The 72,089-nt window shown below is 36.7% G+C and overlaps 4 long non-coding RNA genes across 5 annotated transcripts; all 4 read left to right on the top strand.

The window, feature by feature from the left end:
• The first annotated feature begins 46,898 nt into the window (after positions 1 to 46,898).
• Positions 46,899 to 48,009, top strand: LOC145008494 (uncharacterized). Its single transcript, XR_013663496.1, has 3 exons — positions 46,899 to 47,264; positions 47,368 to 47,421; positions 47,855 to 48,009. It is a non-coding gene; the product is annotated as an uncharacterized LOC145008494 (long non-coding RNA).
• Positions 48,010 to 51,432: 3,423 nt separating this feature from the next.
• On the top strand, positions 51,433 to 52,072 carry LOC145008778 (uncharacterized). The gene is made up of 3 exons (XR_013663632.1): positions 51,433 to 51,627; positions 51,824 to 51,897; positions 51,995 to 52,072. It is a non-coding gene; the product is annotated as an uncharacterized LOC145008778 (long non-coding RNA).
• Positions 52,073 to 54,293: 2,221 nt separating this feature from the next.
• On the top strand, positions 54,294 to 56,236 carry LOC145012943 (uncharacterized). The gene is made up of 4 exons (XR_013664756.1): positions 54,294 to 54,525; positions 54,645 to 54,730; positions 54,853 to 55,044; positions 55,734 to 56,236. It is a non-coding gene; the product is annotated as an uncharacterized LOC145012943 (long non-coding RNA).
• Positions 56,237 to 56,455: 219 nt separating this feature from the next.
• LOC145012230 (uncharacterized) lies at positions 56,456 to 63,113 on the top strand. Of its 2 annotated transcripts, XR_013664417.1 has the most exons (12): positions 56,456 to 56,923; positions 57,154 to 57,530; positions 57,609 to 57,674; positions 57,803 to 57,836; positions 57,938 to 57,983; positions 58,604 to 58,620; positions 58,744 to 58,838; positions 61,230 to 61,275; positions 61,973 to 62,069; positions 62,139 to 62,191; positions 62,275 to 62,565; positions 62,782 to 63,113. It is a non-coding gene; the product is annotated as an uncharacterized LOC145012230 (long non-coding RNA). The 2 variants fall into 2 exon arrangements; XR_013664416.1 differs by lacking the exon at positions 57,803 to 57,836.
• The last annotated feature ends 8,976 nt before the right edge of the window (positions 63,114 to 72,089 follow it).

Below are 72,089 nucleotides of genomic sequence, written 5' to 3'. Positions count from 1 at the left end.
TTGTTGAAGCTGCTTGGTTTGACGATCCTTTCTTGCTTGAAATGCCCTACGAAAAGTGGAATATTTCTTTGCGTCAACTTTGTTTGCTGGCTTGTAAGTACTCCATGAATCATTGAGATCAACATAGTCAATTCCTTGAAATCACACCGAGGTGTCCCTCGGGTTCACGGATCCTTGCACCATTGTGCGCACCATGCCTAAACCACCTAGAAAGGATAGAAGCGGAAAAGGATTTCCTAAGGTTCCTTGGTCTCCTTGACCCGTGGTCAAGTCTGGCCTCGGCTTAGTTCTGGAAAGGGCGGAAGAACTTCCCTGTAGTTGGGAAGGTGTTTGAAGTGTATAGGTTACAAACAAAAGGATGGAGTTCAACTCCTCAGGAGAAAAGAAATGGAGACGGGAAGCCCTGGAGACCTTAGGGCGAGAACCAGTTCCATCCTCTTGGGATTGAGTTGGGGGTGAGTCTCCACGATTGGGTGAAATAGACACACTTTCTGTGTCTGAGTGGAATTCGATTGTGGTGTTGAATGGGTATGCGGCCACCCCAAGGACTACCAGAGCCTTTTGAGAGGTTGCGGTATCAGTCCGGTCACATATTTGGTCTGTGGATTGGGTTTTTCGTTTCTTGAGGATAGAAATGGGTTGTTGTCATCATCAGAATCACTAGAGGAAGTTTCAGATTGAGTATCATTGGATTCGTCATCTGATGGCACAATATGTTTGAGTTTCCTTTTATTTGATGGTTCAGTGTGCTTGGGACCATCTTTCTTCTTTGGAGTTCCATGTTTCTTAGAGATATTGCGCGGGGCTTGGTTGGCTAAGGAAATCTTCTTGACTCTTTGGGATAAAGGTAAGTTGGATAGAGTGGTGGAAGATGGAGCTGCGGTACTACCAAGATTGATGGGTGCGATTAAGGCAAGTATTTGATGACTAGGGAGAGGCGGGGTAGGAAGGTATGGGTCAATACCTTCTGTAGCCTCTATATGATCTGAAACATCAGTAGTTTCAAGTCCAAGTGTGGACAGAATGTGGACTGGTAGTCATCTAATGGGTCCAAAAGGAGATTGATCTTTAGAGGGATTGTACCTTTTAAGATCGTTGGTGATGAATAGATTGATATCGTTGCCCATGCTCGGTCCTGCATCAACATGAAGATCGGAGATACATAGAGACCGAAAGCTTGCAAAATTGAGCTCAGCAGGGTGTTCTTTTGGACTATCCTTAGGGATGTACTGCAAGAAGTCATCCCATAGAATCTGACCGTAGTTGACATCGTGGCCAGTGAAGATACTCCATACCAACTCTAACAGTTTAAGGCCCATGTTATCAGTGCCTCCGGTCTCGCCAGACAGACTGCGGATGACGAAGTGACAAACAAACTGCTACATCACAGGCAACTGATTCTTCTTGAATTAGTCTATGCCTTTTAGCTTCTTCTGGTAACCTATTTGGTAAAGTGTAGACAAGATATCGGTTGTGCTTGGAGTGAAGACCTTGGTTGAGGGATGAACTAACATATGAATAGCGTTGAGAAACTTTTCTTTGGTTAGAATCACCAGAGAATCATTCACTAGATGCAAATGCACCTCTTGAAGGTTGTTGAGAGGGCGATATGCAGAGAAAGCACATTTGTAGAGGGTTGAAAGTGGTACTACGTTAGTAAAGGCGTCGAATGGACCAAACAACGGATGATTTGACAAGAACATGGTCATCAACTTGATTGGAGCATTATAAGAAGAATGCACATCAAACACTTCCCTAAAATTGCTTGAAGCAATCAATGGCATTTGGTTTCTTGAGTCAGAGTCTGAACCAGTGGGGTGAACAGAGCCAGATGCTTTGGATTGTTTCTTTGAGACACCTGATTTCACCATTTTGAAAAAAATTTGAAGAACTTGCAGAAAAACGGAGTGCAAGGAGATGAAGAAGATGAAGTTCATCTTGAGTGTTTTAAGAAAGCATAAACATTTTCTTGGGAAGAAAAAGAGGGTTTTATAGTGGCGGATTAAAAACTTAATTGATTTTACCCTAAGAGATTTGTGTAAAATAGTACCGTTTTTTATATGAAGGCAATCTCAGCCATAGATCAGTAAAAGATTTATTTTGTTTTATATTATTATTTTATTATTTTGCTTTAAAAGGTTGCATTTAATGAAATGTCAGTCCCTAAATCATCACGTCATAGGAACCGTGTGGTGAGGGGGTTAATCTGTTCTATAAAGGAGGAATATGTAACGGATTTGACGTTTTGGGGTAATAGGAAGTGACATTTTAGAGAAAAAGGATTTCTTAAAAAGAAATATTTATGGAAAATTGTTCCTTTTGTCATCATACCTAAAATAGGTCTGATACAAAGTTTATTTGAAAAGTAGAACTAAAACGATTATGTGCTGCACCAAGAATGTTTTTTTAGAATGTTTTTCTTATTTAATGAAGGTTAAATAGCACACAATGTTTCAAGAATTTATGAAGTACATGAGAAATTGAAACTTCATTGCGGATGAATCTTTTATCATTGTGGATGGATGGTTCGATGACTGCAGTAGAAGAGCTGAGGAAAACACTTGAACAAAAATTAGTAATAACAATCAATAAGGACCATTGTAAGATAGATATGATATATAGTTGCGGTGTAAGAAGGATACTGCGGTACATAGAATATATTGTGGTATCTGGGATACACAAAAATTATCTATCATGAATAAATTTCATTAGGACTGCAATCAGAGACCGAGAGTGGTCTGCGGTACCTATCAATTCAAAAAGAATTGTGGGTCCGGATTCATCATTCCTAACATTTGTAAGAAATTGTTGAGTTTTGTAGAGTCAAGTGCCTTTGAGAATACATCAACAATCTCTTCATGAGTGTGAACAAAAATTAGTTCAATGTTACCATTCAAGATGTGGTCTTTGATGAAGTGATACCGTAGTTCAATATGCTTTGTCTTGGAGTGATGAATGCGATTGTGAGAAATCACTATAGCACTTTTCGAGTCACAATAAATTGGTATTTGTAGCATTCTGTATCCATAGTCTATAAGCTGTGTTATCATCCATAAGACTTCTAAAAAACAGCTGGTTGAGGCCACATATTCAGCTTCTACGGTAGACAGTGATACACAACTTTGTTTTCTTGATGACCAGCAGACGAGTCTTCCACCTAGAAATTGACATCCACCTGAAGTGCTTTTCGATCTAGTCTCCATCCAGCATGATCCGCATCAGTGAATGCTTGTAGGCTGAATTTATTTCCTGCAGGATATCATAGACCAAGGGCCTTACTACCCTTTAAGTATCGTAGAATATTCTTTGCTACGGTCATGTGTGACATTTTTGGATCAACCTGGTATCTTGCACATACACCTGTTGCAAAGACAATGTCTAGTCGGCTTGCGGTGAGGTACATCAATGAATGAATATCTGTTGAGAAATTTTCTTTATTTGAATCCCTAGAAAGAAGTTAATCTCTCTATTCATGCTCATTTTGAACTTGTTGGTCATGAGCTTAGCAAATTCATCCACCAATCTCTAATCAGTTGATCCGAAGATGATATCATCCACATATATTTATATAAGCATAAGGTGATTACCATTAGCCTTTCTAAATAAAGTGGGATCAATCACTCCTCTTTTGTATCCGGACGAGACAAGAAATTCAGAAAGTGTCTTGTACCATGCTCTTGGAGCTTGCTTTAGACCATAGACAACTTTTTCAAGCTTGTAGCAGTAGTCTGGGAATTCAAGACTTTCGAAGCCCGGAGGTTGCTGAAGGTAAACCTCCTCTTTTAATTCACCACTGAGAAAAGCACTTTTCACATCCATTTGATGTTCTTGTGAGCAACGTATGCTAAGAAGATTCGGATTACTTCCATTCGTGCTATCAGAGCATACGTTTCATCATAGTCAATACCTTCAAGTTAACTATATCCCTTGGTAACTAGCATTGCTTTGTTTCTGATGACCATACAAGATTTATCCAACTTATTTTTGTACACCCATTTGGTACCAATAACAGTGTAACCTTATGGCTTTGGAACGAGTTGTCATACTTTGTTTCTTTTGAATTCTTCTAGTTCTTCTTGCATTGTCAATATCCAGTCTGGTTCTAGTAATGCTTATTTGATCGTTCTAGGCTCAACCGAGGACATAAATGCTGCATAGTGACAATGATCAGATAAATCCTTGGAAGATTGAGTATGGATACTTGTGGATGGGTTGCCAATGATTTAACCTGGTGGGTGGTCCTACGTCCATACATGAAGATGGGGTTGCAGATGATTAGCAGCTGCGGTTGTGGGAATATCTTCAATATCAAAAGTTTATGTGGTTGGAGATAGCAGTTCCCCCTATATTTGAGAACATTCTGCTGAATCATCTAGGACGGTTGGAACGATATTAGGATTTATTTAAGCGATTGGAAAAGGTTCCCCCTGGATTGCAAATGGAGGATCCTCTTGAGCATGAGATATTTCCCCCTGAATTATTGGAATTGTGAGAACTCTTAGGTCTGTTCTGGTGTCGATATTCTCTATGTCTTCCTCATTCGAGTCCGAAGAGACATTTGATGGTTGAAATTCCTTAGCGGAGAGGGGTTGGAGTTGCTTCTTCTAATACTAGAACCTCGATGGTTGTAAAATGATCCGGAGTTGACTTTCCCCCCTCAAATGGCGAGGTGGAAGTATTAAGTGATACCTCATCAGATGGCGTAGGACTAGATACTTCAGCATGTTGCATTTGAGCTTCAGGAGACACAAGAACTCCAGATAGCTTAGTAGTTTCGATGCGATCAAATAGATTGTCATAGTTAACATCAACTATGTTCAATGGACCCGAAGATTCAGGAACATCACATTCCAGGATTGCTTTGGTTTCGGTGGAGGGAGCAGTGTTTCGGACATAAAAATCATCAAACTTCACATCAAAGCTTTCGATTATTAGTCTCGTACGTCTTATGAGAACCCTATAGGCTACTTTGTTTGTAGAGTAGCTAAGAAAGATGCCTTCATCAGATTTTGGTGCAAACTTGTTGAGATGATCCTTGTTTTTAATCACAAAACATCTGCACCCAAAGATATGGAAAAATAGAACATTAGGCTTTCTATTGTTGAGGACTTCATATGGTGTTTTGCTGAGGCGTTTGCATACGATGCTTCGGTTCCGCACAAAGTAGTTTGTGGCCACTGCTTCGGCCCAAAAGTAGAGAGGAAGATTGGCAAGATTGAGCATACATCTGGCTGCTTCTACGAGAGTTCGGTTCCTACGCTCTACTACTCCATTTTGCTGTGGGGTGTATGAAGCTGAGAAATTGTCACTTATGCCCTTGGAAACCAAGAAACTATTCAGATGATGATTAGTGAACTCGGTTCCATTTTCATTGCGGATGCGACACACTGATAGTTTAATTTGAAGTTCAATCTCCTTGATAAAATTGATGAGTACTTGCAGTGTTTCTGACTTGAGTCTAAGAAAGAAAACCCATGTGAAACGAGTGAAGTCATCTATTATAACCAGGATGAATTTCTTATGGTGAAGACTAGCTACGGTGGATGGATCGCAAAGATCAATAGGAAGAAGTTCTAGTGGATCTGAGATTGAGGAATCGATCACCATATGATGACTTGCTTTGGACTGTTTGCCACATTCACAAGTCGAGCAGAGAGTGTCATTATGATACTTAAGAATAGGGAGACCTTAGTAAAGTTCCCCTGGGACCAGGTTGTTGATATACCGGAAGTTGAGATTAGCAAGCTTGCGATGCCAGAGCCAGCTAACTTCGGATATGGATTTTGATAGGAAGCGGAGTTGCGGTTTGCCGATGATTAGAGAAACATCCAAAGGATACATAGTACCTTCAGATCTGGATTTGATCAGGCAAGTGATTCTATCGCTTGTCATTATGTAGCAGAATTGGTTATCAAATTCAACTCGATGGCCTGCCTTACATAGTTGGCCAACACTAATGAGATTGTGTTTGAGGCCTTCTACATAGGCTACCTTTTGAATAGAAAAGTTTCTAGTAGTAAGAACACTGTAACCTCGGATGATCCCATTTGCGTTGTTGCCGAATGTAACGTTACCCCCGTTACAAATTGTCCTGAAATCCCAATGGTATTCTAACCTTTCGGTAATGTGCAAGGAGCAGGTACTATCGATCAACCATTCTTCTTTTTGGTCCTCCTTGCACAAAGCCTGAGAATTATACGGTCAGTTTAGGCACCCAAACAAGTTTGCAGCCTGGGGCAACATAATAATTCTTAATTGATGCATGATACGAGGTTGCAGGGACATGGTTTGTGTCAACTTGCAGACCTAGTCTTGGGTGTTTGAGATTTTTTGGAGTTTTGCGAGTTTGCGGAAAGATACAAGATTTTTGAAAAGAGCATGATTTGACATGAGAAGAGAACTTTTGACACTGACATATGCAAACTAGACTTTTGTCATTTGTTTTGACCTTTTGTTTAGTCATTGGTCTTTGTGAGGTAATCTGCTTGTGTCCAGTCCGAGGGTTCTGAGGTCTGACAGTATGATTTGAAAAAGTGGATTTTGCAGGTTTAAGAGCACGCGTAGAGCTTTTGTGAAGTGATTTCTTAAAACTTTGATGTGACTTTAAGAGTGTTGGAGTTAGCAAAATACCTTTCCATTTTGGATCATCTAAGGAATAGATTTGAAAACCATTACTTCGAAAAGACTTTACTTTCTTTTGTGTTGTGTCAGATGAATTTGGAATGGATTTAGAAACTATACATTCCTTTTTCTTCATTTTCTTGACTGCAGAGTTTGTAGACAGATAATTTGAGAAAACAAGTTTTTTTCGACTTCTAGACTTTGGAATTTCGACAAATTGCTTTTGTTTTGAAAGATTTTCCCGCTTTTTCCCACTGGATCGAATTTCATACTTGAAAGCCTTTCTGGTCTCGGTTTTAGGAGAACCGCAATCAGTGACATTAAGTTGCGGTTTCCTTGAGACAGTTAGTAATTTTGAGGAACGAGGACTTGATTCATCTGAACTAGATAGTTCAAGATTCAGGGAACATTGACCAACTTTAAAATTTTCAATTGGTAATTCATGATGGATTGGTTGAATGGTCACAGTAATCTTGACTAAGCTTTGTGGTTTGGGGCCTTGAACAACCACAAAATACGTCTGAGAGGATACATTGGTATGACAATTGATGGAAGATAGATGGGCAGACTGCGGTTCATGACTTCAGTAAGGGAGAATGCGGTTTGACGACAAAGACGGGAAGTCTATTGAGACTTTGGGACCTTCCAAGATAATTTCCTCATCAACGATAGATGAAGTCTGAGAACTGGGAATAATTATGCTATCTATAGGATTAGAGAATTTAGGAAGAACTTCTTCGATAACACAATTGTTACTCAGATCATGAAGTCTACCAAAGTGAACTTTGATATCTTTATGAAATGTTTTGTTATTGACCGGAAACATAAACTCACGGTCAGGATGGATGTAGGGATGGTCCTTATTGAATCGGGGTGATGAGTCTGTTGCGGTAGAGTACCCATTGGACCAACCCCAATTGTAAGTATTATCAGTAGTCCCATTGCTAACAAGATTTTCGATGGCTTCACTTTCATTAAACAGTTTTTCTATTAAAATATTTAAGCGTACAATCTCACTCCGAGCTAAATCTCTCTAATTCAAAGCTATTTCTAACCGTGTTTCACTCAACATTCTTGCATCTTTCTCTAAACTTAAGTCCTTTTCTAACATTGCTATTTTAAGTCTTTTGTTGTCCAGGCGTCCTCTTACGTGAAACATCTCCTATGACACATTGTTCTTCTCATCTAATGCTTTGTTATAGTCTGTAAGGATGACAACACATGTGTCATTAAGGTTGTTTATAAAGGGCTCACAATCATACATGCTATAATTTAGAGTTTAGATCATAAGTTTTACCTGTTCGACGATGTTGAGTGTCCCATCTTTAGCCATATAGCAGTAATTCTTCTCCGTCTTTGTGGATCCATCCTCATCAGCAATTGCAATCATACAAATCTTTCCTTTTCCTTTGATGTTGCTAATGTCCCCATATTCATCCCCCGAGAACCAAACTTGATGGTCTCTTTTCACTTGAGCAACATAAGTTCTTCCTTTTCCCTTTGTTCCAACTCTTGAACCATCCTAATATAGAATGCTCTATCTTTAACTACATTTGCCTTGCAGTATTTGGCAAAATGATTTTCTTTGTTGCACTTGCGACATATCACAACATCATTTTTATCTTCTGAAGGGGTACTAGAGTCCATAGTTTGAATGGACTGCGGTGCCTCCTTGGATTGAGTATTTTGAGACTACGGTGGTGGGTAAGGTTTTTTAGTGAACCAAGAGTGATTGTTTTGAGAGTTGGGATTGTGGTTGAAAGGTGGTTTGTTGTACTGTTGGTTATTTTGGAATGAAGGTGGTAACCGATTGAATTGTTGGCTGACGAGAGGAATTGCATTCTGAAATTCTTCTTCATCATCATATTTTGATTCTGCTTTGTATTACTGCGGAGGGATGTCATACGCAGTGGAGTATGATTGAGAGTGAGGAAATTGAGCCATGAGAGCGAGTGGACCACCAAATTCTGTACAGTCTTTGAGTACCGTAGACTCTTGAGCTTGCAGTTCACCGTAGAGCTTATAGAGAGAGAGAGAGAGAGAGGATTTTTCTATCCCCTTGGAGAATCATTTTGGCAGTTGTCTAGTGTCTTCCTAAGCCATTTAGAAACTGAAGATTTGTTTCATGGTTGCTTCGTATCGTGCCAAAATTGGATAGCTTTGTGACTATTAGATTAAACCTTTTAGAGGAATCCTCCAAACTTTCACCTACATGAGCTTTAAAGTTGTTAAACTCATTGAGTGTAGTAGTAAGTTTTTTTTTTCTATCTTGAGCTTGTTCAGTTCCTTCATACAGATTTTTTAGAACATCCCAAATCTTCTTAGCATATTTGCAATTGATGATTATGTCGAAGTTACCATGCGCAACTCCACAAGAAAACTCATAAAAGGCAATAGCATCATTTTCCATTTTGTCAAGATCGTCCTTGGTGGGACGATTCAACGCTAGTTGACCTCCACCTAATCTGACTGTGGCTTCATCAGTTTGTACTGGAGTAAGAACAGGAACATGAGGTCCTTCTTCTACAGATCTCTATATGTCTCTTCCAAGTCTCCTTAAATATCTTTCCATTATTTGAGACCAATGATGATATTCATTTGCCATAAGTATAGGGGCTCTATTCGAACCACCAACATTGTTTGATACATTAAGAGATAATGCCTGCCATATTTCCTTATTTTGAATTTGTTTTATTTATTTTTTATTTTTTTTAATAAAAAGTGAGCTTTAGTGGTATAGAAGGCTTTTTGAGAATCAAAATTTTGCTTCAAAAGGCAACCACTTTGGCTTTGATACCAATTATTGAAAGAAAAACTCGAGACACACTTGAACAAATGTTAGAACAAGTATAGTTACGGAATAGTTTATCTCAAAGGATCATAAAAGCTCAACAATAATAATAAGTTAGAGTTAGATAATTAGAGAGTTAGGTGCGGAAATGTAAATAAATATACATGACTGCAGGTGTTATATCAAGTATACACATAAGTTGATTCTTAAAAAGGAATGCATTCAAACTAAGTTAGTAAATGAGATCAAACTTAGTGATTAAGTCAAGAATGACTTGCTCTGAAGAGATATAATATCTAGTTGTGATATGGTGAATTTGGAGAGTAAGAAAGAGATGACAGTAATAACACAAGACATGAGATTTAAGATGCGAATTGTTATCAGAAGATGTATCATTTCTTGAGAAAGATTGAGTTTTGTATATAGATACTCAAATGTTACACTTGTTCATCTATCTAAGAGTATCCATGCAAGGCATACTGGATAAAAGAGAGTATTCTAAGAAAATCAGATAAAGAACTAAACTAAGAAAAACTAGTTGGTGAATTGCTGATGATGATGACTTCGGATGAGGTTGCTGATGTGACTTGACTGCGGATCTTCAAGGGGTTGCGGTAGGTCAAGTTTAAGAGGGTCACTTTTATGATTCAACAAGTTGTGTTAACACTACGAAGTCCTAATCAAGTATTTATAAGTTGCATTTGATGATAGTGTATTAGTATAATTTGTTCATAAAATCCTATAGATTTCTAAATGATAGGGTGATGGATTTGGATATCCTCAAGATTTCCAATTGATAGGGAGAAGGTGATTGGTGTAGAAATCCTCTAGATTTCCAAATGATAAGGAGAAGGCGTTTGGTTCAGAAATTCTCTAGATTTTCAAATGATAAGGAGAAGGTGATTGGTTCAGAAATCCTCTAGATTTCCAAATGATAGAAAGGGGACGTTAATTGATAATGATTTTGAAATGTATAAGTGTTTTAAGATGTATATATGGATTCTAAGTTACTAGATTGTTGTAGCGAATATGGAGAACAATCTTCAATCTCTAAAACTCTCAACCGTTGTAGTCTGTCAAACTCCTTGCTCAAGGTTGGTTGTGCACCAGCCCGACCATAAACAACATAGGTACGTACTCTAGATTTATTTAGGGTATGGTTTATGTATGGTACAAACCTTAAATTAAGGTGTCTGACCTAAATGGTTGAGTTGGTAGTTTTAGTTGAAGGGATGTTTAGAATTTTATGAAGTCTTCTCATCGCAGGTTAGAGTATATATCAACTCATATATATTATGGTTGATGGAGTTTATAGTATTATTAATTTTTGTTTTATACTTCCCGACTACCAAGCAAAGTCAAGGGCTAGACATGAAGCAACAGAGGGCAGGACCATTTTGGCAATTGAGATGTTCTAAAATCCAACAACCTTATGCGAAACTTCAAATTGGATTCCTCATACCGTAAGTAGTCAAGAAATAGTATTATTATTAATAGTACTTTTATTAGAAGCTTGTTTGCTATAGTTGTATTCCTCTTTTGAGGATACGGGTTCTCTATAGCCAATTTAGCTCTAATACAATTTTGTCATACCTCGGGCGGAGGCGGAACATGCGGGGAGTGCGACTAAGTTCATGGATCACAGATAAACTAAATATATAGCACAAGTAAAACGATAAACAAAACAACATTTGTATTCCATCATTAAGTTTGAATACATGGTTCTTACCGATAATAATAGTACAATAGTTCCCTTAAACGGGTAAGAAGACAACAAAAACTAGAGAGTTAGGTCGTTTAAAATCCATGACTAATCTTTTGTATGAGCGCTTATCTAATGGTCTGCTGAGAATACATGTAAGTTTGAGGGTCAACACAAAGATTGGTGAGTGTCATAGGTTTTCTAAAATAATGATACTTTTAATATGATCTAAAAAGTATTGCCTTTGTCGTAAGTAAAATTGTGTTTGGAAATGTTTGATAAAGATAGAAATCTAAATTGTGGTTTCTAGATAATGAAATCTAGTTAAAGTTTATAGTGACAAAGTTGAACGGATAACGGATAAACAGACGTACGGATATACGGATAAAGTTATCTGCCAAGGTTGTACTTAACAACCACAGATGCGGACAAGCAGATGGAAGACAAGTATAATTGATAAGTGTAAGCGTAAAAGTCTACGATACTTGTTTAAACAGTTAGTTATTTTAAATAAATGAAAGGCCATTTCTTTTGCAATCACATCTTCTTCACTAACATGTAGGCACAATAAAGCTTTCACCAAAATGGTAAAACCTTAAGGCTGTCAACTAAAGGATGCAAAATACATAAAATCATATGAAAGTTTGAGTGACATGAATCATTATCCTCTCAAGGGAAATCATAAGTGTCATTCAAATCTGTATTTTTAAAAGGATGAAATGGAGGTTCGTGATAGTTCCAACTCACCAAAAGGGCAAAAGTTTAATAAGGTGACTATTTCTTCTCCCTTTTAATTAATTTTTTATTTTCTTGATCTCTTTATTTATTAGTTTAACACCAATTTAGTAGGTATCTTAAAAAAAGTATATCAATCAATTCATCATAGAATTTGGTTGAATTGGAAACTTATTGACCATCTATACTTTTATAGATCTCAATGGTTCCAACAAACAAGTTGAAAAGCTACAGTTACACCAATTTGGAAAAATATTTCAGCAAGAATTGTTGGGCTTAATAGTGTTGTGTCAAATGTGTGCATAGTTTAGTATGTTTTTATTCAAGTTTGGGCCTGTCTATTCTCGGATTCTCTTAGTGGTTTTGACTATAAATATTATGCATGCATGTAACTTTAGCGTTAACAGTTTGGAACCCTAATTGTCGTTTCTACGATCTAATAGAGAAGTTCTTGAGAACTCTTCTAGAGTCAATTAATCAAGCATTAAGCACACATTTAATCTTCATTGTTCTTGTCATTTAATTCACATTCTTTAGTATAGAATCTATCGATCTTATTTATTGTTTCTGCAATTGGCATTAGAGCAGGAGATAATGTAATCAAATCGCTACTCTTTTGTCAAGTTTTTTCTAGGGTTTTACGTAATACTTTGATCCGTTCTTGTTGTCTCAATCGTTCTAATCGATTGTAGAATCTAGATCTATATCTCAAGTATTTCCCTTGAACGCGATTCAAGTTTTTACATATGATTCTGTATTTTCTCTTGTGAACTTTTGACAATATGCAGAATGAAGATCCTCATACTCTTTTGTTCAATCTCTCTAGTAGTATTAGATCTACGAAAATGATTCCAATCCTCTTTCCTCAAGATTATGAATTCTGGGTGTTGTACTTTGAAGATTATGTCCTTGGAATAGAAGAACATGGTTCTACAATATGGCAAGCAATGAATCAAGAGACATTCTCACATACTGGCACAAGGAGAGTAATCAAGACTTTGGTTGATTACAATGCACTTATTATTGAACATACTAACGTTCCACAAGATGAGAAGGATAAGCTTATGAGCAACATAAAGTCCATGAGAATCATATGGTTTACTCTCCCACCAAACACATTTCGTCTTGTAAGTGCTTATGAAATTGCTAAGGAAATATGGGATAGATTGAAGGAGCTTTATTCGAGTGATGTTGGTTTAGAACACTCTGTGCAAACCATGCTCTTATGAGAGTTTGGAACATTTGTAAAAAAACCTGATGAAAAACTAGATTAGACATTCAATGGATTTAATCATCTGTTAAGCCCAATGCTTAAACACAATCTCGGTCGTGAAGTTATTGAACAAAAAGTTACGTTCCTGAATGGACTTTGATCCGAATGGAAGAATATTGTGTCTACTGTAAAGGCACATGAACAATTTAAAAGGTACTCTTTGGCTAAGCTAGTGGGAGTTCTATGATCTCACAAAGATGAAGTGTCTATGGAAGTGAAGGTTGTTTCAAGTCTCGAATATTTGGTAATGGTTGCGAAGGGAAAGAAGTCAGCTGAAGAAGATTCTAAATCATACCTATTACACAGCGAAATCTCAAAAGTAAACAAGGCTCTTTTGGTGTCCAATCGCAAGAAGTTATATAAGAAGAATTTCTCCCGTTTCAGAAACAAGTTCAGGAAAGGTAATTCCAGTTCTAAGAAGTCTAGAGATGAGAGTTTCAAGAAATCTCAAAACAAGGAGGAAAAGAAGTTTATGGGTGATTCAGGTTATTAATGTAATTATTGTCATGGTAAGAAACCACTTTCCAAAAGAATGTATGCTTATAAGGATGAATGAGAAGAAAGAAATTGAGAAAGATGAAGCCTACTATATTCAGAAGATAGAGGAGCTTTGGAAAAAGAATGTATCAAATGCAAATTCGGTGTTGATTGTTCAGGAAGGAAGTGAGGATGATGGATGAGTAGAAGTTTGGTCCACAGACTCAGAGGATGAAGAAGTCAGGAAACCTACCCATGGAGGGTGCTTTTTGGCAAAGTTGGAAATGCAGGATTATGAAGGGAGATGCTTATGGTTATGAACATAATTCTGAAACAAAGAGGGTATGCTACTGATGGAGGTCAAACTTCTGAAAGCTGTTTTATTGCGAAGACATTTTTGGAGCATGTGGAAGAATGTGAGAAGGTCGTTATTAAGGTACTTTCCATACTTAAATCTATTAATATTCCCACGTCTCGTTATGATTTTGAATTAGACGATATAAGATATATTGTTTCCAACTTTAGTGATAGTTTAAAAATAAGTCGTCTTAGTAATTCTAATATGAATGATCAACTTAACAGGGTAACATTGAAGAATGAAGAGAGAATATTAAAAATAGAGAAGTCGGAAGTAGAGCTTACCAAATTAAGATATGACATTATTTATCTTAAGAGAGATAGTCTTGCACTCTTAAAACAAAGGAACATTTTTTGTTTAATTGCTAAGCATTTATATTTCAATATTACTCAATTGCATTTGGATTGTGAAATAGGGAAAGGTTTGCATAAAATGATTTTAACCTTTCTTGAGTAGAGAGATTATGGAATTGATGATGACTGTTATAAATACAAATCTATTTTTTCATCAAATGATGTTTCTGATTCGTACAGGGTTGGACCTGAGAAAATCGAGGAATATATACAATCCAAAGACCACAAAAACATGTTGAAAGAAATGTTGAATGAAAAAGATAAAGAACAAATCATATTAAGTACTATGCAAAACTTTGACTTATTATGCAAGAAATTAAATTCAGAAAACACTTTTGATTACGAAAATGTTTCTGAATTTGATGAATGTGATATGAGTGAAATTTTTGTAGAGGATGAAACTGATTGTTCTATTTTGTGCAAAATGCTAAAGAACCTAAGAAAAATATTATGTCTAAAAACTCAATTGAATTTGTTCGGATTGTTGAAAACAAAGGATCAAATGTTTTGAAAGAAAAAGCAACTATTTTCTGAAAGTCCAAACTGTTCCGAATCATGTTTTTGTTAAGACATGATTGAACAAAAAATGATACAATTGAATTGGTTGATGATGACAATGCTAATGGATGCGATGAATTCTTCTGGTCCAAGCCCATCGATAATGGCGACGAAACAAAAGGTCTTTCAGAAATGGCCTCATGGAAAACAAAAAGGAAATACGTTTAAGAACCATTGAATCATGTTGACCTTTGTTATGATCAGGCTGGACCAAGTGGCACAAAAGACGTTTCCAATGAAACCTCTTCGGAACAAAACAAAATGCCAGTTAGAGAAGAAAAACTGAAATCTAACATTCATAAGGCTGCTGAAGAACTTATGGCTAAGAAAAGACATATGAATGCTAGATATAGGAAAAATTTGCAAGAGAGAAAGCGTTTTGCAAAAATAAGAATTCAAATCAAAGTTCTATCAATTAAGAATGAGCTTCCAATCAAAACATTGATTCTTCTAAAAATCCAAAACCTAAATCAAATTTTGCTCCAAAATTACAGGTTTCTAAACCAAATGAAAAGCCAAAAACCAGTTTTTCTCCTATGTCCCAATCTTAAAAACCTAAAATCAAGTCAAAAGATGTTAAGGGAAAAAATAAAGTGGCTTCGGAAACAGAGACAATTCTCAAGGAATACGAAGCAAATTTGAAAAGGGAGGAAAAGGTATTTTTTTTAAAAGAATATCCTAAAAAATCAAAGATTATACTCAAAGAAAATCTAATTTTGTTGAAATTAATCTTTGTGATAACAAAATAGTAGTTTTCAGAATTCAAAAGGGGAAGAATCTAGTTTTGAAAAGAAAATCATTTTGTGATGATAAAACTAAGATATTTCTTGTTCAAAAGAAATCCTCACAAGGACCCAAGATGGTATAGGTTTGTAAAAGTCTCTAATATTTGCAAGTTATGTGTGACGAACAATACGATTCGAAATGGTATATCGACAGCGGATGTTCTCATCACATGACAGGGAGAAGAGAAGAATTACAAGAGTTTAGATCTTTGAGGGATGGCGGTAGAGTAAAATTTGAAAACAACACCACAGGAGAAATCAAAGGCTATGGAATGATTATGAATGGAGAGTTCTCTATTCGAAAGGTAGCATATGTGGAAGGCCTGCAACACAATATGATAAGTGTTTCGTAACTGTTTGTAAGTACTGGTCTGAAGGTATCGTTTGATGACGAAGGTTCAGAGAATATTGAAAAGAAATCTAAGGCAGTGCTTCTAAAATCTAAAAGGAAGGGAGAAATGTATCATTTCAATTTGAATCCAATTAAAGGAAAGTCTGATATTTGCCTACTTACGAAAGCATCTTTGGATGATACTTGGCTATGTCACCGAAGGCTCTCCCATCTGAACTTCAAGGATATAAACATGCTTGTACTAAGCTGTAACATCCCAAAAATACGAGCCAAAATTTTCATTTTTAAAACACATACTTAGCAAAACATTAGAAATAAAACATTCAACGATCATATCATTTCATAAAAGATGTGCGTACCAGGAAACCAATTTATAAAAACATAACAATGTAAGAGTACAAATCTCGAGGAAGATCTCGTAGTGCGGAATACAAAGCGTGTATGTGATGTGCCGCTACCGCACCAACTCCTTCCCCTTCGAAGAAGAGGTACCTGAAACCAAAACTGAAAACTGTAAGCACGAAGTTTAGTGAGTTCCCCCATCATACCACATACCATATAATCACATATCATACATACTTTCGGGCAATTCTGCGGTGCCCGACTTACCCGGTACGGCTATTCTAGGGTGCTGACCTACCCGTGTCAAGCCATTCTGGGGTGCTGACTACCGATGTCAAGCCATTCTAGGGTGCTGACTACTTATCGGCTCTAACAATCGATCCTCGGGGACTATTTCACCCCCTACTACTACTATCACATATACCATAACATAACATATTATCAGACATATCTGGCATGCCTGAAATACCCTTCGGCCCTATCAACTGAACTCAGGGACTGGTCCCCTCCTACTACCTCTATCGCATATAACATAACAAGCCAGCATGCAAACATATCATCACATACTGTCAGACGTATATGGGGTGTCTAACTACCCTTCGGTCCTAACAACCGAACTCTACTACTATCACATACAACATATAATGCTAGCATATAACATATCAGGTAGAAGCAAATCTAGACGATATCACAAAGACAATCATCTATCATACGTACTCCTACTGGTGGGCCGGCATTGTGGCCTTAGACCCACCGCTACTGGAAGGTAACTCACCTCGTAGTAGTTGCTAATCTGCGTGGGAACGGTCTGTCTACTGCTGCTGCTCCGGAAATCCTCCAGCTACAATTCCCACCAAACACTCAGTCAAAATACTGCTAACCAACCTCAGGGTAAAATGACCATTTACCCCTAACCAAACCAAGAGTCAAAGTCAACTTCCAGTTGACCCGACTCGCCGAGTTGGCTCGCCAACTCATCGAGTCAATATCCATTCGATTGACCATAATCTTGTCTCTACTCGTCAAGTTAGGCATTGACTCGATGAGTTTTCCTTCTAAATCAATGTCCAATAGTCCTTCATCCTACTCACCGAGTTGTATGAACAACTCATCGAGTTCATCTTCATCCGATGAATATTCTATGCTGAGACTCGCCGAGTTGTATGAACAACTCGTCGAGTCTGTTCTTGAGGCAAGAAGATTGTCTTGAACTCGCCGAGTTAGGTCATTGACTCACCGAGTTCCTTCATCAGTGAGCCTGGCTTCCGACCCACTGAGTCACATCCCATGACTCACTACTCCACCCAGCAAACACGAAAAGGGGGGAAACTCAAGGACTCATGACTTGATTCGCCGAGTCTAATAAACGACTCGATGAGTCTTTCTCATGCAAATACTACATACTCGATTTTGCTTGAAACTAGTTCATGCCATACATAGGTCTGGGTTCTTAGGGCCTGATTAACACGTAATGTTTCCAACTTTATGTGTAAATAAACACCAATGAAGGTTTTAGGACTTAAAATGCACTAAAAGAGTAGATCTAGGGCTTTCATGCAATATGGCTCCATAAAGGCAGTAGATCTGAGCTCCTGGAGCTCAATCATGCATAGATCTAAGGGTTAATCAACTTATTACAAGCCCTAACTCGAAAACAAGTTTTGAAATGGCTCAAGAAGGACTTTAATGGAGCTACAAAGGAATATAAGCATGAAAAAAGAGGGAAACTGAGTTATACCTTAAGGAATTCACTAAAATAACACAAGGATGCCTGGCCTCCTTCTTCTCTTCTTGATCTACTCTTCTTTTCTCTCAAAATCTTCAAGAAACACACCAAAACACTTCAATCTCTCAAGAAATAAGGGTTTGGAAGGTGTTGGGAGCTCTGAGGGTGAAGAGGGGCTAGGTTGGGGCGCATAAGGTTGGTTTAAATAGGGTGCAAACCCTTGAAATTTAGGGTTTCATCAGACAGCAGGGACTCGCCGAGTCCAGGATATGCATTCGCCGAGTTGCCAACTTAAACGTGTTCCATATCCCGTCTCTACTCGGCGATTCGGGCCTACAATTCACCGAGTCCAAGGATAAATTACAAAATACATAGATAAATTTTACGTACCAGGAACCAGGTGCTACAAATCTCCCCCGCTTATTTTAGACTTCGTCCTTGACGTTTGCTGCTCGATCCTGAAACAGCTCAGGGTAATGCTCTATCATTTCTTCCTCCTGCTCCCTAGTCCACTCTAAACCCTTTCGGTGCCGCCATTGCACCTTCACTAATTCCACCCTCTTGTTCCTCAGATCCTTCAACTTTCAGTCGAGGATTTCGACTGGGCGCTCAATGTAATTTAGACTGTCATAAACCTGTATATCCTCTAATGGCACCACCGTAGAATCATCTACTAGGTGCTTTCGTAACTGGGAGACATGGAAGGTACTGTGGATCTGGCTGAGTTCGGCTGGCAGATCCAGCCGGTATGCCACCTTGCCCACCCGGGCTACAACCCTGAACGGACCAATGTATCTTGAGCCCAACATGCCCTGCTTCCTGAATCGAATGACACCCTTCCAAGGTGACACTTTCAGGAGTACCATATCCCCAACCTGGAACTCCATATCTGATCGGCGCTTGTCGGCGTAACTTTTATGCCGACTCTGCGCAGTCTGAAGCCTACTTTAAACCTGCTAGATTCTCTTAGTCATCTTGAGCACCACCTCTGTGCTCCCCATGACCCTTTGGCCAACTTGACACCAACATATCGGGGTCTTGCACCTCTTTCCGTACAACATCTCGAAAGGAGGGCGGTCGATACTCGTATGGTAGTTTTTGTTGTACGAGAACTCAGCCAAGGGAAGATAGGTATCCCAGCTACCACCGAAGTCTAGCACGCACGCCCGCAACATATCCTCCAATGTTTGAATGGTCCGCTCGCTCTGACCATCCGTCTGCGAGTGAAAGGCGGTGCTAAAATGCAGACGAGTGCCCAACTCATCATGAAACTTCTTCCAAAACCTGGAAGTGAAACGCACATCTCTATCTGATATTACTGACACCGGCACCCCGTACCGCGCCACTATCTCTCGAATATCGATATCGGCCAACTTTTCGGCCGAGATGCTCTCCTGGATCGGAATAAAATGGGCGCTCTTGGTCAATCAATCCACGATGACCCAAATCGAATCTACTCCATGCACAGTCCTCGGAAGCTTTGTGATAAAATCCATCATAATATCTTCCCATTTCCACAACGGGATATCCAACGGCTGCATCTTGTTGTGTGGTCTCTGATGCTCAACCTTGACCTTCCTGCAAGTCAAGCATCGCTCGACGTACCAAGCCACATCCCGCTTCATGCAGGGCTACCAGTAGTCTAGACGAAGATCCCTATACATCTTTGTTGCCCCTGGATGAATGGAGAATCGGGATTTGTGCGCCTCCTCCATCAAGATCTGGTGCACGCCTCCGTGATACGGCACCCACACCCTATGGTGTGGTGTCAATAATCCTCGACTATCATAATCGAAAGAGGCGACTTGACCCACTATTCACTCTCTCTTCCGATGCTCCTCCTTTATAGCCTCTTACTGAGCTTCCCGAATCTGCTCTAATAGTGGAGTCACCACCATCATTCTCATACACACATCCCTGATCGATGCCGCCTTACGGCTAAGCGCATCAGCCACCACATTGGCCTTCCCCGAGTGATAAAGGATTTCGCAATCATAATCCTTCACCACGTCCAACCACCGACGCTGTCTCATGTTCAGATTCGGTTGATCCATGAGGTACCTCAAACTCTTGTGGTCCGTGTAAATGGTACACCGAACTCCATAGATGTAATGTCGCCAAATCTTGAGGGCGAAGACCACCGCCCCCAACTCTAAATCATGCGTCGGGTAGTTTGCCTCGTGAGGCTTCAGCTGCCTCGAAGCATAGGCGATGACATGCCCTCTCTGCATCAATATCACGCCTAAACTTGAGGTAGATGCATCAAAGTAAACCACAAAATCCTCTACGCCCTCGGGTAGGGATAAGATTGGCGCCTTGCACAATCTCCGCCTCAGAATCTCGAATGTTGCCTGCAGCTCGGGCCCCCATCGAAAGACCATGGCTTTCCTAGTCAACCGTGTCAGGGGTATGGCTATCTTGGAGAAATCCTGAATGAATCTCCGATAGTAGCCTGCTAATCCTAGGAAACTCCGAATCTCGGATGGAGACTTCGGAACCTCCCATCTCATCACGGCCTCCACCTTGGTCGGGTCTACTGAAATCCCGTTCTGGTTGACAATGTGCCCAAGAAACTGCACCTCGCGCAACCAAAACTCACATTTGGAGAACTTGGCGTACAAGCTCTCCTTCCTCAAGGTCTCCCAAACCTCTCTCAGATGCTCCTCGTGCTCCTCCTGCATCTTGGAATAAACCAAGATGTCATCAATGAAAACTATCACAGACCGATCCAGCATCGGTCTACACACGCAGTTCATGAGGTCCATGAACGCTGCAGGAGCATTGGTGAGCCCAAACGGCATCACCACGAACTCATAATGGCCATATCGCGTCCAAAACGTGGTCTTCTGCACATCCTCCTCTCTGACCCTCATTTGATGATAACCTGAACGCAAATCGATCTTGGAGAACCAGGATGCTCCCTGTAACTGATCAAAGAGGTCATCAATCCTCGGGAGTGGGTAACGGTTCTTCACCGTTATGTTATTCAGCTCCCGGTAATCTATACACATCCGATGCGATCCATCCTTCTTCTTCACAAACAGGATCTGAGCTCCCCAGGGTGAACTGCTCGGTCGAATAAATCCCTTGTCTAGCAGCTCCTGCAGCTGCGTAAACAACTCCTGCATCTCGGGAGGAGCCAACCAATAGGGTGCCCTAGCTATCGGAGCCGCACCAGGAACTAGGTCGATCTTGAACTCTACCTGACGCTCCAAAGGTATTCTAGGAAGCTCCTCCGGGAACACATCAGTGTAGTCTCGCACCACTAGAACCTCGCTCACCATCGTCTTACCCATCTCCCGGGTATCCATAACGTACGTGACATATCCCGCGCAACCCTGCTGAAGGTAGCACCTAGCTCTCGCTGCTGAACATATTGTAGGTCCACGCTGTGGCCTCTCACAGTGGACCACCAACTCTCCCCCACTTGGAGTCCTGATCCGCACTAGCTGTTGTGCGCAATCTATCACCGCCCCATTAGTACTCAACCAATCCATGCCTATAATTACCTTGTTCCCCCGCAATGGGATGGGAACCAAATCCACCAAATAGCGCTCCTCAAATAACCTTAGAACACAGTCCCTGAATACTGCTGATGCTCGCACCGATCGATCATCGGCAATCTCTACCTCTAAAGGGAAATCCAACATGCCCGAAGACTCAGTAAACCTCCTGCTAAGCGCAAGGGAAACAAATGATCGGGTGGCACCCGAGTCAAATAACACCTGAACAGGGATACCGTTCACATGGAATGATCCTAACGCATATACACAGAGCACATATCAATATCATAACATCATAAAAATAAAATAGAGGTAAAGAATCATACCCGTCACCACATCGGGTGCGGCGCGTGCCTCCTCGGTAGTCAGCTGAAATGCCCGACTACTCACCACTGGAGCCTCGGCCTTGCCTGTCGGCCATCTGTAATCTGTAGGGTAGCTGGAGCTGGCGCCTTAACCGGCGCTGATGCTGTCAACTGGGGGCAATTGGCCTACTTGTGGCCCCTCTGGTTGCAGTGGAAAGACAGGAACTCAGATGTCTGTATCATAGGTGCAGGGGTGGTACAATCCCTGTTGAAATGCACCGTCTTGCCGCACTTATAGTAGCCCGACGATCCCAGCCTACATGCCCCCTCATGAGGCCTGCCTCATTTCATGCAGCGGCTCGATCGTGACTGGCCTTTCGGCCTATCATCTGGTCCCTTGGGCTTCTTCCCCAAAGCCCCTCCTGTCTGTCCCTCCTCTATCTTCGTCTTCCGGATGTGCTCCAGATCTATCTCTCTCTCTCTCTCCCTCGCCTTGGCAATCATAGTGTCCAAGGTAGGGCAAGCTGGAAAACTGACATGCTCTCGTATATCAGCTCGGAGTATGTCATGGTAGCGGGTCCTCCTCATGTCCTCATCAGCCGCATACTGGGGCACCAATAATGCCCTCTCCCGGAACTTGGCGGTGATCTCCGCCACAGTCTCCGTCGTCTGCCTCATATCCAAGAACTCCCTGGCCAGCTGTTGAAGCTCGATAGCCGGTGCAAACTCTGCCCTGAACTTGGTCGCAAAGTCCGACCAGGTCATAGCCTCGATAGCCGAGGCTCCCAACGAGTCACCCACAGACTCCTACCAATCCCTAGCTCGATCATGTAAACACCCTGCTGCAAACCTCACCTTCGATCCCTCAGGGCAGAAGCTAATCATCTGTTCAGACTCAATGTCTACAATCCATCGCCTGGCAGCTATGGGATCCTTCGCCCCGTGAAAATCTGGTGCACCACGACCCCTGAAGTTCTTAAAGGACAGTGTGCGAGATCCCGACTGGCCAGATGCCATGTCGCTCCTGAATGCTCGGAGGCGATCCTCCATCAACTCCACTATCCCTTCCTTAATCGACCCGAAGATAATGGGGGTCGACTCAAGGATGCCCCTGGTGATCTCTGACGTGATGAAATCGCGTAGCCCCTCATCCACCGGCTCGGAACATGATCCCGAACCTGATCCCTCTCCTGAACTGCCAACTGTTGACCTAGGGTGCAATACCACCATTCTGAAACACAACATAATAAACGGCAGGAACACTGATATATCTCAAGGAATCACTACTACCACAAGTTTCCTGGTCTCATCTTAGGTTTCCTTGATTTGAGTACGGATCCTCTGTGTCCAGTAGTACGGGCCCATACTACCTTCCACATCTATCTGTACTTTCCTCAAGTACTGCCTTGACTCCACCAAGTCACTATTACTGCTAATAATTTCTGCTACTCACATCCTGGGCTTGCCCTAGGGAATCCTCTGACTATACCCGATCTAGTCCTCAGCTACTGAAAGCCTCCTTGTGATGCCAATTAGCCATCACTTGAATACTGTCACATGCAGCGAGGCTCAGATAATCCTTCAAGTAAAAGACTCATCCCTACAATGGTTAGACTCAGACAAGAGCTGCGCAATAGGGCCAAGTCTAGCACTCTGAGATTATTCAACCCTGTCTGCATGTGACGTGACGCATTCACCAAATGGCTAACTCCCATCACTTAGAGTCCCACAAAGCAAGCAGCATTCAGACATAGGAGACTACTCAAGAAATTCCATCCTCATAATGGGAAACTGTACTAGCATACAATTTTAAGCTCATGCTATCAGGCATAACCTAAACAGGCTATCCTACTGCTTTCTACTCAATCCTAGCATGCAATTTTCATATATTGAATCACATAAAGCAGGAACAAAAGGCATCACTCCTAGATCCTTAGTCCTATTCTAGCATGTTGTTCTACTGGAACTGATAAACATATATAAACTTGTATGTGTACATTGGGGAATACTTACTTGAGCTCGGCCGGTCGCGCACATCATACACTTCGTTCTTTCTTAAAACTCTTTACTTAGCTTTTTAGAAAATATTTTCTAATTTAAAATCTTTCAATCCCTTGATTTGAGTTCAGACACCCCCGAAGGCGTGTCCGAATCCCTCAAACCAGGGCTCTGATACCAACTTGTAACATCCCAAAAATACGAGCCAAAAATTTCATTTTTAAAACACATACTTAGCAAAACATTAGAAATAAAACATTCAATGATCATATCATTTAATAAAAGATGTGCGTGTCTAGAAACCATTTTATAAAAACATAACAATGTCAGAGTACAAATCCCCAGGAAGATCTCGTAGTGCAGAATACAAAGCGTGTGTGTGATGTGCCGCTACCGCGCCAACTCCTTCCCCTTCGAAGAAGAGGTACCTGAAACCAAAACTGAAAACTGTAAGCACGAAGCTTAGTGAGTTCCCCCATCATACCACATACCATATAATCACATATCATACATACTTTCGGGCAATTCTGCGGTGCCCGACTTATCCGGTACGGCCATTCTAGGGTGCTGACCTACCCGTGTCAAGCCATTCTGGGGTGCTGACTACCGATGTCAAGCCATTCTAGGGTGCTGACTACTTATCGGCTCTAACAATCGATCCTCGGGGACTATTTCACCCCCTACTACTACTATCACATATACCATAACATAACATATTATCAGACATATATGGCGTGCCTGAACTACCCTTCGGCCCTATCAACTGAACTCAGGGACTGGTCCCCTCCTACTACCTCTATCACATATAACATAACAAGCCAGCATGCAAACATATCATCACATACTGTCAGACGTATATGGGGTGTCTAACTACCCTTCGGTCCTAACAACCGAACTCTACTACTATCACATACAACATATAATGCTAGCATATAACATATCAGGTAGAAGCAAATCTAGACGATATCACAAAGACAATCATCTATCATACGTACTCCTACTGGTGGGCCAGCATTGTGGCCTTAGACCCACCGCTACTGGAAGGTAACTCACCTCGTAGTAGTTGCTAATCTGAGTGGGAACGGTCTGTCTACTGCTGCTGCTCCGGAAATCCTCCAGCTGCAATTCCCACCAAACACTCAGTCAAAATACTGCTAACCAACCTCAGGGTAAAATGACCATTTACCCCCTAACCAAACCAAGAGTCAAAGTCAAAGTCAACTTCCAGTTGACCTGACTCGCCGAGTTGGCTCGCCAACTCGTCGAGTTCCTATCCATTCGATTGACCATAATCCCGTCTCTACTCGTCGAGTTTTCCTTCTAAACTAATGTCCAATAGTCCTCCATCCTACTCGCTGAGTTGTATGAACAACTCGTCGAGTTCATCTTCATCCGAAGAACATTCTATGCTGAGACTCGCCGAGTTGTATGAACAACTCGCCGAGTCTGTTCTTGAGGAAAGAAGATTGTCTTGAACTCGCCGAGTTAGGGCATTGACTTGCCGAGTTCCTTCATCAGTGATTCTGGCTTCTGACCCACTGAGTCACATCCCATGACTCACTACTCTACCCAGCAAACACGAAAAGGGGGGAAACTCGGGGACTCGCGACTCAACTCGCCGAGTCTTTCTCATGCAAATACTACATACTCGATTTTGCTTGAAACTAGCTCATGCCATACATAGGTCTGGGTTCTTAGGGCCTGATTAACACGTAAAGTTTCCAACTTTATGTGTAAATAAACACCAATGAAGGTTTTAGGACTTAAAATGCACTAAAAGAGTAGATCTAGGGCTTTCATGCAATATGGCTCCATAAAGGCAGTAGATCTGAGCTCCTGGAGCTCAATCATGCCTAGATCTAAGGGTTAATCAACTTATTACAAGCCCTAACTCGAAAACAAGCTTTGAAATGGCTCAAGAAGGACTTTAATGGAGCTACAAAGGAATACAAGCATGAAAACAGAGGGAAACTGAGTTATACCTTAAGGAATTCACTGAAATAACACAAGGATGCCTGGCCTCCTTCTTCTCTTCTTGATCTACTCTTCTTTTCTCTCAAAATCTTCAAGAAACACACCAAAACACTTCAATCTCTTAAGAAATAAGGGTTTGGACGGTGTTGGGAGCTCTGAGGGTGAAGGGGGGCTAGGTTGGGGCACATAAGGTTGGTTTAAATAGGGTGCAAACCCTTGAAATTTAGGGTTTCATCTGACAGCGGGGACTCGCCGAGTCCAGGATATGGACTCGCCGAGTCGCCAACTTAAACGTGTTCCATATCCCGTCTCTACTCGGCGAGTCGGGCCTACAACTCGCCGAGTCCAAGGCTAAAATTGCAAAATACTTAGATAAAATTTACGTACCAGGAACCAGGTGCTACATGAGTGATCTTGTTCATAGACTACCCCTTCTGAAATTTGAGAAGGAACATTTATGTTCTGCATGTGAACTTCGAAAGCAAAGTAGGAAGAATCACTCAACCATCATCAATACCAAAATCATTGAGCCACTTGAACTAATGCATATTGATCTTTGTGTTTCATCTGCCATTGAAAGTATTGGTCGTAATAAATCTAGATTTACCTAGGTGTTCTTTCTTAGATAGAAATCAGATGCAACTCCGAAGGTAATAGATTTCATCAAGCAAATTAAGCTTCAATTACGAAAGCTCGTTCAGAAAATTCGCAGTGACAATGGTTCTAAATTCAAAAACCAAGCATTTTAATAATCCTTAACTGGCAAATGGATAGCTCACTACTTCTCTGCTCCTTACACTCCACAGCAGAACGGTGTTGTTGAAAGACGAAACCGATCTCTTTGTGAAGCTACTAGGAAGATGTTATCATTTGCGAATCTTCCTCTCTACTTCTGGGTTGACGCGATAGCAACCACTTGTTTCACTTAAAAGTACTCCTTTATCAACAATCAATTTCTGATTACACCTTACGAAATTCATAACAATCGTACACCTAATGTCAAAATTTTCCATGTGTTTGGTTCTAGGTGCTTTATATTCAACTCTAAAGAAAATATGAACAAGTTCGATGTGAAGGCATGAAGGAATTTTTCTGGGTTATTCTATAACTTAAAAGGCATGTAGGGCTCTGAAGAAGAAGAAGTCAAGAAAAATTGAAGAACCCTACTATGTCACCTTCGATGATAACTACATGAAGAGATATTAGAAAGAAGATTGTCAGTCTGGGGAAATCTTTCCATCAACAAACTCTATGACAATTCCTCTCATGAATTCATATAAGGAATTTCTAAATTTGTTTGATGAGCCTGAAAAAGCCATTTCTTCATAATCGAAAGCCAATGATAACAAAGAAGATGAATTCAAGAAGATCATTGATGAAGCTGCTAAAAGCATCGAGACTTCCCATGAACAACAAATTCCGAATGCTTCTGAATTCCTAAATCCTCCACAACCTATCGTGCTCCGTTCCAGGAGAGGGTTCCACTTCGAACTCTAAATTTGATGATACATTGGAGAGCGAATGTAACATACATGTTTTGAAATCGTGTTTTGTAATGAAAAATATTATGTCATTTTGAGTATTGAGTTCTAATAGATAGTTTTTACTAGAAATAAAGTAAAACTATGTTTAGAATCACTCGGAAAATATTGGAAGTCTTATGAGATTCCAATCAAAAGTCAAATATTGAAATATAATGAAAATATAAAATTTGAAATAAGTAAAATTTTATTATTGAAAATTGTAAAGAATCTCGTTAGAAACATTTAGGCGAAAACCTCATCGAAATCCAAGTTATAACGAAGAAGTTATGACAATTCGAGGTTTCACAACAGAACCGACATGATGTCGTTTAGTGTAAAAAGTGAGTTTTCGTTAAACTATTTTTTAGCCTTAGTAATCTAAATGAAAGTCATAGTATTCGTTAAACCTAGAACTTTCATAAAAAGAACGTCCAAATCTGACTTCATATGAGGAAGTTATGATTTTTCTAAAGATTCGGTATAGCAGTAGAGAGCTAAAAACTCGAAATAAAGATCGAGCGATATTTAGTCAACACAACCTAAATGAGAATTGAAGGTCTTATCAATAGTAGTAGAAAAGTAAAAAGATAGATGAAAACGGACGTCGGATGAAGAAGTTATGAAATTTTAACGGACTTTTCCTGTCCTAGCCCGTTAAAAATATAATATAATATAATATTAAAATAAGTTCAAAATTAGCCAACGGAGTCCAAATGAGAGTTGTAGAGCATAATCTCACCTACACGTGGATATAAATAACATCAAAAATGGAGCTTGTATGCGAAAGCTATTGATTTTTGAAGTTCAGAGCACAAACTTCGAGAATTTGATTGCAATCACGATGTGAACATAGTGTTCACGACGTGAACTCAGTGAACGATGCGTTTCAAGCCTAGAAGACACACAGCAAGCCTAGGGGATGACCAGGATCAAGTCACAGCGTGAACATACATTGTTCACGACGTGAGAGTTGATTTTTCAGCCTATAAATAGAAATCAAGCCCTCCGGGTTTATGTTACAAATTCTCACTCTCATTCACTCTCTAGCCTCACTCAAGCCCCTCTAACACCCCCAAAGTCCCAATATCATCCCCGACACCCGAAGCAAGTCCCGACGCTCCGAATTTCCCGAGAAAATTATATTTTCAAGTCGAAACTATGCCCGTGTAAGGCCGGTTTTCAACTAAAATTCCCTGTTTCATCGCAGAAAGTCATATTTACAGCCGAAGTGCTGCCCAAAATATCATTTATTCCTTCGCTTATTTCACGGTGAGTTCAATATATAGGAAAATTTGTATGTTATATGTTATATGTTATATGTGCTTTTTCCGTGTTATTATCTCATGTTGTTATTCCATGCTATATTAGTAGCAAAGTTATACCTTTGACCATGTGATCAGTGAAAGGACTTAGATTCACGGTGGTATTGGTATGTAGCTTCTGGCCATGTAGAGCGTGTCTCGTAAGAGAATGACTTCTATTCTATCGCATTGGAAGAAGGTTAGATAGGGCTTGTATGTAGCCTTTAGCCATGTAGATCATGACTTATATGAGAATGACTTCTATTCTATGGCACTGACAGAAGGTTAGATAGGGCTAAAAGCCTATAATATACCAAAATGTTTAATTAGAAATTATGTGTCTTCTATGACAGTTGGGCCAAAGCTTTATTGATGTATATCAAGTATTGAAATCGCTATGTCTCATTGATGGTAAATCTTTGAATTTCATCATGAGGCGATATTGAAAGCCTGATATATGATACACATATGCTATTGTTGTTCTTGATATTCTTTGCCTATGTCATATTGGTATTTATATGGCATAAGATTATATTGTATTTATTTATAGAATTCACTAAGCATTATCGCTTATCCCTCTCAATGTTTAGCAAATACAGGTGATAATCATCGAGTATAGTCCTATGTTGTGTTTGGAAGATTTAGAATAGTTAATACTATTTTGTTGTATTTAATGTTCATGTATGTATATTAATAATAGATTCCTGGGTAGTTATGTAAAATATTAAACTTAGTCGGTTTGTATCAAGTCTTTTGTATTAAGACAAACGATGTAAAATATAATATGTTTATGAATATGCAAGTAGCATGTTTTTGAGTAACAATGTGTTAAGTATGAAAGGGGTTCTTTCATCATGGTATCAGAGAAATAGTTTAAGTGAACTAAATACCATGGATTGATATTTAGACTTAAACCGTTGGAAGTTCAATATATGAACAAATTCATAGTAAGTATATGGATACAATCCATAGGAAATACTTAAGTGGGGTATTGGGTAGTGACCTAGTATTCTAAGATATTAATTTACTTCAAAATTTTCAGAGAATTATTTTAAGTGAACTAGGAACTTAGAAAATTTCTAGACTTAAACATGGATTGTTAAGTGATAATGATACGCTATGTATCTGGTATACTTTAGGTTGAATACCTAATGGACATAAGAACTAGAATATTAAGAGGAGATATGCCTTATATTCTATTAAGTGCTAAATGAAAAATGAATATAACATGCCTTAGGTTGCTTACCTATATTGCTATTACTTGAGAAAGTTTAAGTTTGTTGCCGACCTTGGTTTAGAAGAGAGAATTTTATGTTCGTATATGTAAGAATTTCTGTATTAGAATTTATATGAAACTTTCTAAGTGATAAAGAGGCTTATGATAGTTGACATCGATAATTTTATAGATAAACGATGGATGGATATTGTAAAATAATATTTATCAACTGATATCGTTAATAGTGTATTAATACCAATAGAGTGGTATTGTACATTTAAAGTATAAATTTGATGAAATAATAACACCTTTAGAAGAATGATGTGCGTTTGAAATACATTTAGACAAGATAAATGCGTTGGTGCAATCCATGAAGTTCTTCCACCGTTGTCCAGATTGAAGCAATGATTGTTTATAGAGTTGGAAGAACCGAAGATGGTGATCAATACTTCAGAAGTATCGTAATTGATGTTGTACAAGATTTAGAAGAATTTAATGAAGATCAAAGGAAAGGTTGATGAAGTTTTCAGACTCAATAGGACAAGACTTTGTCTAAACATTGTGATGTACTATGTAGTACAAGTAGTAACCCCATACAGGATGTTCAGACTTAGTATTTAATAATAATGAGTGACGATTCTATCACATCCTTATGGAAGTTCCATTACGTGTTAAGCCGACTTTAACATACATGATTAGGATGGTGAATATTTAGTGGTAAAATGCTAAGTAACTTAGTTGCCTAAGTAAGGTAGAATGCTTAGTTGAAGAAGCAATACACTCATAGTATCGTATGAGAAGAGATGTTGTAGATAGGAATGACAGAGAACCAAGTTGAAGCTAGTAGAGCTTGTTGAGATGTAGCTATAATGCGGACTTCCTAGGATAGACTCCTATGAAGTAGACTTAAAAGATACACCTATGAGAAGAAGACTTATTCATATACAAGAATAACGATGCCATGAAAGCATAATGAAATGAACAAATATGCATGGTGACTTGCATCAGTTAGAAGATGATGCAGGAAGCTGGAAACCACTTATCTCCACACTGCTAGAGTAAATTTCTGGTGTAGTATGTCTTGTAGAGTAGACACTACCTGAGAAAAGAATTTGTATGAAGAATTGGAAGTAAAATTTCTATTGACCTATGAAAATTATTAGTTAATGCTTGATCGAGCATATACGTGAGAAGAATTCTAGAAGACGAATCTAGGAAATCTAAATATGTTTGATAAAAATGCGAAATCCCTAGTTGAGTCTAGGAGAAATTATTGTATGTACTTGTTTGAACACATTCAGGTGTGATAAGTTGCTTTTTCATTTTGTTTGCTAACTTGGAAAACAGCAAGACAATACTTGGGATGAGTATGAGTAGGTGTGAATGGTAGTAGAGGCCTATATTAACGGAAGCACAAGACTCACACTTGGATCAGGAAAGTTACAAGGTTACCAAGAAGCTAGTAATTGATTTTGTTTTATTAATGTATTCCATTACCATCGTTTCGGTAATGACTAAGAAGATGATTGTTTTTCCGACCCTAGTGGTCATATCAAATCGAGTCCGATTAATATAAATCTACAAAGTGAGTTGATTGGTTTAGAGAACCATATCTCGTGTAGTGATGAAATTTTAGTCAGAAGATAGAAAAAGGATATGTTCAAGTTAGTTGATAGAAATATAATGATCTTCATTAAAGGATTAAACAACCATTAGCTAGATATGTTACCTGTTATGAAGACAATGAAGAATTTAGTTATGCATGGAAGGATTACGGTATGAAATCCGTGAATTCGTAACTAATCAAAATATTCTATCATTTGACAAAAATGTTGAGTATACTCCAAAACGTGATCATGACTTATAAATATGTGGTGCCACTCTTTCTGTTCCGAAGCATCCACATGTTGATTAAACTATCTCTGTTTCCTCTATTCCATCAGCTCAATCTGTTCGATCTGATTCTAATACAAGAGTATGATTTGTCATGTGTCTTTTGTGTTATAAAATAAAAGATCATTAGAATATGACCATTCAAGTTGTTTTTGTAGTAAAAGTGTAAAGATCTTATTTTGGGTTTTGTCTATAAACCAAGAAGGAGCAGGAGTCTGCAATGAGAATTGAGTTTTTAACTCGGAGATTAGGACCAAAGGCCTAATAGAGAATGAAGAGCAAGTGCAAGTTTGAGCACCGCTATTAACTAAGATGTCTGAAGAGTTTGACAAGCGTTTGCCAAACCAAAAGTTAAAGATCATACATTTTAGAGGAGACACGCATTCTAGACCTACTCAATTCTAGAAGGAGCAGGAGTCTACAATGAGAATTGAGTTTTTAACTCGGAGATTATGACCAAAGGCCTAATAGAGAATGAAGAGCGAGTGCAAGTTTGAGTACCGCTATTAACTAAGAATTTTGAAGAGTTTGACAAGCGTTTGCTATTGTGACTAGTACATTTCTTGTCAATTCTAGACCTACTCAAATCTTATTTGATTCTGGTGTCTTAGATTCCTTTGTGTCTCATGAATTCACGTATTCTTTTCAAATTTATTGTTACGCATTCGTCCAATCATTGCATGTAGATATCGTAGGAAGGGTATCATTACTTGCTGATAAATCTAAAAAGATAGTGTCATAGAAATTAAAGGTTATAATTTTCTTGCTAAACCTAATTCTTATCTCCTTGCCCAACTTTGATATTATTCTCGGGATGGATTGGTTGTCAAAGAACCACACAGAACTCTTGTGCTATGAAAAGATGATATACATCCCTATCGAAGGGGAGGATTCTATTTATGTCTACGGTAAAAATAATAATTTCTTTCTTAAAAACTCATAAATTTATATCGAAGGGATATTCTACTTATCCGGCTTATACAGTTGATACCTCAAGAGAGGGGAAGAAAACTGTAAATAATGTTTCCATTATTAATGAATATCTTGATGTTTTTCCCGATGAATTGCCTATACTACTCTAGATAGTTCCAATGGAGAAATACACACAAGAATACTTGAACAAAATTATGGCGAGACATGGTATGCCACTAAATATTATTTCCGATCGTGATACTCGCTTCACTTTTGGGCGAGTATGCAACAAGAATTGGAATCTCGAGTTGTTCTCAGCACAACTTATTAACCCCATACAGATGGTCAGACGAAGAGAACAATCCAAAAAGTAGAAGATATGCTACGTGCATGTGTCTTGGAGTTCGGTGGTAACTGGGATAAGTACTCACTCTTGTCAAATTTTCATATAATAACAATTACCACACTTCAATCAAAATGTCGCCATATGAAGCACTATAGGGGCACACATGCCGCACTCCATTATGTTGGCATGATATAGGCCAAAAAATCCTTGGAGGCCCTGAATTGATTCAATATACCACTGATAAGATTCAATTGGTATGAGAAAAAATGAAAGCAGCCCAGGATCGACAAAAGTCCTATGCAGAAAGGAGGAGACGAAGCATAGAATTCCAAGAGGATGATACAACAAGGTATCCCCATGGAACGGCATTATGCAATTTAGGAAGAAAAGGAGATTGAGTCCTAGATTTGTTAGACTTTTCAAAATCATCTAGAGAATTGGTCAACAAGCATATCGCTTGGAATTGCCTGAAGATTTGGCAGGTATACAAGACATATTTCATGTAAGATATCAACATAAATGCTTTAGAGGTCTTTCATTTACGATCTCTTCTACATATCTTAACTTACTATCTGGTAGAAGAGATCGTAAATGAAAGAACGACTAATCTACGTAATATAGAAGTGAATTTGGTGCTTGTCAACTGAAAACACCATCGAGGCCCAAATTATACTTGGGAAAATAAGAATGAGATCAAAGCGAAATATCACCATTTGTTTTAATTGATGTAATTTCGGGGACGAAATCCTCAAAAGGAGGAGGTATTTGTAACATACACGTTTTGAAATCGCGTTTTGTATTGAAAAATATTGTGAAATGTTATGTGATTTTGAGTATTAAGTTCTAACAGATAGTTTTTACTAGAAATAAAGTAAAACTATGTTTAAAATCACTCAGATAATATTGGAAGTTTTATGAGATTCCAATCAAAAGTTAAATATTGAAATTTAACGAAAATATAAAATTTGAAATAAGTAAAATTTTATTATTGAAAATTGTAAAGAATCTCGTTAGAAACATTTACGTGAAAACCTCATCGAAATCCGACTTATAATGAAGAAGTTATGACTAATCGAAGTTTCGCGACAGAATTGGCATGACGCCATACAACGTAAAAAGTGAGTTTTTGAATAACTATTTTTTAGCCTTAGTTATCTAAATGAAAGTCTTAGTATTCGTTAAACCGAGAACTTTCGTAAAAAGAACGTCCAAATCCGACTTCGTATGAGGAAGTTATGATTTTTCTAAAGATTCGGTATAGCAGTAGACATCTAAAAACTTGAAATAAAAATCGAGAGATATTTAGCCAGCACAAACTAAATGAGAATTGAAGGTCTCGTCAATAGTAGTAGAACGGTAAAAAGATAGACGAAAACGGACGTCAGATGAAGAAAAATGGAATTTCAACGGACTTTTCCTGTCCCGGCTCGTTAAAAATATAATATAATATAATATTAAAAATAAATTCAAAATTAGCCGATCGAGTCTAAATGAAAGTTGTAGAGCATAATCTTACATATGTGTGGATATAAAGAACGTCAAAAACGGAGCTGATATGTGAAAGATATGGATTTTTGAAGTTCAGAGCACAATCTTCGAGAATTTGACTGCATTCACGACGTGCACACAGTGTTCACGACATGAACTCAATGAACGACGCATTTCAAGCCCAGAAGACACAGGGCAATCCTAGTGGATGATGAAGATTAAAGTCACAACTTGAACATACATGGTTCACGACGTGAGAGTCGATTTTTCAGCCTATGAATAGAAATCGAGCCCTCCGGGTTTAAGTTACAAATTCTCACTCTCTAGTGTCTCTGAAGCCCCTTTAAACCCCCCCCCCCCCCCCCCCCAAAGTCCTGGTATCATCCCCGACACCTGAAGAAAGTCCAGACGCTCCAAAGTTCCCGAGAAAATTATATTTTCAAGTCGAAATTGTGACCGTGTAAGGCTAGTTTTCAACTAAAATCCTCGGTTTCATCGTAGAAAGTCAGATTTAGAGCTGGAGTGTTGCCCAAAATATCATTTATTCCTTGAAATATATGTTATGTGTTATATGTGCTAAGTGCTTTTTCCGCGTTATTATCCCATGTTGTTATTCCATGCTATATTGGTAGCAAAGTTATACCTTTGACCATGTGATTAGTAAAAGGACTTAGATTCACGGTGGTATTGGTATGTAGCCTTTGGCCATGTAGAGCATGTCTCGTAAGAGAATGACTTCTATTCTATGCCATTAACAGAAGGGTAGATAGGGCTGGTATGTAGTCTCTGGCCATATAAAGCATGTCTCGTATGAGAATGACTTCTATTCTATGGCATTGGCAGAAGGTTAGATAGGGCTAAAAGCCGGAAATCTACCAAAATGTTTAATCAAAAATTGTGTGTCTTTTGTGCCATTTGGGCCAGAGCTTTAGGAAGTACACCTGAATAGACACAAGGGCTAGCTTGTTTAGGGAATATACCTAAAATGCTTTTATGTGCTAAATAATTTGTGATGCTTTATGATGCTATCATTCGATCGGATCTATGGTATGTTGCCGACCAGATCTGAAAACTTTATGTGTTCAGATTTCTAAACGTTTAATTACAGTATTAGAACTTGCATGTAACTTTTTGAAGTGATAAGGAGATTTACACGTCGATCATAAATAAAATCTTTCTTAATTCTCGTCATTACACACCAAACGTCTGATTTGGTGTATAGATCAACATGGTGAGAACTCGTGTGACACCCAGTTTTGAAAGTATTCGGTTGTGGTTTCGGAGGCCAAGAAGATTGTCAAGTCTGTTTCAGCTCTAATTCCAAAAGAAGTTACTAAGTCGGTTGTCGAAGACATTTCTACTCCAGCTAAAGAAACCATGCCTTCAAAGTCTGGGGTACTTAAAAGATTGAAGAAAATGATACATAAGCCTCGTCATTCCCCAGAAAGGCCAAGTGTTAAAGAAGCGAAACCAAAGAGGATTTGCAAACCACAACTTAATCGTAATGGAGATGTTATTCATGAAATTCCTACTCCGGTGTCTCCTACATCTAAGAAGTGACGAGCTGAGGATATGGTGAAACGAATGTCTAAAAAGAAGAGAAAGGTGGTTCAAGATTCTATTGATGAAGTGGTACTTGAGACAGATTTCGAAGACAGTGGTAAATCTCAGTCTCCGATTCATCATAACATAGATATGGGCTTTCATTAACCTTCGAGGGTCTCACCAGTTAAGTCGAATTAGGGCTAACAATTCTCAACACGACCCACGACACGACCCGCAAAATGACACAAAATAAATGGGTTTGGGTTGAGTTTTTCAACCCGCCACCCCGCTGACCCACCAACCCGCCAACCTGTTTATTAAACAGGTCATATATGAGTTTCTCAAAAAATAAATGGGTTGACTCGCCAACCCATTTATATTTTCAATAAAAAATATATTTTTTATTTTTAAATGATTTATGTGTCAAGTATCAATATTTAATAAGTATTATATAATAAGTATTATCTATATTTGTATTAATGTTTAGTTTGAACATGTTTATATGAATGTTTTTAATTTTCATTTGGATGTTTAAGACTTAAGTAGTTCAGTGTCTAAAATTCGGATATGTTTGCATCAACCATCAAGAAATTATTCATATTTAATTGTCAATTTTATTTATGGAATCTGACCCACGAACCCAAATCTGACCCACGAACTCGCTAACCTATGAACCCATATAAATAAATGGGTTGGTTGGTCATATATGGGTTTATGTTCCAAACCCGCCAACCCGTGACCTGTAGATTTAAATGAGTCGTTTTCAGGTTGACATATTTTGACCCGCCAACCCGAACACGACACGATTGCCAGGTCTAAGTCGAATTTCGAGGAAATCGGTAGTCTTGGTGGCAATGTGGAAACATCTTTTGTGGACACAACCATCAATCAAGGTGATCATTCAAAACAATCCACTCCTGAGCAGACTATAGTCACACCACCCGAAGTTTCGAATATTGAATAAGTTTCTGAGGAGGTTCGAACTTCAAGCATCCCTGCGAACATATCTCATATGGACACAAATGTCAACAAGGGTGATGGGGTGTTCAATAACGAAGCCCAAGATACTTCTACTATTATCATTTCATCTTCTTTCGAAACATCTACTATTAATGCCACAACTTCTCTACCACCATTTTAATCATCCATTTTTACTACATTACCACAATCCACGGATGGCCCCAAATCCATTCACGAGGATGATACCACAGAAGATGGTGAATTTATGGGATCTTTTGCTGAAATCCAATTTGATCCAGAAGAGGAGAACATCCCAAATCATATGTGAATGTTTGGTAAACAATTCAAAATACTCAATAGGAAGATCAACTCCTTATTGAAGCTTCAGGCTGATGTTGGGGGTAGAAATATTGCTTATGTTATTGAAGTTGATGTTATGATCAAAGCCCAGGAGCTTTGTTTAAAGGGTACACTGGATTGGATGGATAAAAGCTAGGGGTGACCAAAACCGAACCCAAAAACTGAAAAACCGATAAAAACCGACAAAACTGAAACTGAAGGATAAACCGACGGTTTGGGTTTAGAATTTTCGAAAACCAAAATTTTCGGTTTGGGTTTGTTTTTGGGTTTCGTAAAACCGATAGAAACCGAACCGAACCAAATTTCATATATTATATGTATTCTATGAGTTATATATGTATATATACGTAGTCATTGGGTTATAAACACACATAGATACGTTGCTCTAATGGTTAACATGTTGGGCAATTGTAGGAATCGGCGCAGGTTCAAAACTTGCTAGCATCTCTTTTCTCCATTTATTTTGCTAATGAGTTAACCACATCCCACATCGCCCCATTACCGAAACTCAGCCATTATTCTCTTCTATATAACTTTGACAACCTATTTCTTTCTATTATCCCCAACGTTGATTGAGTCCCACATCGCTTGGGATATCTAAATATCACATATCCTCACCATCATATAGTTAGTGAGTTGAGGTAAGATTAAGAAATAAATTTTAGATTTGGTTTGAATTAAAAAACCGAAACCGAACCGTGAAACCGAAGTTAAAACCGAAAACCGATAAACTGAACCCATTGGTTTGGTTTTCGGTTTGGTTTCAAATTTTCAGAAACCGATCATCATCGGTTTGGGTTCAGTTTTAGGTCAAAACCGACCCATGCACAGACCTAATAGAAGCAATGAATTGCGGGTGAAGTCTCAATATGATTCTTTCTTAAATGCATTAAAGTAATTGAAAGCTGTAACGCCCGTAGATCCGGGCTAGTCAATTTAGAGACGATAAGCATCAAAAATGACTTTTTTGATGGAATATTATTTAGAAGTATTAATCTTAACCAAGTTTTAGTATATGTCACAAGGTTTCCGTGCATATAAAGAACGCCAAAATCTGAGTTATAACGAAGAAGTTATGACCTGTCGAAGTTTCGCGATAGAACCGACACGACCTAGCGTGACCCAGCACGACGTAAATAGTGAATTTAAGGTAGATAGATATCTAGCCTTAGTGATCTAAACGAGAGTCGAAGATTTCTTCGATAGTAGTCCAACGATAAAAAGACAGACGAAAACAGAGTTCAGATGAAGGAGTTATGAATTTCAAACGGAGTTTTCCTGTCCCGTCCTACTATAGATAATATATAAGTAATATACTTATAATATATTAAAAATAAAGTCAAAATTAGCCAATGGAGTCTAAACGATAGTTGTAGAGCATAATCTCACCTTCGCGGCGATATAAAGAACGTCGAAAATGGAGTTCGTATGCGAAAGTTATGAATTTCTGAAGTTCGGGGCGCGAAACCCCAAAACTGTCAGAGACCACGACGTGGCAAGCAGTGCCACGACGTGGCAAGTGTCCTGACACCTCCGGGAGGCCCCCAGATGCAACTTGGGATGACGCATGCAGTGACGATCAAGCCCACGACGTGGCAAGGGCAAAATTTGCCCTATAAATAGATTTGAAGGGCCAGCCGACTATGGTTGCTCCATCCCTTCTCTCCCACTCCCGATACACCCTCTAAGCCCTATTTTAACCCCCCGAAGCCCCGATATCAACCCCGAGACCAGAAGCAAGTCCCGAAGCCCGAAGATCCCGAGAAGAAAAGAGTTTCCGAGCCGAAGCTCTGCCCGCGAGAAACTAGGTGTGTGAAGTGATCCCGGTTTCACTGAAGAATACTACTTCTACAAGTCGTAGTGCTGTCCGATCATCTTTTGATCAAGTGAGTGTATACTACCTTTCATAAACATGATAATAATACAAGTATGGTTTGAGTGTATTAAGTTTATTGTTGTTTATATATGTGAGTGTGTAGTTACTTTCTTCTAACGCATAATTATGAAGTATTTTATACGAAATACGTGTTATGTGTATATATATTGTGGTTTATATGTGTGAGTGTGCGGTTACTCTCTTCTAAACACATAAATATAAAGCATTAGCTATGAAATACGTGCTATGTGTTATATATTAATTGTCTATATGGTATGGGCTTGGAATTGATGTTTTTATATGAGTGTTAAATGATTTAAACTATATATGTAATTTATATCTACAAATATGTTGGGTAGAACATGGGTAGATGAAATAGTTGATGTGTGTTGAACGAATGTGATAAGAGAAAGGTGAGGATATAATGGTGATGATAATTAGGTGATGAGAAACAAGTGATGATGATTAGGTGATGAGAAATATGTGATGATAGAAAGGTGATGATAATTAGGTAATGATAAATAGGTGATGTGAGATGAGAGGAGATACCATAACCTTGACCGGCAATGTGGAAATTTGGCGATGTAGTCATCTACCAGAGTATAGATGGCAACCACGGACTATTCTAGATGACCCCGTGGAAACACCAGCAGGCTCATAACCTGTAGGTGATGAATTACGAGTCCAGGCGATGTTGTGGCTACGTATTCATGCGATGATACTCTAACCCTTACTATGAATTACGAGTCCAGGCGATGTTGTGGCTATGTATTCATGCGATGATAGTCTAACCCTTATTATGACTTACTAGTCCAGGCGATGTTGTGACTACGTATTCATGCGATGATCCTTAGGAAAAAGTCCTTAGGAACAATCATACAAGGAAATGTGATGTAAGGAGATGAGAGGTAAATATGATGTAGGAGATGACCCTTAGGATAATTCCTTAGGGAAGGTACTTAAGAAATAAATGGAGATAACGGGGATGGGTAATTAGGTTGATTGTTTGATGATTGAATATAATAATTATATTATTGTGGGTTGAAAACCCTATATGCTCACCAGGCTCCCAAGCCTGACCCACTCAGTTTTCTTTTCATTACAGGTAATGGCATAAGGGTATAAGTTGGTGGACTTGACGAGAGATTTTGGATTATAGATCAGTAGTTGAATAACTATTGTAAGGTCTATTTTATATTGTTTATGCTTTTGGTCTGTATCGAACATGACATCCCAAGGTTTTATTATTTAATGAAAATACATTCTCTTTGAGAAATGTTTTGATGAATTTTATCATATTTTATTTTGGGAACAAATTCCGCAACTCTTTTAATCAAAAGATTACTCTGATTTTATAAAACAAAGCATAAACAAATCGGTCTTTTCTGGCCGTGAAATTGGGGATGTCACAAAAGCGGTTGCGAAGGAACAACTTGTGTTGTTTGTTTAGGATGTCAAAAAGGCTCATGAGGATGTGAACCTGAAAATTGAGGAACTTCGTTCTGAAATGGCTAAGGAGGTTGCAACTCTTCATCATGATTATTCTTCTTTTTACACCACAGTGGATATCATTGTTGATGCTGTCACCAATTTGGTTAAGTGGTATAACTCCTTTATTCCAAATTTTGATACGAAGGGTGAGTTTGATGCTAAGGAAGTTGCAGTATTGAAAGCAATCTTGAATACTCTTACTGTGTTAGTTTCGAAAGTTGGATCTTCTTCATTTGAGTTACTTACTCCTAAGTTTTTAACTCAGAAATTTCGGTTATTGGAATCTGTTATTCACACAGAGTTAGCTCCACACGAAACTGGTAAACTTTATGCCAACGGCTGCCCACCTGTTCGCACAGGGTGGAAGGGGGGGGGGGAGGATGGTGTAGGCATGGGATCGAAAGCTAGTATGGGAGTGAGTGGATCAGGGAAAGGCGATGATGATGTGAAAGTGGTTGGAAAGGTCAAGTCTACACAAATTTCACACTTCATTGCCAGATATTCCGTCTACAACTGCTTCAACAACAACAACAACAACAAGACCATTGACGAAAGGTGCTGTGATTGGTTCTGGTGTTGGAGGATCAAGCTCATCGAAGCCACCTCCATCAAAAGAAAAGATGAAAAGGAAAGGTAAGGGTATCTCTACAAAACCAATTGTCGAAGAGAAAAAGGTGTCCTTGGGAAAAGAAATAGATAGGCAAAGGCAAATTCAAAGCATTCTTCGTCAAAGGGAAAGCGACCCTCCTGGTCTTGAAAAAAGTGATCCTCCAAAGCATTATTGCCACAAAAATATTGAAGCCTGGTTATAAGTGAAGAGATGCACGATTTCGAAAAAGTTCCCAATAAGAGTTATGCTACAGAGAACACTGATTTTAATGAGCTGGACTTTCCAATCGACAAAATGATGTTCATGGCTGCACAATATCAAATCTTTGATAAGTTCGAAGGCAAAGAAGAATATAAACGAATGAAGATTCAATTCCAAAGACGTTTTCTTTGAGGTAGTGTTGTAGAATTTTCGATATCATGTTGTCTGAGAAAACAATGTAGCATTCGACTTCTCGGTAGCTGACTTCCCTTTGATGAATCTTCAGGACCTGATTTGTGTTGCAAGAATTTTGAAAGGAGTTCACGTCTCAAAGCTTCAAATGACAAGCAAATAAGATTCTTAAATGGATTTTCTCATATCAAGTTGTTTATAGACAATTACTACGGTTGTCTTGCATTAACTGATGTCAAATTAGCCTTGGTAATGGGAAAACAGATCACAATGCCCCAATCTATGTTGAACAATGAAGCTACTATTTCTAATTAATATATTATTTCCATAATATATTAACAAACCATTCATTTCAATTTATTGATCAAATAACAAATCATTCTCTATCTCCAAAATAATTATGTCCAATTGCTAGGTTTGAGGGCAACCTGAAAGGATTGTGCTACCATCAATTCAAATTTATACAAATTATAGTTATGAGATTAGACACCTAATCCAACAAGTAGTACGTTGAGCATACTAGCTGATCAAGACACGTATTGAAGAGCGTACGCTTGGCATACCATTTGGTACGTTGGGCATACATGATCAGATGCCAAACCCTAATTTGAGGGTTTTGATCCCTATTTAAGCTCCTTAACTCCCATAAACCCTTTCCATTCTTAGCCTCCACCCCTACAACATCATCCCTTGAAACCCTAACTCTAGTTTGAGACTTGTGAGCAAAATTAGGTGTTTTTAAGTGCTTTAGAGTGTCCTTGGTGCATCTTGGAGAAGGAGTTCACTGGAGAAGTGTAGGTTGCATTAGATCTTATATATCTAGACCTTGTTCACCTTGATCTTTCTTATAGAGGTATTAAGATTGAATCTTGATGATGTATTTGTTAGATCTAGCTAGTTTTGGGTGTTATGAGCTTTTGGTCACTTTAAGTGCATAAAGTTTAGATCTTGATAGTTGGTGACCTTCTTATGGATAAAGTTGGAAATTTTATCCATCTAAACTTCAAATTGATTCAGATATGAAGGTTGGAGACTTGGACTTAATCGATTAAGTTGAAAAAGATGCACTTTTGGTCCCTTTAATACTAAATGACTAGATCTTGTTGGTTAGGACCATTCTAATGAATAAAGTTGGAAACTTTATCCATTATGAAGCTATTAAGAACCATAAAAATGTGATCTTGGTCCTCCTATCCCTTTCATGAAAGATTTATGATGTCTTAATGAATTAATAAGTTATAGTTTTTGGCTTTTGAACCTTTCTAGCCATGGAATGTCATAAAGGTGGAAACTTTATGACTTAAGTCGATGCTTAGAGTCTAGATCTGAGTTATGGACAAATGGCATTAAGGGATAAAGTGCTTAATGGAAATGTTGGATCCAGCTCGCGTACATTGGGTGTAAGTTGAGTATGTTGGGCGTAAGTTAAGTACGCATGACATACTCAACTATCCTTGGACTTTAACTTTTTTTTGACTTTCGCTGACTTTTTGACAAAGTTTGACTTTGGGTTAAACTTGAGGATTTTGGACTATTGATTAAGAATCTATCTGGTTTTAGTGATAGTGGATTCGCGGGAGCCAACAGTGTAGAAGGGAGCGTATCACAGTGTTTCAAGGTTCTTCGATTATGGTTTATCGGTGCTCGTAGCAAAAGCAAAGGCAAGACTGTACACACTCATCAGCAACATTCAGGATTTCTCGTTTCTTATATTACTCTGATTTTCAATAAATGTATTTCAGAATAAACAATTTTCTTAATAATGGATTTATGATTGGGAAGTTTTACCTTAATAAAATGAAATTTTTTGGTTATGAAGTTGGGACATTACAGATTAAACCAACTCTAGAAACATTATAGGGCTACAATGTCATTTTCTGATTAAATTATGTAAATAGAAGTAAATAACCAAAAGCCAGATTAAAATATTAAGCAACTTATTGAGCTTTTTAGAGATTTAGTTAGGGAAAGATAATTTATTTGTTAGAAAAAGTGTCAAAGGTCATAAATTATAGGTAATATTTTATAATAATAACAGGGTCTTTTTGGTTTGCCATTATGACCCAATTGAACAAAAAGAAATAAGAGAAAATAAGTTTGTTAATTTATTATAGTTTAATAATTAAATTAGAAATTATTTTTAATTAATTAAATGGTTGAATATTAATTAGTTAAATGTTAACCAACTGGAATGGGGAAATTTGAAAATCACTCCATCCCACATGGGATGGGAGATGAAACACAAAATTCACTCCATCCAACATGGGATAGGGGATGAAACTTTGGCTTGATTTTTCGCTGTCCAACATGGGATAGAGGATGAAAATTCACTCCATCCATGTTCTAAATAGGGTGCCTGGGATTTTCATTCTCCTTGAACTTTGGCTTGATTTTTCGCTGTCCTTCTTCTTCTTCTTTCTTAGTAGATGGTTTCTTACCCTCGTAGGGTTTGTGAAATTGACCCTTATTCTAGTTTATTGTTTGGTATTCTCTTGGAGAGTTAGGTGTGAAACGAAAGGGGTTTCTACTACCTCTTCATCCAAAGCAAAGGTGGTTGTGATCAAATCTTAGTTGAGGAGTCTTCCAAAAGATTAAGAAGATTAAGAACACCAAGAGGTTTGTAATTCTATTATTATTTTTCATAAGTAGGTTGCTATAATAGAATAAACCTAGATCCTTTAGGATGTATGTACACATAGAATTTTATATTGCTTACGTTGCCACAACTAGTGTGTATAGAATGCTAGAAAACCTATCATTATTGTTTTTAACTTAATTAGAAATAGAAGCGTATTTTGGTTCTAACTAAAAGTTGAATATAAAGGTGTTTGTTTCTGTTTAATTAAGTTAGGATTCCTTTCTGATTGGTATACACTAGCATAAACTATATAATTTGCATATTGTAAAAAAAATTATTGTCATTGTTACAAATAAAATCTAGACTTATGTTTTTAATTTTCTTACCATGATTTTAGAGATTGAAATTTGATTTTTGGAAGCATAAGGAAGGTAAGCTTGAATTTTAATCAAATGAGGATACTTCCAAGTGATGTTGTGATTTTTATGGGCCTTTTTATGTCATCGCCCCTCTTCCTATTTTTTGTATATGTGTGATGTTCTCTCTGTTTTAAATCTCTTCGATTCTCAATTCGGGTTAGGTCGGGTCTGAAACCACCCATCCTTAAAGATCACACTTACTAGTAGATAGAACCGAAAATGAGGTATCTAATCCTGTTTTCAATTCTCTATTTTCCACTAAATTGGTTATTGGTTCTTCGATTCTCGATACAGTTAAGTTTGGGTTTAGACCGATATCATCCCTAGTTAGATTCAACGAATCGTCTTAATGACGACATATATAATTAATTGACAACTTTCTTTTATATTCAAAATTTTATTTAAATTTTAGTAAATATTATATATAAATTAAATATCTAACTATTATTTGCTTGATGTTACAAAATAACCATCTATAACTCTCAAATTGTTGTGTAAGTCACTCATCTCTTACTTATACTCAATAGGTTAATAAACTTTCATTTTTCTATGTTCTGTTACACCATTGGATTTCAACCTATGTTTTCTAACAAATAAAGATAAAATATCTATAAGTTTGACAAAAAAAAAAAAAAAAAAGAGGAGCGATGAGAATAAAAAAAATAGCGAGTATGAGAAACAATTCGTAAGAGCGGAGAGCAATCGACATACCATGATTATGGAACGAGCGGAGAGCAATCGACAGACCATGATTATGGAACGACACACGCTGGTCTAGACGAAAAGTGCCAATGTGAGTAGTGGCTCGATGACGGGGATATAAACTCAATGACACAATGGGACCGGAGAAGAAATGATTGTAATGGAGAAGAAAACAAATAGTTCATGATATGTTCACAATGAGGGTTTTGAGTTGAGTTTTGAAAGATTCATAATTTTTTGTTCTTTTGGATGATGGTTGAAATCTGGATAGTGATTGACTTTGTCGATATTTTAATATTTCAACATTTTTATTTTTCTTTAGTTATATATTGGTAGATATTTTAAAGATTATGAAAACGATAGACCTTTTAAACGTTATATTACTTAAGTTAATGATGTGTCTCCCTTTGAAATATTTAAATGTTTTCACCATTCCAAAATTATAAAACAATAGAATTTAGATGGGACATAATATATCTTGCGGAAAATATAGTATGTACAATAAGCATAATTTAATTTATGGTAGGATTACATTTAACTGTAACATAAAAGTGTACTCCTTAAGAAGATTCTTCTTTGGTTTTTTAAAAATAAATATGTCAAGATATTTTTAACTTAATTATCATCGTACAAATGAGATGACAAACGGATAATAAACCGTGCCACTAAAAATGAATATGTAAAAAATAGTAAATAAAATTTAAAAAATAATAATTATTTAAATACGTAAAATTTTTAACGGACAATAAACTGTGCCACTAAAAACGAATATGTAAAAAATAGTAAATAAAATTTAAAAAATAATAATTATTTAAATACGTAAAATTTTTAACGGACAATAAACTGTGCCACTAAAAACGAATATGTAAAAAATAGTAAATAAAATTTAAAAAATAATAATTATTTAAATACGTAAAAATTTTAAAACACATGCATAAAAACGAAGATATAAATCTTTGTAAAAAAGAATTTTCTAAAAAAAATACTAATTTTTAAAAACATATTAAAAAAATAAATATGTAAAAAATAATTTTTGTAGAATATAAAAAATAAATTTTATAAATTCAAAGAAATCTAAAAAAAAAAAAAAAACCTAAATTTTAGAAAATATATAAAAAGAAAGTTGTAACAAAAATAAGTTTAGAACAAATTTGTAATAAAATTAAAAAAGCTGGGTCAAAGTGTAGATTAAAAAACGTAAGGATCAGTTTTTAGTAAAAGATAAAAACCTGGTTTAGAAAAATAAAAAACAAAAGTTAAGTTAAGATAAATGGAAATGATATTTTGTTAGTATGGTAATTTAGGAATGTTTTATAAAAAGAACCGTTAGAAATCTGGAAGTCGAAAGGGTTGGGTCGGTGTATTCGCGCTTAAAATAACCTTCTTCACTCGTCCCTCTCGCTTCTCTCCAAACATCGCCGGAGACATACATGTTTCCTTGAAGAAGAGGGTCTTATTTGCACGCAGCATCTTCCTCCCTTTTTTCTTCTATCGACGCCACCGTTTCCTCTTTTTTTTTTTTCATTCTCAGGCGTTCGAACAATCCTCTGCGTTTCCCTCTTCCTTTGTTAGGTAATGTTCTTGATTTTTTATTTTTTGTGTATTCTATTGATTTCGTTTTTGTTTTTGTTAGGTATTTAAAATTAGGCTAATCCCCTCTTCACTGGATTCATCGGGCTATTGGGTTCTACCTTTATTCTTTGTAGTTGTAGTATGACGTCTGGTTCCGATGTCAGCTTGGTTCACCGTCGTCATCGATCAAGAAAAAGAGTCCAGGTCTTTCTCCTCTGATTTCTAGGTTGTGAGTTTAATTGTGTATTTTTCACCTCTGATTTCTGGGTTTCTTTTTTCTTTCTATTTCTCGTCCATTTATTTTTTGTTTTGCTGTTTTTTTGAACCAGGTCACGTAATAGAAAGCACCCATCAAGTGAATGAAGATGATTGGTCAAGCAACGGTAAAATTTAAGTAGTCTTGAAACCTAAAAAAGTATTGTTTAGTTGTAAACACTGTTAGGTGTTTGATGAAATGCCTTAATTAAGTTGAAGAGTTGTTTTGAGGGTGAAAATGTTATTAGATTAAATTATGTAGAGAGAAGCAAATAAGCACAAGCCAAATTTAAATATTAAACAACTTTTTGAGCGATCAGAGATTCAATTAGGGAAAGATAATTTATTCTTTGCGTTTTTAACTCATTCAGAAATAGAAGTGTGTTTTGGTTCTAACTAAAAGTTGCATATAAAATTGTGTGTTTCTATTTAATTAAGGTAGGTTTCACTTCCAATTAATATACACTAGGATGAACTTTAAAATTTTCATATTTGAAACAGATTTTGATTGTCATTGCTACAAAAATATTAGGACTCAAGTATGTAATTTTCTTACTGCAGGATTTTAGAGATTGAAGTTTGATTTTTGGGGGCATAAGGTCAAAATGCTTGAATGTTAATCAAATGAGGATACTTCCAAGAGGTGTTGTGATTTTTCTGACATTTCAGTTGCAAGGCTACCACAAAGATACGGTTTTAGTTCCATTGAATCTCAAATAAAGGTTTTGTGTGATTTCCATCTTTTATCCACTGCTTATAAAAGAAATTAGTCTGGAACTTTGTTTGTTTATTTCCAGAAATACCCCTCTGTTCCTAAAACTTGTGCATATATATATTATTTGCAGGAAATGATGGGATTATCATACTTCATGTTGAATCAATCAAAAAAAGATGTTGAATATTGCATGGAAAACACCTTCAACACTTATGTGGTATGTCTGGTATTTCTTTACAACAAATATTTGTCATTTCTGTTTATTTATTTAAAAGGTGTGCTTTTATTTAGCGTATTAGGACATCAATGCCTCATGGTGTGGCCTTTGGTGGATAAAGAGGGTGTTGGTGTTTGCTTTCATTTCTCTTATGAGGTAATAGTCAATTCCCTTTTGTGAATAAAAATATTATATTTGGGATTTTTCTAAAATAACTTCACTTTTTTGCAGGAACCTCTTCATTCAGCTGTGATGCTTGTTCCAATTATGTTAAGAAAATATGGATTTCATTTCATTCTTTCTGGTGATTTGTACAAGAAATGGGATCAGGTATTGCAATTTTTGTTACTGGATCATATCATCATACTTTAATAGAAGATAATTTTGTTTTCCAATTATTATCGAATATATGAATGATTTATCCATTTTTGTTAGAGTAATGGTGCAATGGATCCAGAGGTTCTAAAAGAATTTGTTTCAGTCCACAAAGAGGTTTTCACTCCTTAAATATCAACTTTATTGTGATTAGGTTATCGAATATATATATATATATATATATATATATATATATATATATATATATATATATATATATATATATATATATATATATATATATAATAAAGTAAATAAATGCATGTGATACAGACAGAGCAAGAGAAACACAATTGCATTTGATCATGAATCAAATCCATGGGCATTTTGCGTAAGTGTTTTATAGCATCATGTTTTCATTTTCTTTCTATTACATTATTGTACTTTCAATATTTTCTTTATCAAGACATTGTACTTTGAAAATTTTACCTAATTTACACATTTACCCTTTTGGCTAATTTTAACTAAATCTGTTATGACATGTAATTCCAGGAACTTCTGAGGGTTTGATCGAGAGAGATGTGGTTTGAAAATAACCATACATTTTCATTTCAATTGATTTAAAATGTGGTTGTTTATTTAAGTATTTTATTTTTGTTTTTAAGGTAAGGAGTTGACATCTCATTACCTTTCTATGAGGGTGATGATAATCCAAATGTATGCATTGTGCATGACTTATTTGTTATACAACTTTGATCTTGGTTATTGCCAGGTAACATGCCATTATTATTATTATTATTATTATTTATAGAGTAAATTACAATTTCTTCCTTGTGATATTTCAAAAGTAAGTTATTATCTTCATCCAGATAAAAGTATAGTAGTTTTGTTGCAAGGTTTGTCCCTGGTATTGATAGTATTGCAAAATGTTTGTGAAGTCCAAAGTGAAATGACTATTTTGTCCCCCTCTTTTTCTCCTTCATCCTCTAAACCTAAAATTCCTCAAATCTTCATCTTAAATTCTAATCAAACCAAAACTCAAAAATTAAACTAGAACTAAAACAAAATTAATATCCAGGGTACCAACAAGCTGAAGAAAAAAACAGAAAACTAAAGGTTGTTTGGTTAGAATTTTTTGTTTTTTTATTATTATCTTGATTTTGTTTTAATTTTTGGGTGTTTTAGGTTTTTATGATTTAAGAGGAAGGAGATTGAGAAGATGAAGATAAGGGCAAAAAAGTCATTTTACTTAAAACAAATTAGTCATATTACTTAAAAACCTTTTTTTTAAACACCGTTAGTGCAAGGGACGAACATTGCAAAAAAAAAAAAAAAAAAAAAAAAAAATGATTGTTAATTATTTGTGGTTTTTTTTTATTATACACAATATTTTGCTAATGTTTGTAAAAAAACAATTTTTTTTTCTCAGAGTGCTTGAGTGATCTCTCTCCAATATCATTATTCATCATGAAAGATGAATCACAAGCTTTCTGGTGTTTTCTTTTAGGTCCAAACTTCAACCGTGATCTAGGGTATTTTGGCCATTTAATAAAAAAAAGAGTAATGAAATTGAAACCACCTGCCATCATGAATGGTTGAAGTCCTTCAAATTTGAAATTTAAAGGAAATTGACAGAGTTGAACTCTGTCCAGATTTTCAACCAAATGCAGCATTGAATGGAATCTCGAATTCCAATTCCATTGGAATCCACAATTCCAATTCTTGGCTGCTATAAATGGAATTTCAAGAAAATCCAACGGAACTGAATTCTGTCCCAATTGTCAACCAAATACGTCATGAAATGGAATCTCGAATCCCGACTCTGTCGGAATCAGCTATTCCATTTCTTAGCTGAGGTTTCTAACATGTTTAATTTTGTTTTGATAGGGCAGCTCAATGCACAACTACTTCAAACAAAACGACCGCTTCTGTTTCCACTGGATTCTGATCCAATTCAAAAAGCAGCAAGTAACTTTACTCTTCTACCCTCACAAACTACACTACTAATTTGACAGTTTAGAGAGTTTTTTAGGGGAAAAAGATGGGTCTTCTCTTTGAGAAGAATCCTCAATATATACTCAATACACAAGATATTTATCACCCTGAATCTCATATTTCTAGCCTATAAATCAGCTTACTAGAGTTATATTGACAAGAAAAGCATGTGATAGCAAAGATATTTTGCTGATTAATCTGAAGCATAAAATCCGTATATGAATTTGATAATTGCATGTGATACATAGAAATTATACACTGATTACAAAAGATAAGCTGGGACCACTAGTAGTATCTCTATGCATTGGAGCGGAAGCAAAAGTTTTGTGTGTGAATAATAGGCAAAAGCCAATTAGAACGAAGATAAAAACTGTTGGTAAAATTTACGAATTTACCCTTTCGACTAATTTTAACTAAATCTGTTAATGACATGTAATTCCAGGTAGTGGGATCTTATTCATAAGGTTCGACATACGCACAGAGGCAATATCTTGTCTCAGTTAATTAAAACATCAGAGTATATGACTATCAAAAAGCAATGGCGGCAGGTAAATGACTATTTTGCCCTTCCAACTTCTATAACCCACATGTTATGTTTATTGCAAAATTCTTTTCAAGTTATTTAAAATGCGGTTTTCTTATTTGAGTATTTTATTATTGTTTTCAAGGTAAGGACTGACATGTAATTGTCGTTCTATTAAGGTGATGATATATTCTTGACTTGTTCTACAACTTTGATCTTGGTTATTGCCAGGTAACATGCCATTATTATTATTATTTATAGAGTAAATTACAATTTTGTCCTTGTGATATATCTCAAAAGTTATGGTTTTCATCTAGATATTTCGTTTGTCGCACGAGAGATTGATAAAAGTATCGTTTTGTTGCAAGGTTTGTCCCTGGTAGGGACTGATGGTGTTGCAAAATGCCAGTGAAGTCCAAGAGAAATATGACTATTTTGCCCCTATCTTTTTATCCCCTTTTTTTGTATATGTGGGATGCTCTGAGAACCTGGACTTGCATTTAGCTCCAATCACACTAGTGAAACTAAACCCAAAAGATGTTGTACAATTTCCAAAACTTATTACTCAGGTAACTTCAAATCCTTTTGTTGAATCATAATGTAGTGTGTTTGGCTTTGCTGAACTTTTTGCAAATTCTGTCTTGTTATCGTAATAACAGACTTAAACATTTACCTCCAATAACATGAGTTTTTTTATTATTATTTGAGTTTTTAATCTTTTCATACCGATGTATTTGCCATATGAATTGGTGCTTTAATTTTTAGGGAAGTAACAACCGATCACCCTTCTCTTTTCATCCACAAAAACCAGATGATGTTGCTACGAGTGGACACCAAAGGTTTCTATTTCTTATTCACTAATGTTTCTTTTTTCAAGTATACCAAAGTTGAACCTTTTCTTACCCAAACTGGAAATTATTCCTTTTCCTACATTAGTGAATAAGGGGTTGTACTTTCCCATGGAAACCTGATTGCCAATGTTGCTAGTGGAAGTCTTGAAATTAAGTCCTATCCATCGGATTTGTAAGTAAATATCAATTGTTTCATCATTATTTTCTTCTAATAATGCATATGCTTATTTTACTTATATATATATATATATATATATATATATATATATATATATATATAATGATATATAATGATTTTTTTTCCTACTTAATCACATCTTGACAACACTTCTGTTTCTTTTTTACTTAATTGCTGTATTTTCATTCGGGAAGGACAACATGAAATTGTTGGAATACATGGGGGAATTGAGTTCAACCTATTATATTCTGCAGTGCTCCATGATTATATAACAGAGTATATGGTATGATGGGTATGATAAATTTATGTATTTTTCCAAGATTCCAAGAATAAAGAACACAAGGTCTTTCTTTTGATCAAATAACGTATCCTTTTTTTTTTTTTATTATTATATGTGGGATGTTCTCACTGGTTCTGAATCTCGTTGTTTGTTATTTAGATGATACGAAAAAGTTGAAGCTCTGTTTCATTTAGCTTGTAGACAAGAAACTGATTTTTCACTTCAACCCTACAGACTATAATAGAGCTTCAAATTAATTGCAAATGTTGTATGCATCAATCAGATGTTTGACAACCAAATGTTGAGGTATATAAATTTATCTGTTTACATGTTACAATGCTTTCATGTTAAGTAACTTGTTTACTAGCTAATTTACCCATGCAGTGAGTGTAAGCTGTAGGTGACAAAGGAGCAGGTTATTGCTGATGCATAGACCCATCACCTATTGAAACTATACCCATCTGTGTAAGTTTTTCACCTAATTATACTGCCTCAAACTTACACACAGTTCTAAGACTTTAAATTTTATCATTTTAAGTTTAATTATTTAGCTTCTCTTTGTGTGATTTCTGTCTTCTATCCACTGATTATAAAAGATATGAGTCTGTAACTCTGTTTGCTTATTTCCAGAAATACCCCTCTGTTCCTAAAATTTGTGCTGAATATTATCTGCAGGAAATGATGGGATTAGCATACTTCATGTTGAATCAATCAAAAAAGATGCTGAATATTGCACGGAAAACACCTTCAGCACTTATGTAGTATGTCTGGTAGTTCTTCACAACAAATATTTGTCATTTCTGTTTATTTATTTAAAAGGTGTGCTTTTATTTAGCGTATTAGGACATCAATGCGTCATGGTGTGGCCTTTGGTGGATAAAGAGGGTGTTGGTGTTTGCTTTCATTTCTCTTATGAGGTAATAGTCAATTCCCTTTTGTGAATAAAAATATTATATTTGGGATTTTTCTAAAATAACTTCAGTTTTTAGCAGGAACCTCTTCATTCAGCTGTGATGCTTGTTCCAATTATGTTAAGAAAATATGGATTTCATTTCATTCTTTCTGGTGATCTGTACAAGAAATGGGATCAGGTATTGCAAATTTTGTCACTAGATCCTATCTTAATACTTTAATAGAAGATAATTTTGTTTTCCAATTATTATCGAATATATGAATGATTTATCCATTTTTGTTAGAGTAATGGTGCAATGGATCCAGAGGTTCTAAAAGAATTTGTTTCAGTCCACAAAGAGGTTTTCACTCCTTAAATATCAACTTTATTGTGATTAGGCTATTGAATATATGTATATATATATATATATATATATATATATATATATATATATATATATATATATATATATATATATATATGAAGTTCATAATTGCATGTGATACAGACAGAGCAAGAGAAACACACTTGCATTTGATCATGAATCAAATCCATGTGCATTTTACATAACCGTTTTATAGCATCATGTTTTCATTTTCTTTCTAATGTTTGTAAGAAACAATTTTTTTTCTCACAGTGCTTGAGTGATCTCTCTCCAATATCATTATTCATCATGAAAGATGAATCACAAGCTTTCTGGTGTTTTTTTTTTTCCATGAATGGTTGAAGCCCTTCAATTTATAAATTTAAAGGAATTTGACAGTATTGATTCTGTCCAAATTTTCAACCAAATGCAACATTGAATGGAATCTCGAAATCCAATTCCCTTGGAATCCACAATTCCAATTCTTGGCTGCGAAGCGATTACTAAAAATGGAATTTCAAGAAAATCCAACAGAACTGAATTATGTCCCAATTGTCTGTCAACCAAATACATCATGAAATGGAATCTCGAATCCCGACTTTGTCGGAATCCGCTATTCCATTTCTTAGCTGCGGTTTCTAACATGTCTAATTTTGTTTTGATAGGGCAGCTTAATGTTTCCATTCGATTCTGATCCAATTCAAAAAGTGGCAAGTAACTTTACTCTTCTACCCTCACAAACTACACTACTAATTTGACAGTTTAGAGAAATTTTTAGGGAAAAAAGATGGGTCTTCTCTTTGAGAAGAATCCTCAATATACACTCAATACACAAGCTATTTATCTTGTCTCAGTTAATTAAAACATCAGAGTATATGACTATTAAAAAGCAATGGCGGCAGGTAAATGACTATTTTGCCCTTACAACTTCTATAACCCACATATTATTTTTATTGCAAATTCTTTTCAAGTTATTTGAAATGCGGTTTTCTTATTTGAGTATTTTGTTATTGTTTTTAAGGTAAGGACTGACGGGTAATTGTCGCTCTATTAAGGTGATGATATATTCTTGACTTGTTCTACAACTTTGATCTTGGTTATTGTCAGGTAACATGCCACTATAGTAAATTACAATTTCATCCTTGTGATATATCTCAAAAGTTATGGTTTTCATGTAGATATTTCGTTTGTTGCACAAGAGGTTGATAAAAGTATCGTTTTGTTGCAAGGTTTGTCCCTGGGATGGTGTTGCAAAATGCCAGTGAAGTCCAAGTGAAATATGACTATTTTGCCCCTGTCTTTTTATCCTGTTTTTTGTATATGTGGGATGCTCTGAGAACCTGGACTTGCATTTAGCTCCAATCACACTAGTGAAACTAAACCCAAAAGATGTTGTATCATTTCCAAAACTTATTACTCAGGTAACTTCAAATCCTTTTTGTTGAATCATAATGTAGTGTGTTTGGCTTTGCTGAACTTTTTGCAAATTCTGTCTTGTTATCGTAATAACAGACTTAAACATTTACCTCCAATAACATGAGTTTTTTTTATTATTATTTGAGTTTTTAATCTTTTCATACCGATGTATTTGCCATATGAATTAGTGGTTTTTAGGGAAGTAACAACCAATCACCCTTCTGTTTTCATCCACCAAAACCAGATGATGTTGCTACAAGTGGACACCAAAGGTTTCTATTTCTTATTCACTAATGTTTCTTTTTTCAAGTATACCAAAGTTGAACCTTTCCTTACCCAAACTGGAAATTATTCCTTTTCCTACATTAGTGAATAAGGGGTTGTACTCAGGGGCGGCTCAACCAATTTGGTGGCTCTAAGCGGACCAAAAATTTGGGGCTATTTGGTATTTACTATACTTAATGTTATAAGCCCTCCTCTTTTAGTCGGGCTTGGGAGCGGCAATAACAAACTAAAAAGGTTTATAAATAGAGGAGTTAGAAATTATTATTATTATTATTATTATTATTATTATGTATATGTCTTTTTGTGAATACATATAAGACATAAAGTTAACTTTTTTTAGCCTTTTTAGATACTTTATGCATGATCTCATATTACCCAGCTAACAAACATCATCTTGTTCGTTATATAGGTGTCGGAATACTTTCTATCCCGTATGCCTGGATTCAGACCCCCTTGTCATCAAAACATACCCTAACATAGGCAAAGTGGCATTTGGGAGAAAAGGGAGGGCAATTATTTCAACCTTCATGTGCCTCGAGCTTATTTTGGTGGCAGTTGAGTTTTTAATTACGGAAGGTGAAAATTTACAACACATTTCCAGAGGAAAGTTTTGATATTTTTGGAATGAAAATTGGATGGAAAAGGGTTTGTTTTGGTGACTGCTCTTGTGGTATTGCCTATAACCTGGCTAAGAAAAATTAAGGGGTGTTGGCATATGTTTTTTTGCTGGTGGGGTAATTGCATCAGTGATTCTGTTCTTGGCTATATCTTGAGCTGGTGCTTTTGATGGAATTGGATTCCATGAGAAAGGGAAACTCTGGAATTAGAATGGGTTTCCAGCTGCCATAAAAGCTTGTTTACTTTTTGTTATTATGGACATTATGGAATTCCATAAATGATAAGTCCCAGTTTCCAAAGGTTAGTATTTGGTTTTATATTGCAATATTCATACCAAAGTACATTAAAGATGTTATATACTTTACAAAAAGACAAGCATGTTTTGAGAAATAGTGACAATGGAAAGGTAGAAATTAAGACTTTTTAATTATCAGGTGCTTCTATATCAAAACAGATTTCCACATCAAATAGATTTAACTTCATCAAAATAACAAAATTTATCATAGATTATCAGATTATCACAAGACACAAAATTCACAATCATAGATAATCAACAATGGACAGTTATCGGTTATAGAGAAATAGAGAATCAAAGGAAGAACCGAAGAAGAACATGCCTTTTAAGAATCAGCCTTTCAAGATTCATGAATCACCAAATCAGTTGAGTTCTTGAAACTTGATAGAATATTTTTTTTTTTTTTTTTCAACAATCAATAATCGATAAGAGCCAGGAAGAAGAAGAATCAAGAATCAGAGAATCAAACAGGAACTGGTTTTTGCGGCTTAAGGAGAATGAAGAATGAAATCAGAGATCCCCTAATTGAAATTTGGGTTATGTGGTGCCCTTTGATTTGGGGGCCCTAAGCAAGGGCTTAGTTTCATTCTATGTAAGTCTGGCCCTGAAGTTGTACTTTCCCATGGAAACCTGATTGCCAATGTTGATGGTGGAAGTCTTGAAATTAAGTCCTATCCATCGGATTTGTAAGTAAATGTCAATTGTTTCTTCTAATAATGCACATGCTTATTTTACTTATATATAATTTATATATATATTTCTTATCTTCCTTTGGCACGCATATATGAAAGGTCCAATCAGATCATATCATGGAGTAAGAAACTCAAATTTCATGATAATGGTTTTTTTTCCTACTTAATCACATCTTGACAACACTTCTGTTTCTTTTTTACTTAATCACTGTATTTTCATTCAGGAAGGACAACATGAAATTTTTGGAATACATGGGGGAATTGAGTTCAACCTATGATTATATAACAGAGTATATGGTATGATGGGTATGATAAATTTATGTATTTTTCCAAGATTCCAAGAATAAAGAACACAAGGTCTTTCTTTTGATCAAATAGCGTATCCTTTTTTTTTTTTTTTTAATTATATGTGGGATGTTCTCACTGGTTCTGAATCTCGTTGTTTGTTATTTAGTTGATACGAAAAAGTTGAAGCTCTGTTTCATTTAGCTTGTAGACAAGAAACTGATTTTTAACTTCAACCCTACAGACTATAATAGAGCTTCAAATTAATTGCAAATGTTGTATGCATCAATCAGATGTTCGACAACCAAATGTTGAGGTATATAAATTTATCTGTTTACATGTTACAATGCTTTCATGTTAAGCAACTTGTTTACTAGCTAATTTACCCATGCAGTGAGTGTAAGCTGTAGGTGACAAAGGAGCAGGTTATTGCTGATGCATAGACCCATCACCTATCTGTGTAAGTTTTTCACCTAATTATACTGTCTCAAACTTACATACAGTTCTAATACATTAAATTTTATCATTTTAAAATTAATTATTTAGCTTCTCTTTGTACCAACATGTGTGTATGTGTATCCTTTTCAGACACCATGGATCCTTTGATCATCCTGAAATTTATGTAATTGTTTGCATGCTTTTATTTTTACTAACTGAAATTTATGGAATATGGTTACAAAAATGGAGATTATAAGTACTAACAGATTTTTTTTACTTTTATAGTGGAGGAGTTTCTTGCTACAGTTAAACAAAATGTTCTTATTGTCAGGTTGGTGGTTTAGGTCCTTATTTCATGGTTTCATAATGCTTTTGGTACCAGGGTTGTCAGCTAGATGTTAAGTTTATGAAAATGACCATTTTGTCCCTTTCATCATCATATCTTTCATTTCCATTTTCAAGGAGCATGATGAAATTTCAACAAAGTTCTATCTCTCTTTAAAAACAGAATTCTCATATATGTTGAAGGAGCAAAAAAAAAAAAAAACTAAATCCCTAAAAACAAAATCTTTTTTATAATATGGTACTCATTTCTTGGTTTTTGATAATGCTGGGTCTCAACTTCAAACAGCCTATATGCTAAATTTATGAAAAAGACCATTTTGCCAATGTCTTTTTTATCTCTTCCGTTTCCATGTTGAAGGAGCATATTTTACCCTCAACAAAATTCACAACTTCTCTTAAAAAATTATTTGGCTTACGTTTAAGGAGCATAACAACTTTAACAACACAGATGTTAAATATTTGTACATGACCATTTTGCCCCCGTCCTCTTCTTCTCTTTCATTTCTATGTTCAATCAAAATAAATAAACCCTAAACAAAATTCATCTCTTTCGTTTCCACATTTAGAAGTTATTGTTGTTTATAACAACTCATTTTTTTGTTTCAGAGATCATCACAGAAGAGGTGATTGTTGTGAATACACTTTCAGGACCCTCTTCTGACCAAGTTTTTTATGCTTTGGTAAAATATACGTATTTACCCTTTTGGCTAATTTTAACTAAATCTGTTAATGACATGTAATTCCAGGTTTGGGCATTTTTAATGGGATCTTATTCATAAGATTCAACATACACAGAGGGGTGGTATCTTAGAGTACATGACTATCAAAAAACCATTGGCAGGTAAATGACCATTTTACCCTCCAACTTCCATCACCTACATATTATGTTTATTGCAATTTCATGTTGTAGAGTATAGGTTTACAAAAATTAGAGAAAGGAAGGGTTTGATCGAGAAAGATGTGGTATGCAAATGACCATACATTTCAAATTATTTGAAAATTTGCTTTTTTATTTAAGTATTTTGTTTTTGTTTTTAACGTAAGGACTTGACAGGTCATTGTAGTTCTATGAGGGTAACCATTGATTCCATAATGGAAATGGGAACAAATAGCCATTGATTTCATAATGAAGTTGCCAAAAACTTCGATCGATTATGATATTATTTGGGTAGTGGTTGACCGTTTAACCAAGTCTGCCTATTTCCTAACCATCATATAAAATAAAAAAATAGAGAAACTTACCAGGACCCATCTTAAGGAAATAGGCAGACTACACGGTGTGCCAATATCTATTATCTCAGACCGAGATAACAGATTCACTTCTAGATCTTGGAAATTGTTGCAGAGGTCCCTAGGAACCCAAACTAGACATGAGTACAACATTTTATTCACAAACGGATAGACAGGGTGAAAGGATGATAGAAAATTTAGAAGACATGCTTCGTGTTTGTTTGATATGCATCGATGATGCATGGTATGCCCACTTACTGCTAGTAGAGTTTTTATACAGCAATAGTTATCACGTTAGCATAAAGGTTGCTTGTTTGTTGGAAAAAAAAAAAACTCTTCAGGCCTTGTATGGACATTCAAGGCCTTGTATGAACATAGATGTCTCCTCTTTGATTTCCAGGGGTTTGCGTCTCACGTTAGCATAGCCAGTTAGGTATCTCTAACTTCTGCTTAGTTTAGTCTAATGACACTTTCACCATGTAAAAGTGTCATTATATTTGGAAAACTAAACCCCTGTTACATCAGACCTTTTGAGATCGTGGGAAAAGTTGGTTCGATAGCTTACAAACTCAAGTTACCTCAAGAAATCAACAAATTTCACGATACCTTCCACGTGTGTGATCTCACGAAGTGTCTCTCTGATAAGAACCTTGTTTTCCACCTAATTATACTGTGTCAAACTTACATACAGTTCTAAGACTTTAAATTTTATCATTTTAAAATTAATTATTTAGCTTCTCTTTGTACCAACATGTGTGTATGTGTATCCTTTGATCATCCTGTTAGTTACATGTAAAGTTTTTAATTACATGGATTTGATTATAATGAATGAATGTGCAGGCTTTTTGGTTGTTTCTTTAAATGACAAGGATCCTTCCTATCAACTAATATGATGGATCCAAAGATTCCGAAAAAAAATGTTTTGTCCACAAAGAGCTTCTCACTCCATAAATATCAATTTTCTTATGATTTAAATGTATCAAATAAATATATATTGTGAAGTTCATACATTTGCAGGATGATCATGAACCAAATCCTTGGGAATTTTATGTAAGTGCATTTCCTGTAATACAATTTGTGACTTGGATTTTTTCATAAAGTACAATTTTCTGGAAAAATAACAATTCTATGAAACCATCCGTAAATATAAACTCTTTAACCTTTTTTCAGTTGCAGCAGTTATGGTTAGCATTGCACTTTCATCTTTTTTTATTAGGACATTACGCTTCAAAAAAGTTACCCAATTTCGATTTTTTTTTTCTTGTTGTGACATTATCCTTTGAATAATCTACCCATTAATTTATAGCATCGAACTTTCAATTTTTTTGCTTTTTAGGACCTAAAAAGGTTTACCTAATTAAGCAGTGAAATGGCTTTGTATTTGTATGGCATTGCTAAAACTGCCATACTTCTATGAAGAGGAGGAGGATTTTTCTATTTGGGGACACCTGGCATGCTCTTTTAGAAGCTGTATACTCATTTCTGTTACGTTTCTCCATGTTTTAAGGGTTTTGCTCAGATTCTTCCATGTTTTTGTAAAATTTGGGCTTTAATTTTTCCTGATATATTACATCTGATGGGTTTGATATTTAGCATATCCAACCGATTTTGGAAAAAAGCTTATATCAATCAGGCTGTGTAGTGCTCCTGATATAAGGCAAATAACCTTTTTTTTTCTTTTTCTTTTTCTTTTTTATTAAGTGCTGCACTGATAAAGTGCTACCTGAATAATAATGACATCTTTATATTTTATGGATTTGTGTCTATATCTATGATTGACTTGATAAAAATTGCTTTCTTTTAGCAAAGAGTTCAATCTATTTTTTTTTATGTTGAAAAGTTCACTTAATTAAAAAGTTATTAATGTCAAATTCATGTGCATATGTAATTGTGGTCTGTTTGTTAGACCTTGCATGCTTTTATTTTTACTAACTGAAATTTATGGAATATGGTTACAAAAATGGAGATTATAAGTACTAACCGATTCTTTTTACTTTTACAGTGGAGGAGTTTCTTTCTACAGTTAAACAACATGTTCTTATTGTCAGGTTGGTGGTTTAGGTCCTAATAGGAGTCTTTTTTTGCAATTTTGGTCCTTATTTCATGGTTTCATAACGCTTTTGGTACCAGGGTTGTCAAGTAGATGTTAAATTTATAAAAATGACCATTTTGTCCCTTTCATCATCATCTCTTTCATTTCCATTTTCAAGGAGCATGATGAAGTTTCAACAAAGTTCTATCTCTCCTTAAAAACAGAATTATCATATATGCTGAAGGAGCAAAAAAAAAAAAAAACTAAATCCTTAAAAACAAAATATTTTTTAAAATATGGTACTCATTTCTTGGTTTGATAATGTTTGGTCTCAACTTCAAACAGCCTATATGCTAAATTTATGAAAAGGACCATTTTGCCAACTTTAACAACACCGATGTTAAATATTTGTACATGACCATTTTGCCCCTGTCTTCTTCTTCTCTTTCATTTCTATGTTCAATCAAATTAAATAAACCCTAAATAAATTTAGAAGTTATTGTTGTTTATAACAACTCATTTTTTGTTTCAGAGATCATTGATTGTTGTGAATAAGTTTCAGGACCCTCTTCTGACCAAATTTTTCTTGGGAAAACAACTTTACAACTCTTTTGTGACAACCTTGTGACCAAGTTTTTTATATTTTGGTAAAATTGATGTATTTAACCTTTTGGCTAATTTTAACTAAATCTGTTAACGACATGTAATTCCAGGTTTGGGCATTTTTAATGGGATCTTATTCATAAGATTCAACATACACAGAGAGGCGGTATGTTAGTAGAGTACATGACTATCAAAAACCATTGGCAGGTAAATGACCATTTTACCCTCCAACTTCCATCACCTACATATTATATTTATTGCAATTTCATGTTGTAGAGTATAGGTTTACAAAAATTAGAGAAAGGAAGGGTTTGATCGAGAAAGATGTGGTATGCAAATGACCATACATTTCAGATTATTTAAAAAGTTGCTTTGTTATTTTGTTTTTGTTTTTAACGTAAGGACTTGACAGGTCATTGTTGTTCTATGAGGCTAACCATTGATTCCATAATGGAAATGAGAACAAATAGCAATTGATTTCATAATGAAGTTGCCAAAACTTCAACCGGTTATGATACTATTTGGGTAGTGGTTGACCGTTTTACCAAGTCTGCCTATTTCCTAACCATCAAAGAAACTGACAAAATAGAGAAACTCACCGGGACCCATCTTAATGAAATAGTCAGACTACAAGGTGTGCCAATATCCATTATCTCAGACCGAGATAGCAGATTCACTTGTAAATTGTTGCAGAGGTCCCTAGGTAAAAATTCAATTGTTGTATTTCATTTGCGTTTGTTTGCGATTGCCATTCTTTTTGTTGTCTGATTCATCGATGGAAATTAATGTCAGGTATGTTGCTCTTAATAAGCTTCGATTCAGCATGTCTCCTTTTTTAACCTTTCCCAATCTCTCATAAACCCCACCCCACATAAGAACAACCATTTCAATATCTATGCATGATTCCTTCGTTTTATAGGTACGTCTTCTTCCTTACCGGTGGTGGCTACTACAAGTACGTTTTGCGACTCATCCTACAACCCTAATTCACGATTCTCGTTGACTTATTACATCCACAATCTCCACCTATTCCTTCTACAAACTCACAACTCATTGAAGAATTAATGTTCAGTAGGGGTTTTGATTGTGATTATCTTCCCATTCTTATTTGTTTATGGGTTTTTGATGCTTTTCGTGAATTTTTTAGTTTGCGATTTTAATCTTTTTTGGGGAGAAAGTTTGATTTTGGTGGTTGTTCTCTCACTTGTCATCACTCTATACTTCTATTTTTTTTAGTTAATTTTACAAATATCTAGAAGGAGGCCTAGATGTTCACTATAAACAATATTTTCCAATTTCAAGAAAGTAACTTTATTTTCAAGACAAAATAGTTAGCGACCTCTAGCTATCAACGACAACTATCATATTTAGTAATTTCGTGTTGTGTCTGTGTTATGTGTAGACTACGTGGTTTGGTGCTCGATTTTGTTGATGTTTTGTATTTTGTTTCAAGTGAAAGAGGTAAAGAACTATGTTGGTATGTGTTCTACTGCAGCCTCCGAGGCTTTATTCTAGCCCTAATTTATAGTTATTTCCCAATATCTTTTTAATATTTGTTTTTTATTCTAAAAGGTGCAACAAAAAGATCTATTTGTATTTTTTTAAATCTGTGGAGTGAATTTGATCGATTTGATGATTTTCTGAAGATTATCAAGATTATGGTGTAATTTATGATGATAGAGTTGGTCCCACCAGGTTAATTGGATATTTCTTATCGTTTAACTCATATATTTTATGATTATTTAAATGAATTTTTTTTATGGTTAATGATTCAAGGGTGTTGTTTTATCAATCTTCTCTAATTTGGGTTTTTGGAAACAACCGATTATTCAACCTAAACAAAGACATGATAATTGGCATCATCTAGCATCCTTAAAAAAAAGCAAATGACATTTCCCTTTTCAAATATTTTTCTTGATGTTTATTTTTCATGCTCTTATTTTGTGGATTATGGGGACTAAATTCATGGGAAGGTTCATTGGATTTGGTTAACACTCTATGATCTGGCAGTCTATCATTAGTCGGAAAATAAAGTAGGGATTAATTATCTCGGTAAAGGTATTTCAAATGTGTGTAGTAAGGGATTTATATTTACAAATTGTAATGCAAAAGAGCAATTGTCAGGTCATATATACTGAGTTCATGTATCCCTTTTTTTATTTCTCTTATGAAACAAGTCAGCTGCTATGTTCTGTTACTGGCACTTTGAGTCAAAAATCTTCTTGCCATCTGATTTTGTTGTTGGATTGACTTCCTTGTAGACATAAATTTTAAGGTAAGTGCAACTTCTTATTCAAGCATTCATGTACATAATATCTTTATTCATATTCTTGCATTCTTATTATTTTGCTTCTGTGATCCAGCCTATGTATCTCATTGTGTGTTTTTTTTTTTTTTTTTTTGGCAAATGGTGGGTTAAGAAGTATTATATCTATTTCCCACCATTTTCTTTCTTTTTAATCTTGAAATAATATACAAAATTTCATATTTTTTTATACCAACAGGTTGGTGTTGTTGGGTATGACAGACAAGGGGTAGTTGATCATACCCAAAATCTGGCCACCAAAATTAAAAATAGCCTCTTACTTTTATTTCCTTATACTTTCAATCTTCTTCATATTAAGTCATCATACTTAGATGAATCTACCTAGTTATAGTATTATACCTCCAGTTATTTTCTTCATATAATAGTGAAAGGTGTTTTGTCTTTACATGACATTGTTATACGAATAAATAGAAGTAAGATGCTATAATAAATAAATCAATTTTGTGTTGTGTTTTTATTTTGAAGTTCCATATTGTGTTTTTAGTGGTTGAATACATGATTCTGAATTTGATGCAGCTTGACAGAAGCATGTATCCATATCTTGAAGACTTTGGTTTGTCTAAATACAAACAAGATCTTAAGCAAGTCACACCAGAAGGAATATTTTTACAAGGGGGAGATGGAAGCCAATGCATGTTCTTTTTTTTTTCTTTTGAAAATAACAAAAAAAGGTATTATGGTCTTTTTGTTTGTTTACATTTAATTGCAATACATAATATGAAGCTTGTCTTCAGCATTGAGTCCAAGATTGGCAGGGGAAAGGATATTCTTTGTTGTTTTAATGATTTGTTGCAATTCCACTTTTAAGGGGTATCTTGGTCCATTTCTGCATTTATTAAAGAAAATCCTCATTTTTTTAAGACATGTGTATGTAATACTAAAAATCAACTTAATAAAAGACTAGTTTTATATGCCAATGTTTATGGATCTTCGGGATCCCTCGGAAGGGAATGTCCTATTATCAGCTCTTGTCATCGGGGATTGGAGGTGGGTTACGCACCTTGTCTCCAGGAGAGTTCACTCTAGGATTGGATTGTTGTGGAAGTTTTGCGGCCGTGCACGAGGAGTTACCCGACATTATTGAGCGTGTTACTGGCAAGGTAACCGCTAGATTTCAGGATTAGACGGCGACTGTGCAGGCCGTTGGTAGGGTAGTCGGGGTAAATCGGAAGCAAGAGATTGGGTTAGATGTGCACCTTGGAAAGAGGAAGCGAGAACATGGTTTGAGCCAACCAACCGAGCAGTTGAGTTCGACTGTAGCAGGAGTCAAAAACCCAAAGGGCGAAGTGGTACAGAAAGATGTTCGTAGCAGATCTAAGTGCGGAAGGTGCGGGTGGAAGGGTCACAAGCGTCAAGAATGCACATTGGAGGAAGAGTTGTGACATCGTTGTCATCAGCCTGGACACATCAGAGCGAATTGCCCCCGCATAAGGGTTAAGGCAGCTCCGGTTTCATTGCAGATACTCCAGCTGGGAGGGGTAGTTCAAGTTCCGTCTCCCATGGTTCCGCAGGAAGTCAAGATTGAGCCGCAATAGACCATTGGTATGTATTTCATTTTAGCTTCTGCTTACGATTTTATTGTTATGGTACCGCATCGAGTTAGTAAGTATATTTCAAAATAATATATTTCATGCTTATGATAAAGTTATATGTCATCTGCATACCATGGATGTTGGAGCAGTAGTTCGAAGATGTTTCCCTTTGAGCAGGCGAAAAGTGCGTTGTCACAAACTTCCACCAGTCCTTCGCTCCCAAGCGAATCTGATTCAGCGCGAACCGTACTCTTAAATGCTCAGGAAATGAGCAAGTGAAGAAACACCCCTCCATGTCAGAAATCCATCTCATAGCCGCCACCGGGTCCTGGGTCCCATCAAACTCTGGTGGTTTCGTGTTGCTGAACTCCCGGAACAGCAACGCATCACCACCCTACAGCCTCGTAGCAGCAACAGCTGCGGTAGCCGCCGCAACACCAGCCTCAGAAAGAGCATCATAACGCTCGTCGAAAGTCTCAATCAGCGTGGTCTTAATAGACCCGAACATCTCTGGTATCTCTGCCCTGATGGCCGTAGCCACCTCCTCGTGAATGATCCGACGGATATCCTCATCACTAGCCCCAACGCCCTCTAGCATATGACGTGTCCTCACCATGATCAATCTCTGAAATACAACATATGATAAATTAGAATCCATTCGAGTATACTCACACTCGACACTCATCCCTCCTTGATCCTTGGTATTCCGAAGATTCTTACTTGGACCGTACACCGCCCCGGTGCTTTCAGTAGTACGGGCCCAATACTACTGTCCACACCATTTCAGTTACACCCCAAATCCTCCTCTTCGAATCCCAACTTCCAAGTACTCTTATCACTTTCTAACAGATCTCTCATAAGCTCCTCGCTGCTACCTATTCTCTCTCAAGCATCTCATAGCAGCTCACCTCTCCCTAGGCTAAGACATCACAAATCATGGCACTCTAGTCCTAATAGGAATACCTAGCCTACTTTAGCAAGAGAATACATCATAACAATCTCATAAACATATAATATAAGAGTATTTTGGGAAATCACTGTTCAGGCGCTGACTGATCGTACACACGTTTCTCCTCTGAATTTCTCTAGAAATCTTTTACTTTTTTGAAAATTTGGTTTTCTTTTTGAAAATATTTTCCAAATCCTCAGTTTGAGTTCAAATACTTCCGAAGGTGTACCCGAATCCCTCAAACCAAGGCTCTGATACCAACTTGTAACACCGTAAATTTCAAGACAGTTTTTTGGAATTTTATAAAAACATAATTCACTTAATATTCATAAAAAAAACCATGTTTGAAATTCAATTCAAGTAATACAAAAAATCCCAAGATCTCAAAATCATAAATCCCATGTGTGTGTATAGATCAAGCCGGCGCCTTCCCGCGGTCGTCACTAGTACCTGAAACAATAACACCAAACACTGTAAGCACAAAGCTTAGTGAGTTCCCCAAAATACCACATATAACACATATTAGCCACTCGAGGCTATAACTCTTTGGGAAGCCAGTTCCAGGAACCAGTTAAGACTCAAGTGCAATTGAGTGTTAGGTCGAGTGTGTGTTCGATACAGTGTGAGAGTGTTGTAAGTCTACGGGTGTAGCAGTAGCATTCACTAGCAGTCAGATAGTATTAGAGTGTTGTAAGTCTACGGGCATAGCTGTAACATTCATTGACAGCTAGATAGTATTAGAGTGTTGTAAGTCTGTGGGCATAGCGGTAGCATTCACTAGCAGCCAGATAGTGTTAAAGTGTTGTAAGTCTGCGGGCGTAGCCGTAGCATTCACTAGCAGCTAGATAGTATGCGGGAGTAGCTGTAGCATTCACTAGCAGCCAAATAGTGTTAGAGTGTTGTAAGTCTGCGGGCGTAGCCGTAGCATTCACTAGCAGCCCGATAGTGATATAATGTTGTAAGTCTGCGGGTGTAGCTGTAGTATTCACTAGGTTGGTAGATAGCATGAGTGCGTTGCTAGGATGCGGAAAGGATAATAGTACCCACCAATTCGGGTGTATCAATGAGGATATGGAAATCTACGGATTGGATTTCGAAATTACCCAGATGGATTAAGACTGTAGAATCGCCGCTACAGCTAAGAGAGCAAGGAAGCAGTGGACTGCTTAAGGTCCTTCATGACATAAGGCTACCAATGATCATGTAGCAATCACTTTTAGCTTTGGGTTTGGTGACGTCAGGATTCGACGTATGGACTCGATCAGTTAGAGCAGAAAGTTATTAGAGCCTCAGCGGCATGGTAACTAGTGGCAACTAGTTCCATAGAAGGATTTCATTCGGAAGTTGTGTGAGGAGACTAAGTGGGAGTCTTTTGACGCCGCAGATGGGCTAGAACCCGGTATTTGAGATGTCTGATGAATGAATTGAGACCAGGAAGGTCTCAATCGATTTTGGAAAGCGGTCCTGCAACAACATGCCATTTCAGGCAGTTCAGTGTTTCAGGCAGTGCAGTGTTTCAGATAGTTTTGGGCCTCCAGCAGTAATGGTATTTGAGGGTCTCAACTCTCATGCATGGTAAGCGTAACAGATTGTTGAGTAATGCTAAGTCACCCACTGAGGGGTTCATCTATAATGATTCAGTGTGAGTGGTCTGTTAGGGATTCAGATCATCCAGAGACAACAAATTTCAGATAGAGTACATGTGATCTTGTGGTCAGGAATTCGTTCACCTGGGAATTTTAGGGCTTTGCAAATATTGGTCATGGCTACCCTGGGAAGGCTAAGGTGTGCTCAGGATTGTGGTCATGTTACTTTAGTAGTGGGATGTGTAAGGAATGGTAAGAGAAGCTTGGTGTGGGGCAACTAGTTGACCAAGAAGTGCTATGCCTCTCACATCAGGGTTAAATAATCTCAGAGGGAAGGGTTTGACTCTGTTGCGCAGCTCTCGTATGAGTCTAACCGTTACAGGGATGAATCTTTTACTCGAAGGATTATTTGATCCATTTCGTTAGGAACTATTTTGGTATGTACTTGACCCGATGGTGCATGGTCCTTTTGGGTTGCCTTCACCAAAGCAACTTGATTGGAGAAATAAATAAAGAGAGAGAGATTATTATGATTTATTAATATGTTATAAGAATAATATATTAAAGGAGAAATCATATTTGCTTAATTAATATTGGTCAATAATTAATTAGGAATTAATTTTGTGATCAAGTGTAATTATTTAAACTAGAGGGGCTGAATTGTAATTATGTGATAGTTACAAAATATGCTAATGGTTATCCTAAATATGGGTTGAATGAATTCAAGGAGATAAGGATCCTTGAAATCGTCCAAAGGATAAAGGATAAGGGTTTTCAAGGCTTATCTTATGGTTGCTTTGTGGATAAGCAACTAGATAAGGATAATGACTGAAACCCTATCTCTACACCTATATAAAGACCCTAAGGCCTTAGAATTCGTGTACATGTTCCCAAGGAGTCCTAAGGACGAATTCTAACATCTCTCCTCTCTCTCTATACCTTCTCCATTTGCTCTTGGTGTTTGTAAGCCATTAGAGGAGTGACACTTGTGACTCTAAGCCTTCCAAAGTCATTACAAGGAGGAATTGGGATTGTTATTGCTACATAACAATCAAGGTATGATCTTAAACCTAATTACATATTAATATGATTACTTGAATGCTAGAATTAGGGTTTATAGTCTTGGATTCAAATCATGTACAATAGAGAAACCTAGATCCAAGCATTAGGGTTTGTATGAGCATATAGGATGTCTTATGACCAAAACCCATCACTTTTTTCATGGATATGTACTCAGATTCATTTGTAGACTAAACAATGGTATCTTGTAATGTCGACTTCTAACTAATGGAAAATTCGAACAAAGTGAATATGTAGCACGTTCGTTACATGCACTTCAAAAACTCACCACTATAATCAGAGTCCGCATATCTAACAAATTTAAATTCCGTATTGGCTCCATACACCAAGAAAACATCCATTGTTCCTTTCAAGTATCACATGATCCACTTGACAGCTTCCCAATGAGCCTTCCATGGATTATTCATAAACATGCTTACCATACTAACTAAATGAGCCAAATCAGGGCCGGCTTCATGTTACCCTAATTCTAGTTAGGGTTCAAGAACTTGACTTATTCAGTAGAAAAAATGGATAAATTTGGAAATTTTAGTTATATATATGTAGAGGGAATCAATCCAGATCTCAGCTTTTGAGCTCTGGAGGATAAGTGTTAAGTTCTTAATCCATTAAGTTATTTTGGACGCTCACCATGTCGAGGTGAGTGGTGGGCCACAACGTGGTGGTTTGTGTACCACGTGTCTGTTTTGTCCAATAGTGACCATTATGTGACCAAGTGAATTGGTTGTGGCATGGTGGTCGATAGTTGGTGGACCGTTGACTTTTTTGAAAGATTAACTTTTGGTCATACTTGGGTAGAATTTAATATTTAAGTAAGGACCGGTCTTGGTTTGGATTTAGGTAGATTCGGTTAGCGGTTATGTTTTTGAGGTTAATGTTGAGCTTCTGTTGAGTATTTTATGTGAGTCTTCTTACTATACTATGTAGGATATTTGGTGTCATGGTATGCTAGATTGTCTTTGTAACTCTTGCATGAAAGACCATGGGGGTACCATGGAATTAAATTGTATGAAAGATCGTGGGAGGACCATGAAAATGGTATGAAAGACCATTGGGGGACCATGGCATAATGTCACACCCCGAAAATCGAAGGCGGAAACATTTCCAGGGTTGACTCCACGTTGAGTATCAAATCCAATGCGCATAGTAAGTAAAGTAAAGCAACCATTACATTACATAAGAAAGTTTTACAGTTGTTTCAAAAGTAAAGTTTGTACAGTTGTGATACATAATATATAAACAAAAAGAAACGGATCTTCATATACACCGTCTTCAAGCAAAAAGGATCTTCGGGTACTTGTTCTAACGCTGACCTGAGAACACAAGCGGTTTGAAAATCAGCATAAACCTGGTGAGTTCATAAGCGGTTTTTGTTTGTGAAAATGTTTCGAGTTTCCTTTCTGTTTCTGAAATGTTATGTACACCAAGAAAATCCCGTATTTTCTTAAAAGTTAGTTATTGTTTCACAAATGTAAAGTATAGTAAGTTTGTACACTGAAAACATGTCTACTCATGTGAAAATGTATAGTTGGTTATCTGACTTGTTAAACTGTTTTGTTTACTTATCATGTGTTACCAGGAAAGTCCCATACTTTCCTTATTGTATGTTACCAATTGTAAAAGATGTAATGATATCCAGTTTGTTACTCTTTCTAATTATGTAAGTGTTACCCAGGAAAGCCCCATGCTTTCCTGCATGTTGATTTCTAATGTAAAAGATGTAATCGTGATTAGGTTCCATGTTTTCCCCAGGAAAGTCCCGTACTTTCCTGATTGTTAGTTACAAAACGTGAAAGATGTAAAAGATGTATAAAGTGGTTCATTATTACTATAAGTAAATCTCTGTTATCCTAATTGCGAGTTCCATAACCATACAATAGACTGAAACCTGTGGCAATAAGTAGTCCACATACTTATGACTTTCATCACCCTTGAACCATTTCGGTTCGGCTGTAGCTAGCAGCCAGGTGTGGGGTAGTCAGCCCCGTATAGATCTATACACTCAAGTCACGCTCTCTAAATACCAGAGATTCTGGTTATGGGTGTAGTCCTCCACTCGCGTATCTCGGTGGAGTGTTCTCCGAGGACGTGTCTCCAATCATACAGGATTAACATATTTACTAGTAATAATATAATAGTCCTCCACTCGCGTATGTGTGTGGAGTGTTACCGAGCACAAAACGGTATACAGGTATTATGTTCAAATGTTTAATGTCATGCTTTTAACTATTAAAATGTGGAAAACCATTTGTGAAATATATGTAAAACATAACAGTTTAAAGACCTATTTCACAAATATACGTTACGTGATCTGCATGTTCAAATGGTTATCAGTTGTGATGATCATTAATAAAAGCATATGAAATATGAAACACACATTTGAAAACATGTTTTGAGTACAAGAATTCTCTTGTACTTTGCTTGTGTTGCCCCCTGAAAACAGTGAAAACAGTGAAAAAGGGTAGGGGTATGAACTCACCGGACTCGGAAACGTGTCGGTTTTGAATACTAGACGTTGGTTCGGGGTTTGATTACTCGCGATGTCCCTATGTAAAATGAAATAATGTCCATATATATACAATTAGGGATACATTCACTAATCATATGGAACATTACACTCCAACGAGGTTAAACACCTCAAAATGAGCGTTTGGAGTGACCCGGGTGACATCTTCGGACGTGTAATGACACTAGGGACTTGGGACTTGAGTTTACTCCCCAAGAGTAAACATTTTAAAGAGTTTACAGCCATAG

This window comes from Lactuca saligna, chromosome 8 (genome assembly GCF_052625555.1).
Source record: "Lactuca saligna cultivar CGN05327 chromosome 8, ASM5262555v1, whole genome shotgun sequence".
In the NCBI taxonomy this organism is placed as follows: Eukaryota; Viridiplantae; Streptophyta; class Magnoliopsida; order Asterales; family Asteraceae; genus Lactuca; species Lactuca saligna.
Note: the sequence above shows the minus strand (reverse complement) of the source record. Positions and strands in the feature narration are given on the sequence as shown.